Below are 52,374 nucleotides of genomic sequence, written 5' to 3' on the forward strand. Positions count from 1 at the left end.
AATTTTTTTTGACACGCACCAATAATGCACTCCACACTTGCTCAAATTTCTAACTAATGTATATTACGCAGAATATTATGCAAAGATCGTTCAAAATGACTCATTTGTTCAAGGGGAAGAAATTCATACTTATTACTTTATTACTTATTCGTACTTTTGATTTTCATAATTTGCTTACATAAATATAATAATTTGTTCACATTCATCGCAATATATAGGTAAAGGTAAAAGTAAAGAAAGAAAAAGCACCAAACGCACATTACTAGAATTAATGATGACTGTTATATAACAAAGGCGTTTTTCATTTCAAAGTACGATAATAATAAAAACAAGTGATGTTGAATCAGCTTCGCTTTTTGATAATGCATTACATCCTATTTCTAAACATCACATGCTTATGAACATATTGATTAATCAAACACATCCTCGTTGTAACAAACATGACGGTGACTTCCAAGTTGTATTATTTCGTTGAAAATGATGACGTTTCGCATCAAAGTCAATATTTTTATCTTTGTTAAGTAACAGGCTGTTGATTATTGCATGTATGTATCATCACTATTTCTATACTTAATACATACTTTTTACATTTATACTTAGTGTTTCACAAATGTTTTTCTACATTTGGATTATCCATAGCATAACATTGCAGATCTGTAACCGCATGTGCATTTTTTCTCAAAATGTAATTACCAGGCTTAGGGGTAATTCTAATGCAATTAATAAATCATTTTAGTTTTCAATTAATGCCACATTGTTAGCGTTAAGTTAATGCTGATTTCATGCTTATGTTGGTACTGCCAATGCTTGTAAAAGCATTGTCGGTGCATTGATATCAGTTACATTTAAAATAAAACTAGTGTAATAACGCAGAAAATCTTCGTTAGATAACTTATTCTACGAACATACGATGTAGCTAAATGAACTTCATGAAAGTCATATGATACTTTATCACATGTTTGACGTCGCGTGAGTGTAATAAAGTCATTACACAATATTTGTTTACAAGCTGGTTACGGAACTACACACGGAGTATCATTATTTATTGAACGCCCCTCGTAATAATTAAAATTTATCGCGCTATTTTCACAGATACCTTATCAATGCTTTTTGCATGATAACGGCTCATTTAGACAAACGAGGCGTTCAACATTGCAGCACCGTAATGCAATCGTTTATTATATCTTTGTCCGTTCCAGATAATGCACATATCATTATTTCCAAGATTTCTGGTGCCGCTAAAAATGTTGTAATAAATGATAATATGACTTCTGAATATGCTTTTTATTATGAAAACTAAATCATCCTAATCTCTGAAATAAACCCCCTATCCGAGAGAACAATAAAAAACAACAACATTAAAATAGATTAAAATACAAGTGATATATGTATCGATGTACACCTCCATCATGAATAATTTAGATATTTTACTGTTTCAGAGGTAAATAAACAATTTAGCAACATACGTCAGCAGATAATGAAAATAAATGAGCCAGTTCATTTCTTTGACACGTCTAACTCTTTTATCTATCCTCCGCTTAAAACATTGTCATGACGTCACTCCTTTGTTCTCGCTGTACTGTATTTTTAATATTGGACTGCTTTCAATGGGACTTAGTACAGTATTTTCCACGTGGAGTCCAATATTATTTTAATATTGGACTGTGTATTTAATATTGGACTGCATGAGGAAAACGATTTATATACAGAATTAATGTTTTCGTGTAGTCCAATATTTATCAATACATGTAGTGAAATTCCATATAGAAATATTATAATCAAATGAAAGCAGTCCAATATAATAACACAGTACTGATAATAAAAAGGAAAATTAATATCAAAACTAAGTTTTATGTATAGATCTAGATGTATAATATATATGGACAAAATCGCAAACAGTTAAAAATAGCATTATACATATTTTGCATGCATCAACGTAGTCTTACTCCCTAAACAACAACTTCCTAGAGCAACAACTTCCTCAATATTGTTCACGTTTCCAGTTTCAAAAATTGTGCAAGAATATGTTGCTCTCTGTTTAAAAAGCAGTTTTATTAGACCAATCATGATAATTCTTTGAGGCCGTACTGTCAATGGCCTTTATGATTTTGTGAAGTTTACATGAAATGTCATAATACTTTTCAAGTAATGCTCCGGACAAGCCTTATTTTGTATAATAAAGGGAGATAATTCAAAAGCTAGGTAAGGTAGAGTTATGGTCCTGTAACACTCCTCTTTGTCTCAATGGCCTCTATGATTTTGTAAAATTTTAATAAAATGCCGTTAATACTTTTCAAGTTATACTACGGAACGGGCGGACGGACGGAAGGACGGACAAAGTGTCAACTATATTCTCGCCTTTCGGGAAGCATAAAAATAATAGTAATAATCATTTACGATTTACGAAAGTTAAGTGAAGCATTACATCCTCGTATACATAGCTCATTTTTGTTATGTCACAATCCATTTTTTCTGAATTTATCCATACATCTGTACATAGAAAAAACTAAACAAATGCTTATACGTTTATGAATGTTCATGTAAACCCCTGAAAATGATTTGAGCCGCGTCGTGAGAAAACCACACAGTGCGTTTGCCAGGCTGGTTACATTGTCCGATCGGGCTTTCGACATAAAAACTAATATTTCTTGAAAAACATTAAAGATATTTCTTTCAAACTTGCTCTATTTATTAAACATTTCATATGATACAAAGCGAAACAAAAATAACTTTGTTGCCTTTAGTTTTGGTAGAATTATTTCCCCTTTTCAATAGGATGGTTTTCGCATGGTGCAGCTCATGTTTTTGTTGTCGGTATTGATCGTTACAGTTTATGTTTATTTGAGTATTACATTCGTATTGAAAAAAAATGTAAAAATAACAAGATGTTCATAAACCTTTCAAAATATAAACGTTTATAGCACCCTACTAAGAACAAATTGCCTTCATTTCTTGTTTTTGATGCCAGTATGAAGCATTTGTTTACATTTGTTCAGTCTGTGAGACTGCCTATTGGAAAAGAAAAACAACTGTAATTAAGGGACACATGTACTTACATGAACCTTAGTTTTGCCGAAATATCTTTTAATTTTGTACTCGTATATTCTATTTCTGCTATTTTTTATGAAATACTGAGATTTTAGTGAAAATAAATCTAATAAATTCAAAGTGAATGATATCAAATATATTTTTCAGTACTCCAGTTGGGACCACATTAAACATCCATTGTGATAATAACTTAAATAAGAGTAGCTTCGAGTGCATAGATAAAATTCATATTGAAAGCAAGTTTTCCTTAGTTTTCAGCTTCCGCCTGGCTGTTATGTATAGGTTAATATATGGGAGAGCGGTGCCTTTGAGTGATAATGGCCCTGGCAAGGTGATAATAGCCCGAGGGCTTTAGCCCGAGGGCTATTATCTTCTTCCAGGGCCATTATCACTCAAGGGCATCGCTCTCCCATGTATTTACCTGTTTATTACATGTTTACCTATAATATAGTAAGAAACGTTTTTTTGTGTCATTTTTATGGGTACTTGCATCTTCTGGCACAAAAAATTTTAGCTTTTCAGTTTCTATATTTTTTGTATAAGAGTCTACTTACTGTATAAAAGTAAATTCCTGGATAGTTGTACTTTCTTGCTTATTGCATAATTTAGGGATAAAAATACGTTATTTCACGAAGAATACACGATGTTACGCTCAAGATGATAAAATAAAACGGAAATATTGCTGTTTTACCTCCATGAAACGCCATGACGTCATTTTTGTTTACGGACGTTAATTTCCCGCGCTAACGCCAGGGCCATTATCGATAATGGCCCCGGGGCTTATTATGATAATGTAATGGGAGAAATTTCAGCACAAATTTGTTACTATTTATAGGTACTCATGTAATAAGTTCCGTTTATTAAACGGTTTAAAGGAACGAAAATAATATCACAAGTTTAGAATGGTTTTGACTTACCAGGAGCTGTATCCGATAATATATTAATATTGTCTGTTCTGTATAAGTCTTCTTGCACTAAATTTGAAGATTTTCGGGCATATTCATGTACAACCCAACAAAAACTGTCATTGAACTAATAAATCACAACAGTATATTGCCAGGCGTGTAAACAAACAACCCATTTTCTCATTTAGTGCACATGCAGCAATCATTTTCTCCAGCTGTCCGATTCCAACTACGCTTTCAGTGAAACATTATCCTAATTCGCCATACCCTTGTAAATTTTAATTTGGCAAAGCAAGTTTCCTTGCTCACACTAAATTAAAAGGACATAAGCACTTTACCCTTGACATGAATTAAAATTAATCCAGTTTTTTTTTGTTTCTAAAATGTCACAAAATTTCTTTCCTCCCACCACCACTTGTGATAATACTACTGCTTATTCCGTACATGTGTAAACAAAATTAATAGCATCACGAGAATCCCGGGCTAAAGAAAGTCCAATATTACGAAGGCGAGAAACCCGAGACAAACGCAATCATGCATTATGAGAAAAACGTGCGTAAAATAGTCATGAGGTTCTACTGAGTATTTCATAATCATATAGCAACTGTTATTAAATGCGGTAAAGTGAATAAAAACCGAATTAATTTAAGAAAATTTAACGTCAATGGCTTATACGTATTTTCTTATTGGTTATGCCATAAAAACAATGTTTTAAGTAAGATATAAGCCTCAAACGATCCAATATGTAAAATACTGGACGGTCCTCAGCGCTGACGCGCTTCGGACAGTCCAGTATTTTACATATTGGATCGTTTTCGTCTTATATCCTATACATAATAGTATAGTTTTTCAACTTTTGAATAGGCGATCCCTTCCTTTACTTGACCATTATCTCAAATTTCACTGTCCCATTTAATGTTGTCTTAGTCACTACCAGACTCATTCTAAATCCTACAAGTACTAAATATAAATATTCAACTAGGGAGACTTTGGAAGTCTGAGACGAGAGGTGGCCTCCAATAACTAGGATACCTTAGCCGAATATGATATTGATACATATTTGAGAAATATCATTGATAAAAGTATATCTATATCAAAAAATAATAGGTAAGGGTAGATTTCTCGGAAGCACAGAGCACCTAAAACACAGCCTCAGAGCCACGCATTAGCAAAGTAGGTCTACAACAAAAAGAAGCTATAATGGAAAAATATATCAGACGGGTTGCTTCAAACATCTAACAAGTACATATTACTTTATGTGAAATATAGAGAGAGGGTGAGGAAGTCGTAAAATTGTGAGGTGGGGGTTTTGGGTGTGGGAGGAATTTGAAGAGGAAAGAAGAACAATGATAAAAATACTAAGGGATCGCTACGTTCCTAAATAAAAGTCACACTACAACATAAGCGCAGACACTCATGTACCACAATCAAACACACAACCATACCCAACTAAATAACATAGAAAACAAAACAAATTCCCAGTTAAAAGATTAACAAGGGACAATCAAAAAGACAGAAGGAGAAAGACAACACGATATTGACATGGCTAAAAGAGCACAAAATGAATATCACTGGGACACTAACAAACAAATAAGAAGCATCGATACTCATTTGTAAACTTTTACGAACACTTGCAAGATATACAAAAAAATGGAAAAATTTAATACATTCAACTACTACAAAAACTGACAAAAATTAAATCGCCAACAGCAAATACAGCATTTCAAACATGATTACTGATTCTAGTCACACCTGACACTAATAATTTCTGTCAGTACAAGCTATACTAAATGATGATAACAACACACTGCGCCAAGTATGGATCAATCAAACCCATCAAAACCCTGTCAGAAGACAACATCACAGAGGAACAAGTTACAGAAAATACGCTGTCAATAGATTAAGAGCAGGGATAACATGATCCTGTGGAAATTTCACAGGAACTAGCAATACCTGTCTGTCAGTTTGTCAATAAATTCACCGACACTGAAAGAGTCCTATACAAATGCAAAGTAGCTCATGTATGTGATTCCTATAAAAATGACGACGTTTGTTTCTAGCTACAGGCCTGTACTATTACTTAAGCATGAAAAGATCATTTAAATGCTTGTGTTGAATTATCTTCAATTTGGAATTTGTTCTAATGCTTCATCATCAAACTACACCTTTTGTCAAGCACTAGATGAAGAAAAAGAAGAAAAAGAAGTCACTGTAGTCTTTTTTGTGATACCTCTAAAGTATTTGCCCGTGTATGGAGCAAACGTTGTCATTTGAATCTTGAGTCTACCTGTAGATATGGGTGTGCCTTTGTTTGGTTTTGTGACTACCTACTTAAGAAATGTCAGAAAGAGTTTCTTCTAAAAATAATAAAATAAAAATAGGGCTCCATGCTTAAAGCAATTTTTCGTCGTCCTAAATGACACTGTTCTCAATGAGTTTGTAACCACCAATTTACAAGTCATTTTGAAGTAAAATTTTGTGCACGTACATGAATAGGTAAAATATGAAAAAACCTTTCCTCTTGTTAGTAAAAAGTGTTACAGTAAATAGTTAAATTGAATGTTAAGATACAGTGAAGATTGTTTTGAGAGTTTAGCCAAATAATGCGTTTTTAATAAAGATGTTTCACAAAAGCAACATTATCATAATTAATGAACTCACTGCTTGTGAACTTCAAACATTCAAGACTGTTCTCAAACTAAGCACGCATGTCATAACTTATATAGTTAAGCGTTTTAAAGGCAAATTATGTGAATATTTTTTCAAACAGAATACAAAGTAAGTAGACATAATTAGGCGTCTATAACTTATTTTTCAACAATGCCATACAGGATACTTGTGGTAGGAGCCGCTGATAAAATATTTGTATTATCAATATTATTCCATTCGTCCTTTGGACTTTTTATTTATCCTATTCAAGATGCATTCTTAGGTTGAGATTATGATTCCACTTTCCTTCGTTTAACCTTTACCGTGCTAAATTTCTAAAATGGCATGGTCCATCAAAAAAGGACCATCATTCAATTTGGGCAATATGATTTATTATTCTAAGGGGTGTTCACTGAAAATTTATTGATTGAATAGAAAGCAGTGCAGACCATTATCAGCCTGCGCAGACAGACTTGCCGGCTGATCTTGGTCTGCACTGGTCGAAAAGTCAGAGCATGCTAGAGGTTAATGGTATGGTGGTAAGAAAAATGAACAATTCTTCATGATTATCATTATCATGATATCTCTTTTAACTATGTCCTTGTAAGATCAACGTCATGATTAAAAATATCTAATATGCACTTTGTTGTTAAATATTAAAACCCTTCGTCTTGATCTGGAATTTTCCTCAGCGGTTTTACATAAACTTGTCGATACTCCCCATAAAATAAACAAACGTGTCTGTAAACATGGACGGTTCCAAACTGAAGGTGAAGAAGCATTTTATAGAAATATTTCGATGGATATGACAAAATACAATACATAGCCCTGACCAACCTATAAACCGGGCAAGTCTATTTTATAAGTACACTGGCGAGGAGTAGAATATCGAATTATTAGTAAATAATTGGCTATATTTATTGATGCTAAGATTTGGACTAATGGCTGAACTTTTATTCGTACATGAAATTATGTTGTTAGCCAATGCAAAAGCACATGCCCTCTGTTACAATTCAAACTAATTCAAAGAAAAAGAACAAAGCATAATTGTTGTTGGAAATTCTTTATCAGTGCTTTTATACACTAAAAATACATAAATGTCTTTAATTTGAACACATGATTTTCAGAAGTTACACAGAAGAGAAGAAGCCAACCTCTCCTTGCATGCTACGTGTGTACACCTGCAATGCCATCTGGCTATCAATAAGGCCCTGCTCAGCCGCGTTGTTAATTACTGCCTCATATTTTTCATAACCATGAGAACCAGGGTTCAAATTTTCGGTCACCCATTTGTTGTAGACACCAAAGTTTCCCTGTAAACGAAACGAAAAGAGTTATAATGGATTCAAATTTTCTATTATATATATATCCTATGGTATAAAATACACCCATATATTTCCTGTAAAAGAAACATCGATGCTGCTCAGAATAAGGTTACCAATCTGATAAAGTGAACGAAAGTAGCCTAGCCTACATGTCAACAATTACTTTCATAAAGAACCACATGCATGTGACAGAATATACTAAAATACCATTTTCACATGCATGTACATTTAAGGTAAGACTAACACGATAGTTAAATGAAACTTTTCTGATCCTTTGGTATCATGAAATCCATTCAGTTGTCATGTGTTACGATAGAGTTCCGCTTAATCCGGTTGCAATGGGACGTGAGTGGTGTTGCAAATTCATTACCTTTCGTCAAACCGATATTTCTATAAATTCGCTGCCATTGCATTCTATGATTCACAAGGCTCGTCATACAGATTTTATTAAGAAACAAATTCTTAGTTACGGAATGCTAGAATGAATAATCTTATTCAAAAATATATAATTACACAACTGAAAATATAAATATAACATGAAGATGACACCTGTCTAGCTTTAAGCAAAAACATTTACCAGTTTTCGAGCGAAATTGCAAACGCATAAGCAATTTGACCTCAAGCACATTCAAATATTCCATACCAAAATGTAAGTATATATGATACTTCTTATAGATTTGATATATTTATAATTAAGTTGGCAGCCTCCTTTAATTACTAATTATCATTTAAAAAAAGGAAATCTAATTATGGTGTTGTTGTCAAGTTTAAATTTTACACTTTTTGTTAAGAAGCATTCATTTGTATGTTTGTTACTCTCAGTGATACACTGCTATAATATTTTGCGGTATGAAAATCATGAATAGAAATATTGGTAATCGCATACTGTATCGGCACCGATCTGACCACCAAGCCAAGGCCATAGTCGTGCACATGGTATTAAGGCAGCGACGAGATAAATGGGGTCCATTTTGGATGCTACATTATCTAGATGTTTCATGTATCCAGCAATGGCAGTTCCGAGGCTTATTCCATTAGCATTCGATATATGCCATGCTTTGAAAAGAGCTTTGTAATACCTGCAAAAATGATTCAATTTTAAACGTACCGTGATGTATTACAAAGTTGAAATAATAATTTATACACATAAATTTTGAAGAAATGTAAATGTTCAATTTAATTTGTAAGCTCGTTTAAACTATGTTTAAAACTGAATCTACGGTTTGGGTGAATTTCTTTATTTTTGTTAATGCACATTTATTATCTATATTGTTTTTCTTTTTACATTCTCTTTCCAGATATGACTAAAACCTCTTCTGAAATTAAGAACTATATTTACCGGGAGATATATAACTGAAAGTAGTCCGAGTACAGGATAAATATCGAATAGGATTTCCAAGTCTTTATTTCTGCCAATTCGTGTTTATTTGTGAAAATAAACAAGAATACTTTAAGGTATGAAGTAGAAAATGTATTTACTAAATACACTAGCTTATTCAGTCACCTAAAGAAAGAATTATTTATCTATCATATATTACCACAATTGCCGATCTTTCGTGGGACTCTCAATATACTAGATATGGCAAATCAAAGGGAGACAATTCATTTCAACCATGTACAGAAATGATCCCGTTAACTACATTTCTTTCGCAAGTAAATATTTCCATATCTTCATCGTTTATTTAGATATTGCTTATTTCTTAAGTTCTAGCCCAAAATGCGAGATTATTTTCTTCTGTTCATAATGTGCTTGAATGGAGTGTAATGCATTTTAAAACCGTCTTTTAGACGAACAAACATGCTTACTTTTCATAGCTGCTGGATCTTGCTTCCAAAAACTGCTTCAACTGTGAATTATTTTTCACTCTAGTGGCGGCAAGGTCAAGATTTGTTTTGACTAGGTAGCAATAAACAGAGTCCTGCACCATATATGCTCCTAAGGAAAAAAACACGACAAAACAGCACACATAATTTCATATACATGTAGTAGGAAAAAAATCATAATTATATATCTTAACAAAACGGCATTACATCATTTAATGCAAATTGATAAAAAGGCTGAATTTAACCATTTCTGTTTGTTTTTATCGGGAATTAACTACACACACGCAGCTTAAATTTTCCTTTATTTCATGAAAGTTCAAGAAATTTTGCTGAATTTTAATCATTACAAATAAACAGTAATAAAAATTTAGGTCTTCATATTCGTTCTAAATTTGTCGCATTCACAAAGTTTTTAAAAGTGCAAAAGAAAATAAATAGATTGGGCATTTAGTTTCTTGCGAAAAAAGTAAGTCCTCTGGTGAGAACACAGAAAAAAATGCTACACGAAAGATACAATTTTATTTATACAAAGGTTTTGTTAATCATACCGAAATTAGTGGGGTCTAACGAAACCATCTTGAGACCTTGAATGAAGGAAGAAGCTAGAGCAGCCTGGCGTTGTTGAACTGTTTCTTGCCAGAGGTAATCTGACAAACTCACTTCTGGTGGTTTCACAGTAGAGCATTCCAGAGAAACGGAAACGAGGCCAAAAGCTATGAGGAACAACCATAACTTCATTTTTAAGTTGTGGATACGTTTGTCACGACACTATTTCTTGCTGGTTGAAAAAATACAAGAATTAATTAGATTTCATGGTATATAAAATGATCTGCAATGGCGAAAATTGGTATTTGATAATTTAATTAGTGAGCATGTATGAATTTTGAACAAACTTAAACTGAAAAAAAAATTGGAGGAAAACTTCTTGTATTATATTGAAATTTTAATTGAAAAGGGTAGACACTTATTTAGATGGAAGGAAGTATTGCATTTTATATTTTCGAATAATTATTATTAGCATAAAGAGACTCGCTTTCAATTTAAAGTTTTTTTTTCTAGACTGGAGAAAAAATAATTATGTTAGTAATTGTAAATAAAATGAAAAAAAAATGAGAGCCGTTGAGTAAGGTTCAAGAAAAATATTTGTCTAAAATACACATACATGAGGAAAATGCCATCACAACGTCATTGTGAACTGAGAAAAAATGATACCCATCGTGTGTATAATTATTTAAATTGATTAGATCTTGAAGCGAGTCTCTTTATCAAAAAAAAATAAGGTAAGATTGTGTAAACGCGTTCAAATAATATGAATCAAGCCAGCGAAACGGTACAAAATATCAAATACACTTTACAAGCTTACTGAAAATAAATGAAAACAGAAGAAAGTGTTTAATTGCCTAAAACTAAACTAAGTTAACAATTAAATGTGAAGATTTTTGTAAAAAGGAACTCAGTACATCGTGTTTCAGTTAGTAGATACTCCTTGCATAATACTAATAATATTTATATCGCTTTTGAAATGTTTTTACATAAAATGTAACATAATTTTAACATTACACAAACAATACACAACTGTACACTTACCTCAGCTTAACGAAGTGGATGTTGGACCTATATTCTATTAAGTCTTTATATACTTTGATGACAACCGCAAAATTCACAGAATTGTTGCAGTCATTTTTTTCTTCTTCTCATATTTGCTTGATGAAACACTAGTCAATTCACTTAACGTTAACGCCCACGTTTTCATGTAATCCCAAACGTGCATTCGGACTTTAATAAATAGGATGTAAATACGCCCAATAACAACATATTTCAAGAAATCATTTTAATTTATGCGAAGTAAACAATGGCTATTTTTGTTTAAAATGTAACACCGAAACTGAAACAGGACACTGCCTACAATGCATGAACATTTTCAACCTACGTAGGAATATTTTATTGTCGCGCACTTCAGGTTGTGAGCATCAGGAAACTGCTGTTAAAGACTGGCTTATGTAGGCATATTTTATATCGTGCACTACAGGTTGTGAGCATAAGGAACTGCTGTTAAGGACTCAGGTGATTTTTAAAACACGTCCGTCTTTAAGAAGCCAGGGAAATAGATTCAGCTAATATAAGATTATGTCAATAGGAATAATATTTGGAAAGTAATAAAAAATCAATTGTGCTTGTAAAATCGTAATGTTCAGTTATAAAAAATAAGTTGAGGTTACTTTCCCACAAGCGAATTTACATTGTTTCATAGGCTATTGCTTGATCTCTTGTATTGAAGATATTTTGATTTTTGTAAGACTTAATATACTTAGCTTAATGACTTGACTATTTTCTCTTTTATTTTTTTTATTATTATTTTCGTTTTCAAAATGATTTAAGTATAGAATTATAGAATTATTTTATTTTACTCTCTAGGAAAATAATCAGATGTTATAAATTTGAAAACAAAACATATTTCGGTAACACTTATAATAATAATATATTAATATCTACTTTATTGAATGCTAAAATTTATCTTCAAACCTTTAAATTTTTTAACCTTTCTTCTACATCTGTATATATTTTAGGTAATGCCATTGCATATCAATGTACATGGTAATAGCTATTTAACCTTGAGCTTATATTGTAAAGAAATTTGATTGATAAGTTGTCCTGATACTGTAAAGACGTTAATGTTCGTAAAAGACTAATTTTCGTGGATTTCGTGGTATGATAAATCCACGAAATTAAATCCCAACGAACAAATAAAATTCGCTTTTATGTTATCTTTGCGAATTCACATACCCATGAAAAGGCCGTTTTGGCCAAACACAAAATATTAAATGATTTAACAGTAATCTAAGGAAGCCACATGACAACAAAACAATAAAAATGATTTTGTCCACTCCTTTACTGCTAAATAAATATAAATAGTATCATTTATGATTCTTCTGTAAAAAAGCCTTTATAGCTTGGCTATAGAAGTATATGGGAAGCTATCCTTTGCAACGGCGTCCGCGTCCTAAATCCTATTTATACATTGATGTACCTTTACTGTTTCTCTGTTATTTTCAATGGATTTGGTTAAACTGAAAATGAATATTCCCCATCACATGACCGTCTATAGTCATTCAATAAATTATGACCTCTTTTTACTTAAGGTTAAACGTTTGAGGCACTTTCGCTCTATCTCTTTTATTATCGAATGGATTTTATTCAAACTAATTATTTGCACCACGCTATCATCCATATCATATATTATGTCAGAACCCATGATGTGTAATTGCGCGTGATTTCTTTTTCTCAAGGATGAACGGAGGTTTAGTCGTCCATACCTCCATCCCTTCTATATTCTGGAGCAAGCTACTCCTACAATTTTAAAGGGGTTCCAATAATCTTCATACATACGATTTCCATGAAGTGTAGAGAAGATGTTTGTGACATTTTTTTTCAGGAAGGGCAGAGGTTGGAAGCAGCCGTACCCCTCCTCCTCTGAAAGTATTTTTCTTTCTTCTTAAATCCATCAATTCATTTAAACGGGCTATGTCCCTTTGGTACTTACCCAGCTCAAATATTTTACCCCCACCTCCATTCCCAAACTTATATAGAATCTTTACTTATCACACAATTCATCTAGTCATTTGATAAAGTTCAAACGGCTTGGGTACCTTGTCCTTCTAAATCATTTTAGTTACACCCCACCCACCCCATCACATATACACCTCCATATTTTTAAAGAAAGTCTTTCACTCATTTGAAATCATCTTTTAAATTAAGAAACCTCACACATTAGATATTATATTTCTTCTAACAAAGCAAGTTTGCGGGTGTATCAATCTCTAGTTTCTTCACATATGTCATATTTACAGTAAACATATGCCATATTTACAGTAAACATATGCCATATTTACAGTAATCATATGCCATATTTACAGTAACTATCCAGCTTCGAAATAATCGAACGCGCTGTCTCGTCTGACATTTCATATTGATATGATCGGGGATAACATTTGTGGATTAATGTTGTAACAACCACTAGAATTCAAAGAGTTGTTCAGTCTTATCAATTTGAATTATAGGACAGTTTTTATAATGTGAAACCCTGAAAGCACTGCATAAACTACATGTAGATAAAGGTTATTCGTGATTCCCCGCCTCATGTCAGACTAACAGTGGAATGCAGAGTCCAGTGAGTTGCCTTGTACTCTGCAGTTGGTTGTTAACAAGGTTGTGAACTTTCAAGATCTGTCAATCTACTGGGAAATTTTAAGGTATTAGATCACTAATAGAGAACCTCCTTTCTGAAGAGTATTTAATTTCTACCATAAACCTACTTTTACTGCCATTCTTAGGGGGGCGTAGGTTCAAGCCCTACTGGGACCAAATTTTCTTTTCTTTATTTTTCTTTTTTACTAGTAAGTTTTTACTTCTTTCAAGACTTATTTTTGATGTTTTGTACAAAAATGGAAAAAGATGAATCTTATAAGCGATTTTTGGTGTTCAAAGAGAATTTACTACTTAAACAGAAGGGGTAGAGTTACACATCTTTAAAAATATTGAGTTACGCACGGTGAAAGTTCTCTATTTTGCTTTCACTCTTAGATTATATATTGTGGAAGAAATCTAGATAGGTTTTACGTCTTCCCTAAGGTTATTTTTAAATGGAGTAAGCAAAATTCAGAACAGAAACACATCATTTGACTTTATTTTTTTCAAAGTTGAAGTATGAATTCTGTCTCATTAAATCTGTTTACTTGAGGCACCATAGAAAAAATGGTATTAACATTTCTATTTTGTGTTTTATAATTGTTTACCAATAGTTTGATGTTTCTTCTATTGAAATTAATGGTAAAATGAGTTCTCAGCAAACGTTTTGGATAGTGGCTATCTCTTTGAAATTTATCTCTACTTGAGCTTGAGGAAATACCATAAGTTATTCAAAATTTATAAAAAACGACACGGTAAAAGTTGTTTAAAATTTGCAAAATAGTGCAAAACATGGTTACCTTTCAGAATATACCAAGCAAAGGTCATTTTGTAAACATAACTATTAGTGACCTAATACCTTAAGTTCTGACATTTATTTATTTTAAAATCTGAAAATGGTACCTTTAATAAATATTTGAACCTAAAACTTTCAGTATATGTAGCCGACAAATCTAGCAATTAGCTTGTCAAATTGCAATCTATTGTTTGTTTGTAAAAAAAGTTAAGCCTGGTGGCCTAAAACAGAAACAAAGAAAAATGCTTTACAGGAATTCTTTTCGTGGATTCACTTAAGGCATAAACATTCTATGATTTTTTTTTATCTCAGATGGTTCCATTTGACTTCACTTAGGAACCTCCTTATGTGTTTGAAAATCTACTTGCTTGAAACTACTTGCCAGAGTTCAGATTAAGCTTGCAGGAATATTTCTGTTGGAAACTTGTACCAAATATGGGCTTTTATTAAACCCTGTCGTAAAAAATCATGGCATCAATTTATTTGTAAAATAAGTCGTGTTCAAGTACTTTTGATTATCAGGAAACACTTATATTTAAGAGTATTGCCAAATTCCTCTAAAAATTTTATTTCATCCATTTGAAATGCATAGATCGTCTAGACTGTAAATCCTACATATACAGTGTGAACATAACAAACTTATTTTTGTTTCCAAGTATGTGAATGATATAAACAAGAAGTGAGCAATAAGAATATTTTATACTGCATTACATCCTATTTCAATACATTCCTCTGCATTCACCAAAGTGAATATGTCCATCAATCATATACGTCCTGGTTGAAACAAACATGACATTGTCTTGTCAACTTATATGATGTTATTTCGCTGTTGCTGTTGAGTGTTGATCTTATTTATTTACACCATCTTAAGTTTACACTGCATTTTTTTTTATATTTTTTATCATAAGAAGTATAGTGAATATCAAGTCGCTGTCCAATTCCCCAAAATTAGATGGACATGATTCTTTGAAGTCTTAAGGACTTTTTTCAGTCAAATGACAAGTTTCCTCTCTTTAAAATTGGAATTTGCAGCACCGTTTTCGGTCGGTTATGTTATAAATGATGCCCCTTTAAACTCCCCGGTAGAGGTTTTTCGACTGAGCGCTTCAAGGCGGTGACCTGTTGTGTTCCTTTTCTTCATGTATATTTGTCTGTTCGTTACTTTTGTGTTTTATTACCACATTCATTTGTGCGTATGTTTACATTTGTGCATGTGATCATTATGTGTGCATGTGTATACATGTAAATATTCCCCTGTGTCCATTTGGAGTGCTGTACGGTTTTCTGCGTTCTTTGATTGTGAATTTTCCTCTTGTTTACCATAACTTTTCCATTATACTATCGATTCCCTAGTGTATGTACATTGGATTAATCATGTAAATATTCCCCTGTGTCCATTTGGAGTGCTGTACGGTTTTCTGCGTTCTTTGATTGTGAATTTTCCTCTTGTTTACCATAACTTTTCCATTATACGATCGATTCCCTAGTGTATGCACATTGGATTAATCAATACCACCATTATTAACCTTTAGCCTGCTGGTGGAAAGTGATTCTGCCTTTGCAACCAGTGCAACAGCTTGCACATCCCATCGCCGAGGCGTGCCAGCATAACATTAACTCGGTTGCTAGATTTAGACCAAGCAACATTTAACCATCCAAGCAATTGACTGTTCTAAGGTACACTCAACGAAGCAGCAGGTAATGTATGTCATACTGTTTCAACAGAATCAGTAGCAACGTGATTTATACAGATTATAAACTGACATAAGAGTATATTATATACACGTGTGATATTACTATGCAACAAAACGAATGATTATACGTCAACATTAAAACGTCTCAGCGGCTCACTGAAAATGAATACCACAGAGAATAGAAAAATATTTGGTGGATGTCAGCAATGTTATATAGAAGAAATTCGGTCAAAAATGTGCTTCCGTGCTGTAGCCGAAAAAAGTCCCTAATTTTTCCATTTTATCGCGTTTGCGCGTAAACCGGGGGCCAAATGGGCATTAAACACTCGTGGAATGTATTTTACATAAAAATAAGACACTTTGTTTGCTTATATTCGCATGTTTTGGAGTTGTTTACTTGAAAACGAAAATAGGGTGTTTATTCTGCGTACCGCTTTCTGAAATGCGGCAATATGAGGGTACTTGACTTCAGTCGACTCGACACCCCTTTTTCTTTTCGTTTTCATGTAGTAAATATACGGATTTCTTATGAAAAAATAGGTCTACGACGGAGAGAAAATCTAGAAACTGTATCAAAATTGATCTGAAGTAGCTGAATTTTATATGAAACAAAGAACAATTTCTTTTATTGGTGCATAGCCTCAAGGATGTAGATGATATTCCGTGATATCAATTTAGAATAGAAACGGTGATTTTCTCATCTGTAAAGTCATTGTTTGTCGTTTAGATACATACAGAGAATTTTACATGAGTGTCTTTTCATATTTAATTTATTAAACGATTTGAATAAAGTAGTAAAATGTGAGGCACTGCCGAGCATTCAACGTGTTTAATAAATTCAATGTGGAAAGTCACATATGTAGTATTCTTTTTATCACATGTAATGTTATGTAATGGCCTTATTACACTCCCGCGATATGACCATGCTATAATGAAAACAGATAGAGTTTATGTAGTATATCTGTTGATTTTCCACGGTCGGGTATAGTGGACGCAACTTGACCCCGATGGTTGACCTTTGTATTATAATACATAATGAGGCACAACCTATTATTGAAAAGGAGTGTGCGTAAACCACGAGCTGCACGAGAAAAGGGAAATATAAATTTGTGTAAATATAAATTAGTGTATTGGAAGGTTTTAATTGATCAAATGTAAGTATATATACTTTGAAACTACACTATACACAAACTAATTCCATATAAATATATACGGCTACCCTAAGCACCCTTGATTTCTATAATGAAATAATCGATATGAATAATCAGCTTAAGGTCAACCATCGCGGTCAAGTTGCGACTACTATAAAAACATTAAACCACGTACGTTAGCGACCTTTTAGTTTATTTCGTAAACATTTAAACTCTGAACACTAACCGTGATAGATCAGACGATGAACATGCAAAGAAAGGCTTTGGTTACTGATAAATAAATCAAAAAGTCAGTATAAACAAATAAATAGATGATTGTAATTTTACAGATTTGTGCATAATAATAGGTCCATGTCAGCAATGTTGTATAGAGGATCGCTCACGAAAAGAGGAACCATCTCTTATTTCGGTCGTGGACCTTAAAGATAATGTCATCTGATATACGAAAAAGGGAACCATACTTTAATTGACATTATAAGAAAATTACATTAAAAGTATTTCAGGTTCCTATATTATGACACAAACAAGCAATAATCAGCAGTCGGTTACTATAATAAGCATAAAATAGTATTGCAATGCGAGCTAACTCTGATGCGAAACCTCGTCATCTTCAACGAAATAACACCAGTAAGTTGAAAGTCACTGTCATGTTTGTTACAACCAGGATGTATTTGATTAATTAGCATGTTTAAAAAGGTGAGAAAAAAGGATGCATGTTATGTTTTGCAATAGGATGTAATGCATTATCAAAAAGCGTTTCTGACTCACACTTGTTTTCGTTATTCTCATACTTGGAAACAAAAAACGCCTTTGTTATATAACAGTCATTATTAATCCCAGTAATGTGCGTTTGCTGTTGTTGTTTTTTTCTTACTGTACTTTTGCCTGTACCTATGAATGTGAATGTGAGCAAAATTCGGTGAATGTGTACAAAAAAAAACGTCATCAAATTATGAAAATCGAGATTAATACAAATTTCACACCCTTGCCCAAATAAGTATTACTATTATTATTATTATTATTATTATTATACCATATTTATACAGCACTCTTTTCATACAAAATATGTGGGTTCAAAAGTGATTTAAAAAGACATTTTGAACGATCTTTTGAACATATTCTGCAAAATATGCATTAGTTAGAAATTTGAGCAATTGTGTAGGGCATGACTGGTGCGAGTCAAATAATTTAAAAGTGGGTGATGTTAATCTATATGATATTTGCTCTTAATTCTACGTAAACTTTTCTTCTTATTGTCTACGTGTATTACTCGCACATGTATTCATATTTAATTTTACTTCAAATTAAAAAGTAAACGTTGTCTAAATGAAACATGCGAGCTTTTAAACCTGTATGATCACATAATAGGTATGCTTTATATAACACTTTGATCGAGCTAAATTTAGGTAGACCATTTGTCCAGCATTTTAATTTTAGTGTCCTATTACTGGACCAGTCTTCATTCTATATTGGTTGGGCGAGTGTTCTTAACCATTAGAGGATGTCTTCAAAAGACCTCGAATGGACTATTTTATCAGCTTTCGGCCAATTGATCAATATTTCAGGAAATGTTGAAAACATACGTAATGCTAACTAAATACATTACTTTGGATAAAAGGGGCCTCCGTAGCCAAGTGGTTAATGACGGTAACTTCGCATTGCTGTAGAGTAAAAATTTAGGTTGCTGTACAGAATTCTTTCGTTCGAGGATGTCATCTTATTAGGGGATGAAAATCATTAGGGGATGAAAATCCCCGAGTCGGTAACGTCCGTATATAGTAACTTATTCATCTTTGTTGTCTGCATATACTGAGGCAATTTCTTCGATGTTTTCCGATTCCGGTTTATGTACATGCTGTAGACTGGTTGTCTGCATTAACATCCGAGCACCCCGAATCAGTCACAGAAATTCGTAAACCGCGCCAACGTGATTCTTTTACTTCTTTTTTTCGTAATAAAATCTGTATATTCAACTGAAAAACACTTTTTAAACAGTATGGATGTGTAAAGGCCGTCAAGTTTCTGCGTGGAGTGCAAACAAACAAAAAAATTCTAAAGCCAGTGCGAGAACGCTGCGAATGACGTCATCGTCACACCGGCTTCCTGCAAGTTTTGCAATGTATGACATTCGCTGTAACAGGTATGATGACACTAAATGTAAACTTCACTGTTTAGGCATACAGACACTACATAAAAATAGGCGCGAAAAAAAATGGTAGTCGCATAATGGCGGATACAAACAGTCCTCAGTTTTTTTTGCTGTGTAGAGCTATTTTCCTTATTTTCTTTGCATTTTTTTTTTGGTAAAATCACATGACAGATCTATGCTTGACATGTAGATAGCATTTTGATCATGAAATGACAACATGACAAAATTTTTCATGGAAACATAGATCATACACCACCAGTATAATTTGGGGTCTCATTTTTTAGTTGATTTTGCAGTTTGTGTGTTTGACTGAAATTATTTTTCTTGCATCAAACATGACCCCCACTTTTCTTTTGATTTTTATTTAGCACAATATTCTTCAAGAAAATGTAGTTTACAGACATTTAAAATGGGTCCTGATGTGTGCTGCGGTCATTGGAAATAGGTCAATTTTATATACAATAAAGAACAACAACTATTTAGTGTGTTATAACCTTTAGAGCGAAGTTTCACTTTCTTTTGAGTGGTGAATAGTTTCTACGTAAGCGGATATATAAAAGATAAATCCCCATTCTAGGCGGTGCCTTAATTCATATTACCTTACGGAAGGTCAGTGGTTCTAGCCAGGTTTCGACCCGTGTCTGTTATAACGCACGGAGTGCACCTGCAATTTTTCTTCGCCATCAATAGCCTGGAAAATCGGCAAATGTGACGGGGTGAAATTGTTACGGTGTGGCGCAAAACTCAACAAATTAAATAATTTATTGTACATAAATGAGTAATTCAAGTACAGATTTGACCAGCTAATGCTTATTTGGTCAACTTATGCTAATTTAATGCATTACTTTTACAAGTAATGACCCCAAACCTGGTTATTACATATACTTCAAATAAATGCTGAGTAAATGATTTAATCTCGTATCTTTCCAGGACCATTACTCAACATGTCGATATAACATTATATTTGTTACAACACTGGAAACAACAATATGCTGAATGACCAAGTTCCGTCACAAACAAATCAAGAAACTTCGTCAAAAATATTATCTACATAACTGACAAACTTCAATGTTTTCATTGTAAACAATTATGGATATTCTAGGATATGATTTAGACACATATTTCATTTAAGTCTGGAGAGACATCCGGGTTTTTTCCTTTCGCCAATAAATCAGCCGAATGGTCAGATGATGTATCATGTGACTTTAAGACTATTATAGTTTCTGGGAAATATATAGTAGTGTATATGTGACGAATATTGTGTCGTATCATTTATGAATATATGGTAATGACTTCATTTCCACTGCCTTTCACCATCAATACACGATCTATACCTTCTGTTAGAACTTCAAGAAATTCCATATCTGAGTCGCTGTTAAGAAATTTAACGTTAACAGAAAAAAATGCTATTAGTACAACCAGAAACAAAATGTAACACTTAAGCGTTTCGGTGGTGATTGCTGTTATTAAACATTCACATAATATATAGCGTAAAACCACTTGTATTAAATGTATTTTATTTAATGTAAAATGATGTAAATATTACAATTCTTACTACATGAATTACACTTCGTATATTAAACTATAGTTTTACAAAATGTTCTACACGATTAGATTTATATCGCATCTTTAACATGTCAACCGATTTACTGAGGAACAATGTTCATTGTTGTTCACAACTATGAAGTGTTTGACGTGTCCACCTTTCTGATCTCTCTACTGGCAGGAATTAAAAAAACGTTTGCGACAATAAAGTCCTTTCTTGGAAGAAATTCTTTATACAGTGTATCGTACAAATTTTGATAATTACAGGTGTAATTTTTAGAGAAATACGGTATATGAATCTTAGATAGGCGTGAAAATCTCTAAAGCTGACATAAGCTGATGAACGAAGTATGTGTGTTAACATCATTTCTTTTAATAGATCACTGGACTATTTAGTGGGTTTGTAACAATGATATCGTGATATCAGCACTATTTTTTTTAATTCTGTATTATGTTTACTCACACATAGGATATAGATGTCAAAAGCGTCAATTTAATAAAGGATACATTGAAGACCTCTATTATCTCCGTCAGAAACTTTTGGCGGTGGTGGTAGGTTTACTATAACCAGTTGTGCCCCTTTCGAGTTCTTCTGAATGAGCTCGTTTAACTTCACAGCTGTGTGCATTCTTTTCAAGTTATTCTCATCCCTGTTAAATAAAAATATGTATTTAATAGGATAATTTCCCCATCTTTGTGGACAACATTGTTTAAACAAAGAATTGAAAGTATGTGAACTATGTAAAGTTTAATATGTCACTTGTAACGAGTTATACCGAGCATTTGTCATTTTTCTAAAGTTTCTTTTCCTTTACCAATGATTTGAGTATTTCGATACTTGTCTAAGAAAGTAAATGCAGGTACAACGAAACAATATTACGCTATCTGACGGAGAAACCGTTACACCATTACATTGATGCAAATATAACTTAAATCTTATATGACACTGTGGTGTTACAAGTTCATTTTTCCAGACATTTTTTATCATGTAGTAGTCTAAGCTTACGGTTCAATACTGCTGAAGCTAGAATTTTGTTTTCCGTATATATCTGGTATATTTCCAGCAATGTTCTTGTTCACATTTTCAGCAATTTCCTCAACGGTGTGAGGTTTCCCGAGGGAAGAGGGCGTAAATGTAAACTGATTGAACTGCGATATTTCTTCAGTATCTTTCACATCACCATTGGTCTGATTTTCTAAATCTATTTTAGTCTCTTGTTTGCTGTCTTTTCGTTTTGATTCTACAACTGGTTTAGGTGTATCGGCTGTTTCAGACTTCATTTTCTCCATCATTTCAATTCTCTGTTCCATCTGTAACGTTCTCTCATATGTGTCTGGTGAAATATCGTTGTCATTCTGGAGAAGGACATGTAAGCAGTGTATTTCTTTCATAATACTCTAGAGCAATATCAAACACTGATACGAAAATGTTGCAGAAGTGAATGACATTAGAACAAAATACAAGAATGACCTTCACCTGTCCATATCACGCAGACTATATTATACACTGTTTGTTATAAATCAATCTTTGGTAAAATGTAATGAAGGATAGGTTGTTCCCAAAGTAATTATTATGTAGTACACATATAATACTGAATATCAAGTATTATTCTTATATCAGTTCGGTCGCGTTTACGATGGCTTTGTTACGGCATGTAGACTTGTGTATACTAGAGATCTACAATGACCAGGGATGTCTGTACAAAAACACATAAAAACAGCTAATGAGCTGTTAGAACTATTAAGTTCAAGATCGAAAAGTATTACTTTTTATAATAAGCATAAAGTACGGTCAGATATAAGCAACATGGATCCTTGAAGCCCTTCTGTAAGTGCTTTTAGTAAAAGTGTTTTACCAGAAAAAAAAAACAACAGATAAACGCTGCGTATTCTAATGGGAGTCTGTCATTTCAACTCCACCAATAAATCTCACGAATTAATGGGTTTTCGTATTTCTTAGAAACGTATTTTGATAGAATGTAAACGTTACCATGTCAACGACTTCGACGTCAGCCTCTATTCTCAGTTTGTACATAAAACTTTTTAAGTCTTTTTTCATCTGTATGTTATTATCATGCATCTCTTTAAATAGGTCAAGGATCACGCTGTTTACATCACAATCTATAACTATATTGCACACTGTTGCAGATTGTTTACTGTTAATGTTATACGCTAGTACAGTAAATATAACCAGTTACCCCTTTTTCTATCAACTGTACTTATAAAATTTGTATGACGTTACGTAACACAAATTAACAAGTTATCTTATAACCATAGTGATGCCTTATCGGCCAGTGTAATGTTTTGAGGTCTCAAATGCAATTATTTCAATATAAAAAAAACAAAACAAAAACGTTGCACAGCAGTGTTCCCAGAAACCCTCAAATGGGGGTTTTTCATCCCCAAAATGATACTTTGTACCCCCAGTTTTGGAGACAGCTATTATACGTCTCTTAGTGTTGTGGTGCAAAAGTGCAAGAAAAACTCAGTTTTCACCCCCAACTTTAAATGTCAGTGGGAACACTGGCACAGATGTTAAACTAAATAGGAGCATCCAGCAAATGATGTGGCTTTCTCAAAGAAAATTAGATATACTGATTTCTAATAATTTCATATTCTCGTCTATGAATAAAGAGTTAATGGTTAAAGTTTTATTGGATCAGTTGTTCTGGATTGTTCCTTTTATATGCATCCGAAGTGCTTTTCTAACAATCAAATCCATGATAGTGTGTTATCCCTCTGAACAGTTGCTTTATGAGGTCATTGCACGAAATTACAAACATTATGGAGTTCTGCGCAAAAAAAATCAAATGCAAATAAAGACATATAATAATGACAAATATACTATAATATATTAAGGATACGAGCGACACTGAAGAGACGAAGTTTACAGTTTTTCCACGTCTTGTGTTGTCGTAGAAGGTACGGCAATAGTACTAGAAGTCCACCATCCTGTTGGTTCTGTTAAGGAATTATGTGTTCTTCAAATGTGTAAAATGATTTGTTCATATATGTTAAGTCATCACTCTTGTGTTAGTAGTAATGATAAATCTTCCAGACCATATATAACTATAACACGCAATAACATGAACATGTGTTCTGCTAGTACGTATGTATCCAAGCCGAGAGTTGTTAAGCAAAGAAATGCATGATATTCCATCATTTATAATTCAATGATGAAATAATAGTTCCAAGTAGTGACAAGTTGGTATTAGCATTCACGTCTTTTTCTATATGTTATCAATATGTTAATTCGGTATAATTCAACATAATATGGTAAATGACATCATGTTCGAATTGTTGTATACAATGGAACTAAAACCAGAAAATTACAATTAAACTGCATGGTTAAATAAAATTAATCAGAATAAAAAGGATATGAACAATCCACCACACATCAATTGTACCCTTCACTTTCTCGGAACTTAAAGGAAAATTCTTTGCTCCCTTAGCTACTAGTAGAGCCATGTCCGCCGCCAGTATACATTGCACTGTGTCTGAAACGCCAGTCAACATAAATTCTTAACTCATGGACATGAATAATAACACCCATGTTCTTTCATCTTACGTTTAAATTTTGTATGTTTTATAACAGTGAGTGTAAAAACAAGCAAAAATGTAAATATTTAAAGACATGTGTGACGTCAAGGAAACTTCAATTAACACTTTTGGACACAATATTCGTTTAATTTGCCGATACGGTCTGGTCTGCAAGTGGTGAACATAAACTTTTTTCTCGTTCATTTTGACTATAAACCATTAAACAAAAATATTCCTAGTGTGAACAATTTTTCAGGGTAACCCAGAGAAAAGTTTTAGTCTAAGAATTTTAGGGGTGGTTTAAGTCAGTATATAGAAACAAAGTGACATTTCTAAATATGTTAATATTGCTAATGCTACATATGTGTCAAAAAGGACAAAATACAGAATACAAACAACTTATAGCTTAAAGGTGGATAATCAGATTTTGGCCATGTAACTTTAGCGTTCGAAACTTTAGCATCTGATCATTTATACTCATTTATGTTCACTTAACACTTAATACAAATTAGATTTTCACTGGAGGTATTTTTAAAATTTCATTTTCCAATCCTGGTTGCCCAACCAAGATAGAGTTATTTTATCATAAGTATAAATTTATTTATTTATTTTTATTTTGTTGGGTTTACCGTCGCACCGTCACAATTTTAGGTCATATGGCGACTTTCCAGCTTTAATGGTGGGGGAAGACCCTAGGTGCCCCTCCGTGCACTATTTCATCACGAGCGGGCACCTGGGTAGAACCACCGACCTTCCGTAAGCCAGCTGGATGGCTTCCTCACGTGAAGAATTCTACGCCCCAAATGAGGTTTCGAACCCACATCGATGAGGGGCAAATGGTTTGAAGTCAACGACTCTAACCACTCGGCCACGGAGGCCCCTAAGTATAACATTTGATAAACATACTTTGCCTAAGGAAATGTATAAATATTAGACATATTGTAAAAATTTGATAAACATACTTTGCCTAAGGAAATGTATAAATATTAGACATATTGTCATATATTTGTAAAATATTTGCATTAAAAATTATGTTTTTAGATGGAATTCATTAGAAACACAAGTTTGAAAAATTATTATTACCTCCCTTTGCCTATCTTGGTTGCGCAAGATTGGAAATAAATGAATTCAGAAGCTACACACAGCTTTAAAACTTGCATTTTGGTTCAGATTGTTCAATAGTTGATATGTCTATCAAATGCACATTGTATCGAAATAAAAAGAAATACCCAGCTTTTTATATACTTTCATATTAAAGGGGAGTAATTACAAAAATTTATAAAAATAATAAAATATACATTTCAAATAGGAATCTAACTCTATGTAATCGGTCTTGTTGTTCCTTAAATAATTCTCTACCAGAATATACAAAAAGTAAAAAATGTCATTAAATGTTGATTAAATGTGATTGACCACCTTTAAGACAAAAACCATCATACCAACAAAGGGTTTAAATCTTTTGTCATTTTGTCCATGTTTCCAGCTGTATGGCCAGCCTAACATAACAGTGTTAGGTTTTAAACCTCCAAGACCTGCCGTCTGCACTCTGCCAATACAAAAAGAAAAATAAGGGGATAGGAACATATATTAAGTGGAAAACTGACAACATTTTACAGATAAAATTTTCTAAAAATGGACAGTATTATAAGATGATGTCATCTAGAAGCCAGCTTTCTTTAAAAACTGAAACCAAATTACACATCAAAATAAAATACCAGATAGTTGGCCGTGTTAGAAGTATGGATATAAATGGTAGGCACAGAAAAATTATGAAACATCTTGGGAATGTTAATTCTATAATACAGGCACGGCTAAAAGAAAAAATATATAGTACATTAAACGTTTGACAGTTACGTATTAGGTATCTTTATGGTCTGTGAGCATTAATATTTTAAGTATACAGAAGCATGACATGTCTGTACGCCTACAAATACCATTTAACGATTACATATATTAACCTGGTATTTAAGATAGAATGATTTAGAAACGGAAATTACAAATGAGAACATCCACTTGCTCTGTCTTTAGCCACTACTACATCTTTAAACCCTTTCACTCCACTCCTGTCTATCAGCCTTTGTAAATTCTGAAGACAAATCCAAACTTGCATTCTAAGTAAGTGAGTAAGAAAATTCATGTACACATGTAGTTTATTACTGTGACATGCGCATATCGCATACAATACAGCATCATAAATTAAGAATTAATTACACCTGACCCATCGCAAAAATATCACAGTTTTTATTAACATATGACACTAAATAATTTGAGGAATGACGTTATTGAAGAATATTATCATAAAGAAGTATATTTAATATTCGGAGTCATACAATAAAATCTGACATCTGTTTATGCTTCATTTACTTTAAAGGATATTGTTTTTAGTTTGCACATGAGAAGAAAACTTTTGCTTTATTTAAGAAATAATTTATAGCAAAAGAGTGCTTCAACACTATTTATGCACGATGGGTGGTTATACGTCGGGCGTAATAATTTCACGAGGGCGCAGCCCGAGTGAAATTATTTGAACGACGTATTACCACTCGAGTGTATAAATAGTGTTAAAGCACGTTTGTGCAATAAATTATTTCGATTCTAATATGCCCTTAATCTCAAACATTAGATAGAATGCAGAAGCGCTCTCTCTTGGTCGCAACAAAAACTTTGACGTCATCGCACGTAAACGTGACGTCATTCTTGCGTAAGAGTGTTTTAACAGAGGCAAGCATATTAGAATATCTCTTATACTGGAAAAAAGGATTTAAACATATTAAGAACATTTGTTTTACTGATGAGTTTGCCTACATATTATATGAATACCAAGAAAAAATTGTTACCTCTTTCACTTTTCTGGCATCATCTCGCCTATCTTCAAATATGCCTTCTAACACACTGGACAGCAGAGTCAGTCCTTTCCCTGTAAACACAATGGTTAAATATTTAATTTGATGACGTATACAATTCTAACATCTTCGATTTCATCAGTTGCCACAGATGTTCGTGACTATCTATTTACTCATGTTAAAAAGCATGTGACAGAGCGTTATTTAACAAATGGGCCGCGCCATGAGAAAACCAACATAGTGTATTTGTGACCAGTATGGATCCAGACCAGACTGCGCATTCTGGTCAGGATCCATGCTGTTAGCTTTCAAAGCCAATTGCAATTAAGAAACCGTTAGCGAACAGCATGGATCCTGACCAGACTGTGCGGATGCCCAGGCTGGTCTGGATCCATGCTGGTCGCAAATGCACTATGCTGGTTTTCTCATGGGGCGGCTCAAATATTGTCAATCGTCCGATATTTGCGCTTAAGCTTTACAAACGAATCTCTATGTGTGGACGCAAAAATGACCTTAAATAATGATTTTCCTAAATGGCAGGGCAAAAATACACTGAAACCAAACCAAATAGTACACAATAATTCAGACAGCGTACAAATATAAACCATGATCATATACTGTTGTCTTATTATCTAAAATTCCCTCCATATCTTTCAAGGCTGTCCGCGTATTACAAAGTTAATTTACAGGGTTACCAATCAAATTTCAGTAAATAGTCGATTTTAGAGTAACTTTTGATATGTAAGTGAAAGATCAACAAGTACCATAGAATAGTAAATAAAAGTAATCTTATTTGGTGTTTTCTTCATGATATAAATCCCCATAATGACTGACATTGTGATGTCCCTTGGGAGTGTTAGCTTAGTCATATTTGGAAACATCGGATTACTTTGGGTATTAAATCTGAAAATATCCTGAGAAATTGTACACAATAGAAACACCTTGTATGGTATTCATACAACATCAACTGTGGGACATTAGACTGTTTCGGTGGTGAAGTTATCTTTATCTTAGTTAATGTGTCTATCTGCCTTTTGAAACCCTTGTTAATTTTTTTACTTTGCGTCTTTATTCTGATAACTCATTCTGAAATATTTGTTGCATTTGCAAAACTCATTGCTTGTAAGGCAGACGCATATTTTGATTTATTCAAACAAGATGTTTTGGTAGACGGGTCCGTGAGGTATATAACACATTCTATATGTTTAATTAAATATCATTTCAATTCTATTCTGTAAAGCAATAGATGAAGCTGTTACCGCTATTTCTTTGTCGCTGAAAATAGGTCAAGGTGCGTCATATTAGAATTACAAATAAAATATCAAAATATGCAAAATAACAATTGACCAACCTGCCTTCAGCTGATTAGCAAAATGAGCCATTCTCTCGTATTTTGGGTTGAGCTTTTCATCAAGTTTGCACAGCAGAATAATTTGAGGCCTATCAAAATAAAATTTTACTGCTTATTATGTAATATACGAAAATGTGGTTCAATAGTAAAACATATGTGTGCACAGTTTAGAGATACTTTTTTAACATTTGTATTGTGGAGTTCTTATCTGCATATGATGTTTCCTTCAATTCAATTTCTTGCAAGAGGAGCGATATGATTTTAAATCTTGAAGGACAATAATAAGGTAGGATAACATTGCTTGCTAAAAGTGTTCTGTGTCTGTACACTTTTGTCCTTACCTCCAGTTTTTGGTATGTGGTGGTGTCTGTTGGACCTTCAGCAAAGAATATCTGGCTAAAGACATAGCCATACCTCTGATACCGTCACCCCATTCTTTCTCCGCACTTGTATATGTAAAAGTAAAACTCCACAGATACAGTGTTTTAGAATATTGTAATAAGAAAACAGATCATTAACCTTAACAATAAAAACAAGATTGGTTAGATTAGCTTGCCATTGCAATCCTGCTGGACAAAGATAATTTACAACCACACTATCACATTTCTCTTTGGCTTATTTGCAAAGCGAAACATTCTGCCTTGCTCTGTATTGAGATTTTTATCCGTTTCACACAGAAGATGATTTCGACTTATATCATTGTCATAGGTTATAGCTAACAACTTTTGATATATTAATTTGCAATAAAGTGTTACTGAATAAATGGACTGCTTAAAAATTGCACGGATTTTATTTTGTAGACAGAAAACAAAATTGTGCACAATATGCATGAATTATGCTTTTCCCACAAATAAGCTAAGTGGACGCCGGAGATAACAAAAAATAAAAAAGAAGGAAAAATTAACTTCAATACTGAAGGTCTGCCGACTTTAATAGGTCGGCATATTTATTAAAACGGTCATCTGGCATCTTTAGTATTAGGTCTGAACGAGAGTTTTCGAGAATAAATGAAGGATATCTTTGTGAATCATAAAATGTAATAGATAAAAGGTTTCATGTAAAACTGACAGGCAATTATTTATTCTATACCCATACTTTCAGTATCGAAGTACAGCAAGCAGGAGGATCAGATCTCAGGCTTCTGGTGGTAATTTGAATGTTGTAAGAACTGTTCAGAATTTCTTACCTTATATAGATATAACATAAATATAAAGCTGACAATAAATGATATCTCTTACCCTTTATATTCAATGTATTTGTATATTCCGCCGGCCATGGCAAAGGCAACTAACGCGTAATACCAACTCGAGATGATCATAAGAGTTGTGCAGAGTCCTACCCCTATCAAAGACAAGGTCCTGAAAAAATAGACAGAATAGAGATAATTCTCAATACAAAAAAAAGTATTAAATATTTCATTAAAAAATCTATTAAATGTATGATAACAAATCGAGGGCTTAGAGCGAAACTGGTCTATCTGCTTCTATTTCTATATACAGATAGACCAGTTTCGCTCTAAGCCCTCGAAATAATGAGTCTTGATAAATACTGCGAAATCATAGACTTCTGTTTCCTTGGCAACTGGTGACTTGCAAGTACGTAGTAGGGTATTTTAAGGTCTGTTTTTCAAAGTAAATTTTGTTTCGAAAGAGATATTTGAAGCAAGATATGATATTTATTTACATTTATTATACTATATATCTTTCATGCCCAAACTAGTTTAGTACCACCAAAACAACGAAGGGCAATAAACCGGAGTATGGGTATTTAATTTGTAGTATTTTTAACTCCGATATTGAATATTGTACAGACTGGCCATTTATGAGTTGATAAAGCACTGCATCAATAATTGAATAATAATAATAATAAAAATGACGACGACGACGATGATGATGATGATGATGATGATAATGATTAAAAAGCAGTATGATGTTTTTACTTTTTATTTTAACATACATATACATGAAACTTTACCAATCTATATGAAAGAAACTTTGTACAAATCATAAAATCCATATCCACAAAGGGGAAGAAATTGCACAGAATCAATATTCATCTAAATGGAAATAACATTTTACCAGTGATAGAAACTATAAAATGATACCATACCAGTGATAAAATCTGTATCTCGGCCTCCAGCTTGGGGACCGTAGCAGCGTTTGTAATGCACAGGCAAGATTGACAAACAGATAGCACATCAAAAAGAACCTGGAAAATAAAATTGTCTGTAATTGAACACGTGTTATATCCACGATAAAAAATGTTTTATCTAAGTAATTGCATGATAAAATGAAATACATGATTTAACAACTTAATGTAAAACACATACAAAAATTACTATTCTTGCAAGTTTCATTAAGTATTTCTTTCATGACTCTAGTACATCGGTCTTCATCACCTAAGTCAGTGTTTTATTGCCATATTTAGAGGAATTTGTCAATGTTAAATTCATAATTGCACTGAAAACCACTGATGTAGATCATATAAGATTTGACACGATATTTTCGTTCACTCACATTGTTATGACTGGGGTAACATAATCTAAGTTTCCGACGAGAACTCCAGCCTCGGCTATTCCCACTGTCAACAGCAGAGCAAGAAAAGGTTCACCACGTCTTGTCCTTCCAAATACTCTCAGAGACGGAATGATATTGTCATTGGCTATGGCATATAGGAGTCTAGGAGCACCTGCATGTACGTGAAGTAAGGTGATATGTGTTTATTCATAAATATTTAGATAGATGTAGATATGCAATCTCTCATTAAGCAAGTTTGATCGTATCAATGCTTGAAAGAAAATTTCCCATTTATTAAGTGGTCGGTTCCTGAAAATAGATAAGTTTAAATAGAAAGAAATACTGTTTATTTCCCGTGAATTTAATATCACACATTGAATAACTACTGTGCAGTTACTACACTTTAATCCGCCTTCTTTAGAGATTAGATAATGCAGTTTAATATTGCGTTTCAGCACATTCGCAGATATTGAGTAAATTTTTGTATATGGTAGTTTCACGAAGCTCAAAGACCTACTGCTAACTTACTGTTCTAGTACAATAAACGTTCAAAGGGGTACAGTCGGGTACATAGAGTTGTACGGTAAAGCACAGGTCGATACAATATGTATATTATATCAAAATGTTATAGCAAAAGTCACTATGATAAAATAAAATCTGCCAGCAAACCATTTTAACGTTTTGTAAAATACTGTTCTGTAAAATGGCAATACCGTTAATTGACTGAAGTCCAGCACCAATAGTTGACAGAAATGATCCAACCAAAACCATCCATTTGGTCGGCCAAGCTGTATACGCAATAACCAATCCGCCGCCTAAACTCTCCCCTAACCTATATCAATCAAAAATATGAACGTTACATCTTTTTTTTTCTGTATATTAATCTGTATTTTGAAAACTTAATTGTTCATTTCAAGTTATAAACTTTACAAAGAGGCCTCGAAATGCTTTGACTAAGTTGGTATAATAGTTGTGCGTTTCTTATTTCGGCTGTATTTAGATGTTTGCTGATCATTACGTTTTATGTTTGTAAGCTATCCCAGTTAAAACTTTAAATAAACAAAGAAACTTACTTATCTCTCAATAAGTCTCCCTCTATACCAGCTGCAAAAAATAACACGCACGACAAATCTGGGAAAAGTTAAGAAAAAATATCTCTAAAACAGCCGCATGTGTAACATAAAAAGGTAAACAAATTGGAAGACTTTGTTTTTGTTTCGTTAAACCCTTGTTTGAGATGGACTGTGTTTTTCGGCGAACGCCGTCTAAATTCGTTTTCGTTACCTATGCCACGTGACTTCAGTTTGCAAATCAAACTACTTGATAACGCATTATAGATAATTTATCAAAATGGAACATTTATGCAACACTCTGCCTGATTGGACGAGAGTGTCAATTTCTTTCACTCTGTTGATTGTGCTACGCTGAGTGAAATGTAGACAAAGCGTTTATCCTAAACGACGCTGTTCACAGTTTTAAAGCTAACTTTGGCTCAGTATATTTAGCAAGAATATTGATATATCTCAAAATGATAAGTAAGTTTAATAAATATGATAAAGACCTGTTCAAATACCAACATATATCAAATTCAAGAAAGAGCTGAATACGGTCTGCGTATCACATGAATAAGGGTGTGATAAGAGTCTTTTATGTAGAGAAGTGCTTTTTAAAAGATTTTCCTTGTTACAATTGTCTTCTGTATATGAAAAGGTTTCTTGTTTTTGTGACTTATTCAGATTGCATATTAAAATGAGTACTCGTTTGCTTTGATATATTTGTTATAAATTATTTAAGTGATTTATTATATATGAATATTTTTCTTTAGTATGGTACGCAAATATTGAACTCAGTTGAAATCTGTTTTATTATATATATGCTATATAATGACTGAATCTCATTACACTGAAATGAAGGTACGCTGCATACAGTTTATCTATGTGATATGACTACGGTCAAACTTTGCTTATGAAACAGAAATATTGAAATAATTACAATGGTATGTTTTGCTTGACCTTCACTTTTTTATATAATAGGTGTGACGTCATTGTCCAAAGATTCATGAATAGCGAATATGCATTTGTTAAAGCGGGATCAGTTGGCCTATTTTAGAAATAAATAAAAATAATAAATAAAAAAACACTTTAATTGATTTTTTCTCATGTATTCTAATCAAACTTGATTTGTAGCATCTTTATTAGGCCCGCAGCCAACTTTGTTCAGCTGGGACATTTGACCCGTTTTAAGGGCTGCAAGAGCTAAAACTAGAAATGCCTTTATACAGCGTCTCATGAACAGCTTCATGGATCTTTGTCATACTCGGTCTGGAGCATCATTATAAGGTCCTCTTCCAAATTTATTTATATAGGAACTTGGGCCCTATTAGGGACCACGATAGCTAAAAGTAGATATGCCTTTCTTCGCATTAACCACTAAACTGTAATGAATTTTTATCAAACTCGATATGTAACAATATCGTATTTTGTTACAAATGTGGATTGGGACCAATTTAGCTAAAAATATAAACATGTTTAATGACCTCTTCTCATGAACCGCTTCATGAATCTTCATCAAACTACTGCTGTAATTATTCGTCTAAGGATAAACGAAACAAAATTGCAACCCTACGAAACCTTTGCGAAAAATTAAAAGAGAACCATTTAAATTGTTAAAGTGCGGTGTTCAGTTTTGCAATTTGAAAAATGTTAGATGAAAGATGAATGTTAGATGAAAAATTCATAAACTTCTTTCCTTATTGCAATTCGCCGACCATCATTTTTAAAGATATTTCTTGTTATTTATGAAATCATTCATGATATCTATTTTCCCTTGCACTTTTGCTTGAAACCTCGATACATTTAGATATCTTGATGGAATTTATTGTATTATTGATGCAAACAAAAAGAAGAAAACATATTCAAGTAAACCGTTATTATATGCATTATCAAAATCAACATATATGTATTAGCAAAGTACACCATTAGATTGACAGCCATTTATATAGAAATACTATCTGGTCTTGGCTGTAGCTACATTGCAAAACGAGTTATGTTTATTATATAAAGGATACAGACAGCGGAGGTAGACAGCACTGCGGCCAACGTACCGCTGGGAATGGATTTTTGGGCATCTCTGAGATCACCAGACATATTTGAACCTGTCATTATACCTGAATAAAAAAAATAGAAAAATATCAACAGCTTACAAGACATTTGCTATTTTTTGGTTTCATATTAACATTACAACATGCCTTTTTATTTGTATGGACTTTTTTTTTTTCAGTCTCAACGAAGCATTAAATGCTAGCTTCACTGCCACTCCCACAAACCGAGTGATGATATCCACCACGTTTATACCCCAAGTAATTACTATGTTTTGCTTGCAGACAGTCATACTGAGGAAATGATTTAAAAAGTATGAATACAAAATTAATTCTACATGTATATCTTACATAATAGAAAGTTAAAAACGGATAAAACAAGATAGTTTTCGCACCTGTTACCGATGGGAAATAGATGGCTAACAAAACTGTAAACGTTGATGTGAGATCTGCTATAATTTCTCCTCTCTCCCTATTTCCAGGCTCCGACATGCCTATTAAGTTATCTTTCTCTGTATATCTGTTGGGGATATTTTCTGAAATAGTTAACAAATGCTATATATTAACACTAAGCAGAATATTCAGGAAGTGTCAAACTTGTAACAAAATAACGTGTAATACAAAATCGAACTATTATGTCTCTTCCGGCTCTTTCGATAAGAGGGGTCGTTTTTAAATCTCTTGATCTTCAAATTTTGTGAACGGAAAATATGAATTTGAAACATCTTTTCTCATAAGATTTAAGTGTGTTTTACTCCAAGCATTTCTTATAAATATGATTTCTGGTTTTCTGGGTCAATATCAACAAAAATGACATCAAAAACATATCTGTTTCGTTGGCTTAAAATAAGGGCTAAAACGGTTTTAAAATTCACACTAACTAAAGAAATTTCCACTGGCGAGACCAGGCATTCCAGCTCTTAGCGTCACGTTATTCTCGAGGAAATAGGGGTCGCACACTGTTTCATTCGTCTCATTTAAGCTACAGTAGTTGTTGAAGATTGGGCCCGTCTCATTCTTGGTACACATCATTACACCATCTACTGACACTGAAGCCAGTGTTAGCAACCTTTCACCAAGATAGCATATTCTGCATAAAATGAAAGACGATTAAACATGTATAGTTAGATTTATTCAATTATTGCTTTCATCGGCCTTGGCCAAGCAATCATAACTTTTCAAAATGTATTGAAAGTTTCGATATTCTGTTCAAGGTTTAGACATTTGTTTTTAAGCTATAGTTGACTTAACTTCTACTGAAATCAGTGTTATATAAATTGCTGCAAAGAGGGTTTGCGTGCGACGCATTTTGCTATTAATTAAGAACAATAACATTTAATGGAAAAGTTAATTCATCTTCCATTAAAATTACTTTTCATATTTACAACTGGGAATAGAAGTGCTAATGGAAAGCTGATATATAGCGAAATAAAGCTTTTTCTTACTTTACACTGTTTTCTGGTGACGCAACAAATATTCCAATGTAGATGCAGATAATTGAAAATACGACGCAAAACAATGAAAATGGTCCAAACTTTGCTACGAACTGCACTCCCAGAAAACAGATGATAAACAATAGGAAAAGCAGTACTGTGCCAAACACACGATAGTTGTTAAGAGCGTTGGAGAGAATGGTAACGTCGCCAAATAAGGAAATCTGTGGCGCTATGAAAGTCTGAAAGTATAAAATGCAAAATAAAGAAGAAATTCAAGCACATAATGATTTTCACAGATTTGTTTTCTACAGTTGCTAACTTCAAGACTGAACACGAATGATTCAGGCTATTCGTTGTTTCACATACAATCCACTTACATAATAATTTTATTTCGACATTTTCCAGAATATCATATTTTAAGAGACTAATATTCCCAACCATTACAAACTATATCTTTGCTACAGAAAAATAAAAAGGAGTGGTAACCTTTAATAAAAGTAAGAATATAACGCTTCATTAATTACAATCCTCTCGCTTCTTCGGGACTTAAAATTCTTACGTCAACACTTATATCAAACATGCGAAAAGAGCGTGCAGACTTCGAAAAAAAGATACAAATACACACTAAAAAGTAAACAGGTTGCTATTGTAAAGGAAGGACATGAGGAAAAAAGAAAGTTTAGGACTCACTGTATGTGATGAGCCTGCAAGATTTATGTCCGAAATAAATTTTGACATTTAGGGCAAGTTCGATTTACTTTCTCTATAAACAAGTAAAACAGGTTGTAAGGCAGTTGAAATATGTTGCAAGGGAATAGGGCCCAAGCTTTACTATAAAGTTAATCCAATATTTTATAAACTTTGCACTCAGTTTCGAAAATATTGATTTGACGGTGTACATCTGCGAAACATTCTCTGCTATAACAGAGCCCGTGAGTAATGTCATTTTAAAATAATAGAGCAGGCGTTGCAAGTCTGTATACAATGTAACAGAACAAAGGAAGCAAGTTTTTAGGTACGGGATGCATGTCTCTATACAATGTAATAGAGGATAGGAGACATGTCTCTTTTCAATGTAACAGAGTCTATACTGTATAACATGTCTCTATACAATGAAAGAGCATGGGAGGTATGTCTTTGCAATATAACTTGGCATGACGGCATGTCTTTATGCAAAATAACAAAGCACGAGAGACACGTCTCTATTCAATAAGCATAGTCTATGCAATATAATATAATAGGGTTATTATAAGAGTAGCTTGATCTGGGATGCAGTATTCGGCTCGAGTGGATTTTGCCAGATCGGATCTCACGAGGCGCGCAAGCGCCGAGTGTGATCCGACCTTGCAAAATCCGCGAGAGCCGAATACAAAGTCCCAGATCTAGCTACTGTTATAATGACCCTTTTATTATATACCTTTACCATTTTGATTCTTGTTACGTTCTTGAACGAAATCTTCAATGTTTATCGATATTAAATGGAACATAGTGAAGTTTTTTATGTGCGCATTTTATAGAAATGTGTCTGGTAATGCATATTAATGAAAATAGTCCGGCAGCATACAATACGGAAGGTACAATACGGAATTTAAAAGGTACAATACGGAATTTTTGTCTGTCTGTTCATATTTAATTGTGAAATACAAGCAGATTTTTTACAGAATTTATATAGGTATATAATAAAGCAAAATATAATGCAGTACAACATGGCAGACCACGGGAGGCATTTCCCTCAATATAACAACAGAGCATGGGAAGCATGTCACTATACAGTAAAACAGAGCATGGGAAGCATGACATTATACAGTAAAACAGAGCATGGGAAGCATGTCACTATACAGTAAAACAGAGCATGGGAAGCATGTCATTATACAGCATAACAGAACGTGGGAAGCATGTCACTATACAGTAAAACAGAGCATGGGAAGCATGTCATTATACAGCATAACAGAACGTGGGAAGCATGTCACTATATAGTATAACAGAGCATAGGTTGCATGTCACTATACAGTATAAGAGCATGGGAAGCATGTCACTCTACAGTATAACATAGCATGTTTCTTTAACAGAACACGGTGAAACAATATTGTATTCTTTTCAATAGCTAAACTTACCACCAGAATTTCAATGGCACCTATGACATACATAGAACCAGCTACCGTAAAACCTAAATAAAACAGTATCCCTACAGCACCACCAAATTCTGGACCTAGAGCTCGTGATATCATAAAGTACGAGCCTCCTGCTGGAACTATACCATTGGTCGCTATGGCACTCATAGATATAGACGTCAGTGTTGTCTGAAAAATAAATTTACATAACTTGACGCAAAACACACGTTGAAACAAACAATCTTAATGTAAGAAGGCTTTAAATTGACTGATGAAGTTCGAGGACCTTTTGTTAATTATCTTGTCAAAAACGTGTCTCTTTAACTTGTACATAAAATATTCCTGTGAAATTCAGTCACAGACACACGCCAACCTTTTATAATTATTAATATCTATATCCGTATAGGCTTCTCAAGTAGGAAAGGTAATATCGACCTTTGTAACAAAGTCTTGCACAGAAAAGCTAACACCGACTTACTGTGCAACAACAGAGGAAAATGATAAGAAATCCCTCAATGGTCCCCGCCATTCCGACAATCCATGTGACTCTGATGAATATCAACACTCCAAATATGTTCTGTATAGTTGGAAGGTACACCCCAAATAGTGTTCCTAGCTTCTTCTGAAATATTTGAAATAACAAATATATAAATAACTACAATGAAATAGGTATGTTTCAGATCAATGACGATAATGATAATGATTTAATACATGTTATAGAGGTTGTAGATTCAGTCCACTGGCAGTTGGCACATAGTTCAGGGAGTAATTAAAACAAATAACGCCTTTTCGTTTAAAGCTTTCGGTTTTGTTCCTACGCTGCCAACGAACGAATGACTACAGATACATCGGTTTTAGGTAGAAGTTATCAAAACTAATATTTTGAATAAAACACGTTTGGTCAAGTGGAATCCATCCGACGAATCAGTACAAATATTAAGTCCATTACCAGTTTAAAGATAAATGAAACATTTTGGTGAATTGATTTTTCTTTCAAATGATCTGACGACTTACCTTAGATGTTGTGTCATCTACTTCTTCCACCTGTTCACAGAATGAAACCTTCGTTGGACTTCTTTTCAACAAGGTTGACATTTTGCCCTTCGTGACAATATCTTCCTGTAGACAAAGCAAATATAAAATTTATAGATACAATATCAAACATGTAAAGGAATATTCCAAACGAAAATCTATAATTGCTTTGTCATTTTGTCAGTACTAGTTCTATCTAAGTTTTATTCATTTAAGAAGCACGTCATTTAAGAACATATGAATAATTTGAGCTTATCAGCAGCTTTTATCTTCTGCAGAACAAGAGCATACAGTATATCCCTGTATCCCTGAGAATTTAAAATATGATAAATGTAAGAATAAGTTTCAATAATATGTAACTATGAAAAATGCTGTAAATTTTGATTAAAAGTATTCTATTCGGATGTACCTCATACAGAGCCATTCCATCGGTCAAGGGGGTTGATTCCTTTTCAGGCACCTCTCCATCGTCACTATCTGAACAAACAGTAAAAACATTTGACAAAACTAGAAGCGGGTAAGAAGAAGTACAGTAATACATTAACTTTGTAAATTCAGACAATATCAAATATAATTTTAGATAGGTTTACTCTTTCATCTAAAGTCAAATAGCCAAGTCTCACATTAAATTTTCTGTTGACAAACAGCGTTACGTCATCGTTAAAACTATGGGGTACTCGTGTTTGTAGTCTGTTCATGCTTATGTTTTCCCTACTTCCAATTCCTACATTTCGGCAATTTGAAAGTTTTTGCGACTATATGTAGTTTTATATGTAGCCTAATATAATTGTTTTCAAAAATATCAAATCCTCTAACTACTTAACATATTATATACATGCTAGTTTAATTGTTTTTTCCCTCTTAAATATATAAGACACCTCATTGGTTAAGACATGGCATACTGTGTAAGTATATAGTTAATAAAACATACAATACATGTAATGAGTGCAATATCACGTCGTGTTATTCCGTGTTAATAAATTTGTTCAGAACGACACGCTGACCAAAGGACGTATGCACATGTTTTATACATATGACACAATCAACACTGATATAAATAGCTTATATGAGCCGTGCCATGAGAAAACCAACATAGTGGCTTTGCGACCAGCATGGATCCAGACCAGCCTGCGCATCCGCGCAGTCTGGTAAGGATCCATGCTGTTCGCTTTCAAAGCCTATTGCAATTAGAGAAACAGTTAGCGGACAGCATTGATCCTGACCAGACTGCGCGGATGCGCAGGTGGTCTGGATCCATGCTGGTCGCAAAGCCACTATGTTGGTTTTCCAATGGCACGGCTCAAATTGTTTTAACACAGCATTAATTTAATGAAGCGAAGACTTGACAGTGCTGAATTGTTTATCCTATTATCAACAATAACAGTGCTTCAGTTTCAGTTTTGGTTGTCAAATTGATATATTAACGGAATACCGAATCATTACAAAGGAGGAGATAAGTATCTGTTATAAAGGTTGCACGCACATGTGTCATTAGAGGCCGGCCGGTAATCGCCAAGTACATTTGATACTTACTCATATTAGTCCCTCGAATACAAATCTAAATTTCTTGCAATAAAATAGGAATTAAACATAACCTGCAATGAAAACTATGGCAGACTTAAAGGAAACAATTATTATTCACTCATATATAATTTCAAGCTTGACCAATATTCAAATATAATAATAATTATGTCGAATCTGTTCGATTTTATTCTCGGACTTCTATTATAAAAATAACTTCAAAAGAAATTCTCAGCAAATAACAGTAAGTATCAAAGAGACAATATGCATTAAAAAAAATGTCGTTTTAAAACTGAACCTAATGCGCGAGTTGAATAGAATAATGCTTACAAGCATCATGATGTAGTAGCTCAACCGGCCGATAATATTCAAAAGGAGCCACATCACGCCAGACTATTCGGTCAAAAAAGAGCATACTTGCATAGTGTAGGTCATTTTAATGAAAATAATAGAAAAAAATACTCTTATGTATTTACGTTCTACAGCAAATACTAATGGTAAGTAATGCTTTTGTTTAAAAAGCTAGGCACAAGATGAGATAATGAACAGGCTTTCAAAGCCTATTGGAATTAGGGAAACTGTTAGCGAACAGCATGGATCCTGACCAGACTGCTTTGAAAAGAGTGATTACGATGGACTGTGAGTGTCTGTTAGCTATATATGTATAACACAGAAGCGTGAATATGTCAATAGAAAAAGGAATAATTAGATAACTTAGAAATTTAGCTGGTTCATAAAAGTGAATGTGCAAAGGTTAACCTTTTTAAAATTATTTTATACAGTCTTTTCTACCAGCTGTAGTCCGATGCAGTTGTAATCTTTAAAACAGTTACAAAAATTGTACTGAAAAAAGGCAAATATAAGGCAGAGAGTTGCACCTCACTGTGATTTAATTACATCTTTACTACGGGCATAAACGCCTCTAGAATATTACGATACTATGTAGATTAATTCTTATCACAATATCTATAGCAAACAAAATCTGTTGTGGACAAACTTATCACTCGACGAAAGGCGAGCAATGAATTTGAAGGCTTAGTTTGGGCGAAACCGTGAGTATCAGTGGCATAAAGCACCCACAGTGCGGTAGATTAAGATAAAAGCTATGACTTGAGGGACCACGTGTTCGATCTCAGGGTAGGGCGTATATAATGAATTGAATATGAAAAGCTTCGTAAATTAAGTCTGGACAATAAAAAAGCAACGGTAACTACAAAAGAATGGCGTCAGTAAAGTTGATTTCACTACTTGCTTGTGTTTTACTGTAAGAAAAAAAAACTGATTGTTGAGTTAAGCACCACAAAGACATGTGTTTGTTATAACACAAAGCGCTACCATCAATTTGAAAGGTAACTGTGCTCTGTGATCTCGGCACACGTTGTTCCTTATCTGCAATACAATTTTATATACATGTACGGGAACTTCAAGATCATTTGAAATAAAAAAGGCTAGTATACCAGTAAAAAGACTATGCTGAGTTTACACACCACCTTTAACCATTCACTATAAGATAGAACTGAAAGCAAGCTGACTTAAAGTTGAAAATGGTTGTGTAAAGGTCACTAAAACGCTTAAAGAAGTAGATGTTCTATTGATCGGTCGAGGAATGAACCTGTATAAATTTTTAAGTCTCAAGTAAAGCTAAAATAAACTAGTATATCTAATTTTGTGTTCGTGTCCGTGCCTTTTTATACTTAAAGTATTTCAAAAATTGGTTCTTTCGGAGCTCGCACGATGTCGAATGAGGAGACTTAACTTGTGACCAACAAATGATTAATATACGGACAAAAAGACGCCCGAAGCCGCGGTAAATAATAGTTATTAAAGAAAGTGACCAACTCAATGACATCAGGAAAAAAAGATTCCAAGAAACAGAACATTTTTCCTATTTTCATCTAACATTATGATGTTACAATGTATTCATACGCGAAGTAGAATAAATAGCAAGTACCTTGAAGTATCCCTTTCTTGCCATCAGCATTTGTGTTGTCGTCAAAAGCATTATCTTCCGCCTTCACAACCGTAAATCTGTCTCTGACTTCCGCCATTACGACGCTGTATTTCTGGTATTTCCAAGACAATTAAGCTCCCGATTCCTATAATTTAATTATGTTGTTTTATTAACAAAAAATATATATAAACAACAATATGTATTTCCGTATGTGTGATGAGTCTGGAAAAAATATTAAAGATGCCACTTGTTGAATATGATGCCTTCAATGTAACGCCGTCTCATTTTCTATCAGTTACTTTACTAAAGCGCATGCGCAAGGTTTGCCCAATGAGCTAAATTTGCGCCAGCACAAAGGCAGATATTTCGTCTTGTAGGCCAAAATACAAAAAAAATGTATGCTTCGCAAAATGTTTGAATAGCGTGTGTTTTTTTTTATCTTAGCAGGACCTAGAGCCAGACAAATTTGCTCGAACGCAAATATTGTACCGGGTGAAATGTTTCGTGATGTGGACCAGCAAATAATAAATGCACCCCAGGCAAACTTGTTGAATTTAATTTTGAGATTTTTTTCTATAACACATTAGGTTGAAAAGACTTATTTTCAAAGGAAAAAATGAACAATCAAACTTAAAAACTACTTTGCATGTATGCAAAAGCAGCATGGTAAACGAATTTGTTTATTTTCTACTGTAAATGTAAGAACAACTGTACAATTATTACCTTTTATAAAATGCTAAATGCTTAAGTGCATGTACTCCATGTCTTCGATATAAATCAACGCCTATTATTTTACCCATGCGTTTAAAACAGATCCAGTATTATATAAGGTAGAATAAACCAGATCATAAATCTACGGTGTTCCGTTAGGGCCAGCACCTGCTTCCTATGAATGCGAAGCGCGACAGTTTAATGGCGAGGCGTGACAGTACGATATCGAAAACATCATACTATCACGCTGCGCGTTCATATGGAGCAGGCGCTAGCTTTAACGGAACACCGCATAAATCAGAAACCAAAGCAATTTATTCTCAGTTTGTTTGTCGTTAGACTGATACTAGTAAATATTGAGGGTTGCAGCTTCCATTAATGCTATGAACATTTTGAAAGAAAGTCAAATAATTGAATAACAAAAAGGAAGAAGCACGCGTTTGTGCATGCATTTAACTTGAGAACATTTTTACTGCAAAAAATCAGAAATAATCCTGTGCAATGCTAAACTTCATTCGTTCGTTCGTTGTAAAACATAATATCAAAGCATTTAGAGAAAAAAAGACAACTTTTCACCAAATTTGTTCAAAAAAAGAAAAAATAATAATAATAGGCAACTAATTTTGGTTTAAGTAATTAAAAATATACATACATGATAAGTTAGCCATACAAAACATAAAATATACATTTAAACATTTAAAGACTGTTAACGATCAATCAATACTATTTTACAAGGTGACCTCTTCTGTTAAAGCCTAGACAAGTTAAATGTAAAAGAACAATAGAATTAATCTCTTTAATGTTATTAACATATCGGTAATATGTATCAAGTCAACGATATTTTCTGTCATTGTAAACTGCGTGACGGATTTTGTTTTAAAATACTGCGATTACTTAAAGTCATTTCAGCTACCTACCTCAACGGAATAATAGTAGGTATAAAGAGTTTTTAAAAAGTTAGAACAATTATTATTCAGATCTTTCAGTTGACTTCATATACATTTTTACACTCTTTTGAAATTCAGCTCTTAACTTTATACAAAAGTTAAGTTACGTAATAGGATTTATTTCAATAACGAATATGTTTATCGAATAATATATTTAAAAAAAAAAAAAAAAACAGTCTTAAAATATATGTTGTCTGTCGCTAACCAGGTGTGCAAAAAAGAAGTTAAGACCTCTCCAGCAGTTGGTAACTCTTTCCGCATGCAAAAGGTATTAATTTAGCAAGTGAATAAGATTCCGCCCTGTAGTAGCAGATCTAGTGAAAAAAGCAGAGACACATAATCCTTGTCCTTGATATATGACGTATTCGTATATATTAAAGAGGATTATATCTTAACACGCGTACACATATTAGGGCGTTGTAAAAATACTTAACATGGAGAGAGGCTTGAATGAATAATCAGTCTCACTTCACGATTTCATGAGATTTCACATCTTTATTATTTTGCACTTTAATTTTCACAGTTCTGACTCTCATTGAGTACACAGAGGCTTTATCTGGAATTTCACATTAATTTTAACAGAGTTTCAACTAAAAAGCTTCAAGAAAGAATATTTGAAAGAGCGAATTCCAGAACATTTTGAAGTTTCCAGAGAAGCTTCGCAAAATGTCTGAAAGCAGCTGCCATAGGGGGAAATGTTCACATAGGAAACCAAGAAAATGAAAATTTTAATAAATTACCATCCGATAAATTATTTTACTTGTACATTTTTCCAAATCAAGTGATTATTACCAGATTAGGACCATAATTAAAAATATATCAGCACAACAACTTGTTGGATTAAAACCTAGAAAAAGCGGGATAATCTACGTTTTGTTCTTCGAAATAAGCTAATACATTTGTCTTCCGTGATATTGCCACAGTACTTACATATATAGTATCTATTACGACAAATATTTTAAGATCACGGGTATCGCAAGACATGTGTACAAGTGTACTCAAAGAGAGAAGCTAACCAATCATATGATTGTGTAGTGCCCAGATATGGAACCTTGCAATTGTAATGACTGTGTGAAAGTTCCTAAAGATACTGATACCGAGAGACGCGTAGCAGCCTTAGGGTGTTCATATCTTCCATTTTGAAACGAGGGTGTATTTAGTTTGATTTATTACGGTAGATTAGGGTGTTTTTGTTTTGATTTATTGAAGGCGAACCAGGGTCTATTTATTTTTATTTATTTTAAGTTATTGAAATATAGATGCCGCTTTACAGCACATGCAAGGCCCGGTTTTAAATTTTAGCTGAACATTGTAAGATTCCAGGATAATGTGAAAAATCTTCATCATTTTGAAAATAACAATTATCATCACTAATAGCGTTCTGATAGACATATATAGACATATATTCGTTTCAATTAAAACTAATTTAAAACTTTTCCTACCATTTGCTTTAAACATTATGTTTGAGTTAAAAACTTGTATGGTGTTATGGACAGACTATGACGATGATGATTCAGCGAGGCTATCTTTAACCAGGTGAGAAAAGTATCTGATTATAAAATACGAAATATGTTAAAGTGAAGCATTCCAACAATTTTTTCTAAAAAATGCAACATCACATTCTAATTAGAAATGCGAAAGATCTAAATAGCTTCTTATTTGAAATGCACATCAGATTCAAGCATACTTCATGTGAAATGCAGATTTTAACAAGCGCAGCCTTCAACTTTTACATATAATCAAAGCGATATAAAATGTTTAACTGTGGAAACAGAAATCTAGTTAGGACAAATTGTTACTCATTAGCATGGCTTCCATACCTTTAGAGAATTCACGTGATGTTATCATGTGGTTTTTCTCAAAATAGATCCCTAGTTTTGGGAAAAGAATCTAAAGTTTTGATGCAATGATATAATGCAATATATTAAAAATGAAGTTTCCTTTAAAACTCTGATGGGGATCTGTATGGATTATAGGAAAGTGCAAATTTGTTTATACAAATGTACCAGTCTATAAAAACGATGTAGCGAGGAAAGACTTTGTGAATTTGATTTATTCCGAACATATCATCCACTAACAGACATATTCAGTTCTTTGCGTCTTTATTTTGGTGTTATGTTGTTCTTAATTGATTGAAAAGCATTGCCACAAATCAAGAAATACAAGTACGTGAAAATGACAAATCTGTGTAGGCGGTGATCGCGTGAGAAGAACTTCTTACACTTCACATCTAATATATATTCAAATTCTTATCACATCTCACGATATTCCATGCATAAATATTTCTAAGATTATAAGATAACAGTTATATTTATAATTATCATTGCAATGACAGGAGTTTTAAGAAAATAAAAATATTATCGGAGAATTGGGCATTGGGGAATCTTAATTTGCAACACCCTAGAATACACTCCTCATATGCTTTAAGCTCCAAAGGGTTTGCAAGGGGCAAACTTTTTATCAACATAGTCTTCTCCCTGATTTGACACCGACCTAGAAATATAATATTGTGGAGTTTGTGACTAGTTAATAATACTTTAATTAATGTAAAAGTTTGTTCTCTACGCAGTTCATATGGTTTTCAGATGATTCTGTTTAAAACAACATGACGTCATATCAAATGCAATTACGGAAAAGCAGATTGCCTGAATGTAAGCATTTAAGCAATCTTTTGTATATAAGTTCATATCTAACAGACCTCATTCCTTTGCTGTTTCTTAATCCAGCAACACCAAAAACATTTTCTTGGTGTTGCATTCTATTTTTTACAGATTTTATTAACTATCACAACAGAAATCTTTAAGTGTCGTGTGGCGGCAGTAAAATGTCTCCCTGTGCTTGGATTCACTGTTGTTATATTTTCTGGTCCTTTTATATCAAGGAGTACATTCAATAAATGTGTAATAGAGTTCCGCTTAAGCCGGTGCTAGGGGGCGTGAGAGATGTTGCACATTTCATTATTTCAAATGAACTGAGTCTACTATTATTCTTCTTGCTTGAATTCTATGCTCCAAAAGGACATTTTTACAGATTTTTCCACAATTCTTTTTTTCAAACATTCTCCCTTCGCTTTTGAGAAAGAGAGATCTTGCATTTATTAATGATAAATGCATATATTGGTTAGTTTACCATGGAACTAACAAATAAAAGACCAACAAGTGTGGATTGATAGTATATTCTATCTGAATCGACACCTTCATGAAAACTCGACCGTCCTCAAATCAGCAAAAAAGGTTCTCCACAAGAAAATACTCCATTTCTAAACCACAACGGTGTGCGGTAGGCCATTTTTTGTCTGTTATGGATGGCCCGCTAGTCTAATAATAACTCGTTTGACTGTAAATAAAGAGGTCCACTGTTCAAATCCTGTGCAGAGCACTGATGCTCTTGACTGTCTTTAACTCAGAGGGCAGTACTCCTATTTTACAAAAAAGATGGCTTAGTGTGTATCTATGCTCTACACCGGACACGCTAAAACACAGACTGCTTTTTCATAAAGAGCCAGGCTAAGTTAGCTAAGTTAGCTTGACATGCTTAATTCCAAGACAGATGGTAAATAATTTGAAGGTTTGTCTTTATGAAAAGACAGTCTGTGTCCTAAACGTGTCCGTTTTAGAGCAAAGATACACACGAAGCCATAGAAAAAAAGCAGTACTGACCCCTGAGTTTCATCTGACGGGGATAACTTTTATTTACACTGTCCTCTGACTTTAGAACATGGCGGTGGTAAGAGTGAGGTTAGGTGCACCATAAACCGGGTTAAGCTCCCCAGTGGTGGTTTTGCAACTAACCGTTCCAAGGCAGTGCCCCACTGCGTTCCTTTTTTTTTTTGTTCGTTTTGGTCCTTGCGTGTTTGCTTTGTGCGAGTGTGTGTGCTGGTCGTGTAAGCGTCTGCGTGCTGGGTTTACGTTTGGGGATGCTGCGTTTTTAGAATGTGGCTTTCCCTGTTAGATATTCTTCCTTGTTTTTAACAGGAGTTGATTTTGCAACGATCATCAGCAAAAGAAATGTGTCAAAGTGTAATTTACAATGAAGATCTCACGCTTCCAACATTCAATCTTCCTAGTAGTCTATCACTTTATACCAGTTCTTGTATAATAGATACATACATTTCACGTGAAGAATGATGAATAAATATATATAAAGCACTTTAACGAAATAGTTCTGAAAGCTGAAATATTGTTTTGGCGATATGTTCCAAATCTAGGTTTATTGCTCATAAATATCTTAATGTCTTTGGAGCTCTCTAAAGTATATCATTTTTCCTTAAACTGAATAAAGACCACTGAGATTTTTAGATATTAAGCCATGGAAATGGAAGATTTTTGTTTGATATAATATTTTAGATGTACTCTAATGTGATTGATAATATTGTGATTAGATATAAGATACTTATAGTGATACTATACTGGAAAATAGACAGCGATTCTATATCTCTAGAGGATGTCATCTTAACATGGAGATACGTTCGCATTTCATAACCCGTATATCGAGGGTTCAACGCAATAAGGGCGTATCTACATATAATAATTATATGTAGATACGCCCTTGTTGCGTTGAACCCTTGATATATTAGTTAAAGTGCATATTTCATAAAGACGAGATGCACTTTTGTATAATAAGAACATTTTAAAAAATGGCAATTTGCCTATTCAACACCCCTATTTTATGTCCTCTGTGACAGTGTCTTCGTTTTCGCAATATTCAATGTTTTTTGGGCTTTTTTTGGCTTTTCATTTGTGATTATACATATGCTATCACAAGGCATCAGTCAAAACATGGATATAAAGAAAACATTTTTACGGATGGATAAGTCCACGATGATAGATGTTATATAACGCTTAAACATCGTATAGGATATCGCATTCTGAGTAGTAAGCATTTGTAACGACCGGAGGGAAATTCAAAGTGAAAGGAACAATTTAAGATGTTACATTTACTGACAATTTGCGTGAAATTAAATATGCAGGCACTGAAGAAGCTTAATAAGAAAAATTGTTTTGAAATTGAAAGAAAACAATATTTTATAGTAAAGTCTCAACAAAGTTAATTGTAAAATATAACTGCGTTTGAAGTTAACGAGCGTGACTGGGACGAAGAGAGACATATGATTGCGTTCATCCGCATAATAAGCAACACCGCAAACAAATTTTAGCAAAATGAAACTGTTGCTTTTATGCTTAAGGTAGTATTATGATATAAATTTACTTTTTGAAGCAATACACTCAACATGAAAAAATATGTACATGTTTACTTAGCACATTATTTATAAGTGTAAAATGTTAAGTTACTTGTTCAATACAATATCAACTTTGTTTAAAAAGTGTTTATCTTTAGACATATAGGAACAAAATGATGAAAACGTATTCGTCAAAATTATGAATCTCTTTACCAATACAAATAAAACTACAACTAGTTGACCTTCATAAGTGTATGCCGCTCTACAAAAAAGTTAACTGAATGGTGACATGTAAAAAACAAGAGGAAAGTTGAGATTTCAACTGATATAGAAAAAAATCAAAAACGGAGTTACACCTTGAACATGTACTGATATTATGAATTGTTTATTGTGTTATTTTCTTGCTAAAAGTGTAGCTTATATTTATATATAAATAGTCGTTCTGAGTGACATTGCCTGATAGTCAGATTTAATCCCCACATTCATTACGTATGTATTGTCTAAAAGTGCACAGATCAAGTATAATTCAGTAATAATGATGATATATTGTCTATTCCAACAAGGATTGACAATGATCTCGTTTAATGTACTTTAACGCCTTTATAAGAATGTGTCACAAGGTGATATCTCTAATAGTTTTGTTCACTCATTCCGTAAATCAACAGACAGTTTTCAGATTACATATAATTTTAGTTATTCCTGTGAAAAAGTACGGAAAAAATCACAGAAAACATGTAAGTTAACACCTTTTGAAATGTTACTGAGAAACGTTTTCCAATCCAAAATTTAATTTTGTTTGTAATCGGTTTTGTTAAGAAATAAACGAATTTAAAAATATGATACCAATAATAGAAAATATGATTGGGTCTCCTTGCTGGCGGCAAGTGATTCTGCCTGTGCAACCATTACACCCGTACAGTCTGATCATGGTCTGCGCTGTTCGCCATTCAGTCAGTATAATTTTTTTGGTAAGCACCTCTTTTAACTGTTGATGGTACTGTCCAAATTGGAAGACGGACAAGTTCATTATATAAATTTAGCAGGGTAAGGGTTAAACAATGTGCTTGATGATGTAGCCAAATCCAAATCTGAATATCTGTGTAAAGCATCTATAATTTGTTACTATCAATTGTTACCTTCAAAGTCAAAGTGCAGAACAGTCGTCAGAACTTGTGTTAAATAATACAACACTGCAAAATACATGTACGTAGAAATACTAAAACGTAAGCAGTTGTTTTTTTTTATGAAAAAGTGTAACGTGTGTCAGTGAACAGAGAACTAACCATCGTTTTGAAAGCTGAAAAAGAAGTTAAACATGGAAAAGCTGTGTCGCTATTTAATTCAAAATAGTTATAGATGGATGGCTGTTACGTTTTCTAATTTTTCTAATTTTATTTTTGTCGGGTTTTGAGTTACACTGACATAATTTGAGCCATATGTTGACTTTTCCAGGTTTTGAAAGCGAGGAAGAGCAGGCATCGTTTTGGCTTGGCTGGGCACCTGGGTAGAACAACCGATATTCCTAAGCCAGGATGACGACTTTTTCACATGATGAAGTCAACACCATAAGAAAAGTTTCGAACCAAATGAGTGAGTGGCAAGTGATTGGAAGTCAGTGACAGTCAATAAAAAACTAAATCATTATAAATCTGAGATACTCTGCTATCAAGAAGGCAATATCAGATGCAATTTGAATTTTAGGTGCTATCTCTATCCAGTTAAAATACGATACTGTCTTCCCGGCCGGTATAAATGCTTCATTTTAAAAAAATCCCACTCAATGCATAATATAGATCAGCTATCTGAATGATAGGTAGAAATACAAATGCGCTAAACATACTTTACTTAGTATAATACAACTTTCTAATCTGCTGTTCTTAATTACTTGGTTTTTATTTGCCTAGTTTGTTACTCTGACATTTTTTGCATTATTTCTATTTGAAAAGTTGTATCATTTACAGTTACCTGTTTTTAAAACAAAAATTTAAACCAATATTTCTGGTTGTTTATTCCATTTTTCCTCATTGTATTACTTTCGATGAGAGATATTTACTTGTACCCGGTACAAATTCTTCGCCGCCGTATGATACCAAGTATCATAGTATATCATCACCTTTTATGATGGAGACTAAAATGATGATCATTTTACTTTTAAGATTTATTACTCATTTCATAACAAACAGTAGAGTTGTCTGTAGAATCACATGCTTGTATAATATGGAATTTCATTTAATATTTTTCACTGCTATATTTGACCGTGCCCTTATAAGAACTATAAATAGGCCTAATTAAAAGTGTTTTGTCGTCTAAGTCAATGACCATAACCAAGGTCTGAGTGAAATTCATAACAAACTTCATATCTTGAAAAACAAGCATATGATGTTAGAGACACGACACAAATTCTGACGGACGGTCGGTCGGACGTACGGACGGACGGACATCTGAATTTCATCTTAACATAATAAATGCTGTTTATATTCTCCACTGCTAATACCTTTAGACTAGATTTTATTTCATTGACTAGGGATACAAAGGGGCATTCCAATATAAATCACAACTATTTTATATTATGTAGGCATAGGAAATAGAGATCAATATAATTGCACCTTTACTAATCCTACCAGTTGTTCTGTATTACAAAAGTGCTTCTATTGTGACATTTTGATACAAGCAAACTGTATTATTTGCACTATTAATTACTTACTGGTATTTCATTTTATTATTGGCTTGTTAAAAGTTAATTTTTTACCATATGTAAGTTGACAGAATCATAGGAACTATGTTTTGAGGGGTAAATCAAACACAAATGAATAAATCCTAAATGTTTTTGTTGTGCAAAAAAGTATGATATTGTGTTTTAAACAGTTT

General features: G+C 33.3%; 2 protein-coding genes across 3 annotated transcripts; both read right to left on the reverse strand.

Annotated features, from left to right (window-relative positions):
• Positions 1 to 7,649: 7,649 nt before the first annotated feature.
• On the reverse strand, positions 7,650 to 11,497 carry LOC123548979 (uncharacterized). Its single transcript, XM_045336699.2, has 5 exons — positions 11,339 to 11,497; positions 10,300 to 10,529; positions 9,734 to 9,863; positions 8,814 to 9,006; positions 7,650 to 7,915 (listed from the first exon to the last, which is right to left on the reverse strand). The coding sequence occupies exons 2-5, from the start codon at positions 10,487 to 10,489 to the stop codon at positions 7,733 to 7,735; spliced, it is 696 nt and encodes a 231-aa protein (XP_045192634.2). The 5' UTR covers positions 10,490 to 10,529; positions 11,339 to 11,497; the 3' UTR covers positions 7,650 to 7,732.
• An 8,973-nt stretch (positions 11,498 to 20,470) lies between these two features.
• Positions 20,471 to 44,157, reverse strand: LOC123548978 (solute carrier family 12 member 4-like). Of its 2 annotated transcripts, XM_053545778.1 has the most exons (27): positions 44,033 to 44,157; positions 42,670 to 42,814; positions 42,054 to 42,107; positions 39,607 to 39,674; positions 39,180 to 39,284; positions 38,644 to 38,787; positions 38,169 to 38,354; positions 36,064 to 36,293; positions 35,500 to 35,708; positions 35,014 to 35,154; positions 34,589 to 34,687; positions 32,595 to 32,652; positions 32,235 to 32,353; positions 31,522 to 31,693; positions 31,115 to 31,213; positions 30,244 to 30,363; positions 29,347 to 29,451; positions 29,006 to 29,094; positions 27,649 to 27,728; positions 26,809 to 26,897; positions 26,251 to 26,357; positions 24,651 to 24,768; positions 24,136 to 24,224; positions 23,262 to 23,353; positions 22,278 to 22,627; positions 21,779 to 21,921; positions 20,471 to 21,090 (listed from the first exon to the last, which is right to left on the reverse strand). In XM_053545778.1, exons 2-27 carry the CDS (start codon positions 42,764 to 42,766, stop codon positions 20,999 to 21,001), a joined length of 3,255 nt encoding a protein of 1,084 aa, XP_053401753.1. In that variant the 5' UTR covers positions 42,767 to 42,814; positions 44,033 to 44,157; the 3' UTR covers positions 20,471 to 20,998. The 2 variants fall into 2 exon arrangements, with proteins under 2 accessions (XP_053401753.1, XP_053401754.1); XM_053545779.1 differs by lacking the exon at positions 42,054 to 42,107.
• Positions 44,158 to 52,374: the final 8,217 nt, after the last annotated feature.

Source organism: Mercenaria mercenaria, chromosome 6, assembly GCF_021730395.1.
Source record: "Mercenaria mercenaria strain notata chromosome 6, MADL_Memer_1, whole genome shotgun sequence".
NCBI classification, from domain to species: domain Eukaryota; kingdom Metazoa; phylum Mollusca; class Bivalvia; order Venerida; family Veneridae; genus Mercenaria; species Mercenaria mercenaria.

What these genes read in the sequence shown, in the direction of transcription:
- LOC123548979 (XM_045336699.2), bottom strand. Translation starts at nt 10,489, where the DNA reads ATGAAGTTATGGTTGTTCCTCATAGCTTTTGGCCTCGTTTCCGTTTCT. An exon ending in GTTAGACCCCACTAATTTCG is followed by an intron (nt 9,864 to 10,299) that starts GTATGATTAACA and finishes TTTTTTCCTTAG; the next exon opens with GAGCATATATGGTGCAGGAC. An exon ending in AGATCCAGCAGCTATGAAAA is followed by an intron (nt 9,007 to 9,733) that starts GTAAGCATGTTT and finishes TCATTTTTGCAG; the next exon opens with GTATTACAAAGCTCTTTTCA.
- LOC123548978 (XM_053545778.1), bottom strand. Translation starts at nt 42,766, where the DNA reads ATGGCGGAAGTCAGAGACAGATTTACGGTTGTGAAGGCGGAAGATAAT. An exon ending in CGCCAGTGGAAATTTCTTTA is followed by an intron (nt 35,155 to 35,499) that starts GTTAGTGTGAAT and finishes TAACTATTTCAG; the next exon opens with AAAATATCCCCAACAGATAT. An exon ending in GATGTGTGGTGGATTGTTCA is followed by an intron (nt 24,225 to 24,650) that starts TATCCTTTTTAT and finishes ACAGAACCAACA; the next exon opens with GGATGGTGGACTTCTAGTAC.